The following is a 60,948-nucleotide window of genomic DNA, read 5'->3' as shown; positions in this document are numbered from 1 at the left end:
TCCTGTTTGGATGGGAAACTCCAAATAACTTATCACCCTTACCCTAACCATTTTTTCCTGAGATGGTGGAGGACCAGAAGATATTGAATAATAGGTAGATGACGGTGGGGTGGCTGTTACTGGAGATTTCTAAGAAAAGAAATCAAAGGTGGGTTTGAGTAGAGCATGTATGGGAATTAATTGGGACATAGATGATAATTGCATGGAGATAACTGGAAGACATAGAGACGAGGTTAGGGTGAACATAGGATCAATTAATAGATACAGAAAGGGATTAAGTTAAGGTCAAGTTGAGAACACTTATTTAGATTCCTTGGCAAGATGTGAAAACATCTGTTTAGCCCCTTCCCAAATCTGCTTGGTCCTTGCTCCATAAATAATGGGATTGAGCATAGGCGGGATGACCACATAGAGGTTGGCCAGGAGGATATGGACATAGCGTGGGATGCGTCTCCCACCGAACCTGTAGGCAAAGACAGAGAAAAGGGCAGGGATGTAGAAGAGTAGGATGACACAGACGTGGGAGCCACATGTGCTCAGGGCCTTGGACCGGGCATTTCGAGAAGGGAGGCGGAAGACAGCTCGTAGGATGTGAATGTAGGAAACAGCGATAAGGATGATGTCCAGGCCTGTGGAGAGTAGGGCAGCTGCCAACCCGTACCAGACATTGATGGAGATATCAGAACAAGACAGACGGGCGATGCCCATGTGCTCACAAAAAGTGTGTGCAATGATGTTGATCCGGCAATAGCGCAGGCGCTTGAGAAGAAAGATGGATGGAAACATGATGATGAGGCTGCGGGTCAGGGTGGCAGCGACGATCTTCCCAATGACGGTGCTCGTGAGGACTGTGGTATATCGCAGAGGGGAGCAGATGGCCACAAAGCGGTCAAAGGCCATGGCCAGCAGGACTGCAGAGTCGGCCACAAAGAGGAAGTGGATGAAGAACATTTGGGTGAGGCAGCCATCAAAGGAAATGTGGCTGGAACCTAGCCAGAAGTTGGCCAGTGTTTTGGGCATTGTGGAAGTGGAGAGCAAGATATCTGCACTGGCCAGCATGGACAGGAATATGTACATGGGCTCGTGCAGGCTTGGCTGTGAGAGGATGATACAAATTAAAATGCCGTTGCCTGCCAGGGCGGCTACATACATGGCGCAGAAGGGGATGGAGAGCCAGATGTGCAGGTGCTCCAGCCCAGGGATGCCAGTAAGGAGGCAGCCTGTCGTGCGAGTGTCAGAGTCGTTCACGGCAGTCGTGCTCCTGGCAGATGAAAGGGCCATGATTTTCTTCAGAGCCCTCGCCTGTGTCAGAGGGGAAACATAACTTCAGACTTTGTACACACTAGCAGAGTGAACAGTTGCAAACTCTTGCAAACAACTACAAGGTCTGTACACACAGGTCCTACAACCACTATGGGGTCGGCACCGGCATATTCTCTCTCTGTAGACAATTACACACGGCTCTGCACGATGTGCATGGTTATAGACCTTGCCCACAGAAAGGCTCTGTGTTCTTATTCAGAGGTTTTTGACATAGTTCTAAGAGCTTTGTGGGGCTCGAAAACCTTGCCAGACTCAGTACAGTGTCACAGGTTCTGAAAAGAACAGGAATAGCTAGAACATCAAAACAATCTCTATAATCTCTCCAGGTAAATGAACTGTAATGAACTCTGCAAAAGCTCAGGCTCTGCACAGAAGGGCCACAGTCCGACACCGAGCAACAGTTACTTCTTCTTAGCAGACCATGTGGAAGAGTAGGATTGGGGGCTGTGGGCTGCAGACACTATATCTCTTTCCCCCATCAATGATGCTCTGACAAGTATGGAGGCGGTGAAGGCAGCTGTGGCATTTAGAAAGAACACTAGACATTATGTGCAAAAAAACAAAAAAAAATCTTGGGTCAGAGATCTGCTCTGTCAATTACACTGTGTAATTTCGGACACTTCACTGTCGTTTCTAAGAAACAATTTTCTGATCTTTTAAATGAGCATGATTGTTGTCCTATTGGCATATCACATGAGATTTTGTCTTTGGAAGCCTTATTAAACTGTGTGGTGCCTCCTTAATCACCCATCTGGCTCTGAAGTGTGATGCAGTCACCAGGAACAAGAAGGAAGGTGTGGTGTGATGCTTCAGAAGGTGAGGTCCTCTGATCAGCATCACCAGCATCATCAGGGAACTTGCAGATTCTTGAACCCTACCACAAATCTCATGAGTCAGAACCTGGGCTTCGAGGCAGCAATCTACTTTTTAGCGAGGCCACCAGGTGACTCTGACTCATGCTAAAGTTTCCGAGCCACTGATACAAGACTTTTTCCCTTTCCTCCGTGTCTGGTCCAGATGCCCATCCCATCTTCCGGGATCAATAGCTTCTCAGTTCCGACTGGTTTTGCAGCATTCTCCCTGGAAATGCTTAGACTTCTGCTACATCTAACCAGTGTGATCCTCAGCTCACATGGTCAGGATGTGGAGAAAATGACAGGACCATGCAGTCGGTACTACGAATTAAGCCACTTGACCCCTCAGCCCTCTCCAACGTTCTCACAACGAACGTACAACTTTTACCACTGCCCAAATTCCTATTCTTCTATCAACTGAACTTTCTCCTGTATAACTCAGACCTCAACTTTGTCGGGAGCCAACTCCTCATATCATTATTCCACTCTTACAGACTTATCTCTGCACCCATTCTCCTTTCATTTCCTCCAGTTTTAGAGAAAGCGGTGTGACTGTTTTTCCTGTGCTTTAACGATTCCTTTGTTAGAGCTGGAATATATTTTACTTCACTTAGGTATAAAAAAAAGCCCCTTCAAGTTATTTTACTGATTTATTTAGAGATAATATAAAGCAATTGTGACTTTCTATGCTGGCAGCAAACAACTGGAAAATTAAATTTTAAAAGTTCCATTACAATATAAACATAAAAGCATACAAAATGTATGTTAACAAACCACATACTTAAAAAAAAATGTAACTGAAGTTTGCAAAGCCCCTACACTGAGAGCTGCAAACTACTGCTGAGATTTTTTACAACATAAAAAGATGGAGATGTACACCATGTATACAAGTCAGAGGACCCAAGTGATTGTTAAGACATCAGCTTTCTCAAAATAAATCTATAGTTTGTTTTTTAAGTTTTAACTTATTTGAATAATAGGCAAGTAAAAATTGCATATATTCAAAGTGTACATTGTCAAATTATTGCCACAATCAAGTTAATTAACTTATTATCCATCACCTCCCATAGTTACTTTTTGTGTGTGTGGTCTTAAATTATTTTTAAAACCAGATGGATAAATACACACCCCTGTATACTTGTACATGTGCATATATACATATGTGCATATGCGTGTAAGTGTGTATGTATGTCTAAAAGAATAATTTCCCCATCTATCCTCTGAATGCCCTCTTTCCTACCTCCTCAGGGACTTTGTTCTGCCAATTTATCCCCTCTCTTCTATATCTTCAGTTTCTCCTAAATTCTTGGATCTTCCTTCTTAGATCTTTTGCATTTATAAACATTCAAATCTTTATAACCTTGAAAACAAACAAAAAATAACAACAGCTGTCATAAAAATATCTTATTCTACTAATCTGTCCCACTACTTACTGTTGCGTCTTTCTTCCTTTTTTCCAAAGTCAGTCCTTCCAGGGGTGCCTGGGTGGCTCAATTGGTTAAGCGTCTGACTTTGGCTCAGGTGTGTGAGTGGAAACCTTCCTATTCTCTCATTTTTGTTAGCATTCACTACATATCAACTCTATCCCAGACACCAGTGAATAAGACGCAGCAGTTCATGAGTTCGAGCCCCAAGTTGGGCTCTGTGCTGACAGCTCAGAACCTGGAGCCTGCTTCGGATTCTGTGTTTCCCTTTCTCTCTGTCCCTCCCATACTCATGCTGTGTCTCTCTCTGTCTCTCAAAAATAAATATTCAAAGTCAGTCCTTCCATACACATCTCTTTGGGCTTTGACGTCTCTACCCTCCCCTGGTGCTTTTCCAGTCTCCGGATCTTCCTTTCCAGTCCATATTAAGGGTGATTCTGTCCCAGCAGGATTTGCTATCAGGTATTTGCTATCAGGTGTCTCTAACCTCTCCTTACTGCCCATTTCCCCTGGCTAATCTGGTCCACTGCCTTAGCTTCATTTAGCCCACCTATGCTAGTACTTCCCAAATCTGTATCTGCCATCCATATTGTTTTCCAGGCTTCAGACCCACTTACCCACGTCCTCACCCCAACTAGTCTGCAGTCCTTCCAGTCTCTAAACCAGACTCCGTGCATAAGTTATGTTTCCTACAGATAATTTTGAGCATGGTACTTACTTGATTACAGATACTAATTTCCTTCTGCCTGAATGATTCTTACAAATAACTTGCCCACTTGCTCTTCTAATACTGGATCAAATGCATGCCTCTGAGTTTACATTTTGCTTCCTCTACCTCCTTCCTCACTTTGATTCACCCAGTTTATATTTCTCATTCAGGAAGACTTTCTTCATCCCTCAAGGCTGGGCTATGTGCTTCCTCTGTGCACCTATGTTCCCCTGCAATTACCTCTCTCTCCACTTATCACATTGAAGTATTTTCAGCCCTAATATATTGTGAAGCTCCTTCAGGGTCGGGGCTGCATCTTATCCACCGGTGTCTGGGATAGAGTTGACATGTGGTGAGTGCTAACAAAAATGAGAGAATAGGTAGGTTTCTACCCACACAGCCGTATAAGTTCACACTGTCAGGGACACACACTCATGCCATAAAAATCATGGGTTTGTAATCACAGATCCTCTGTTCTCACACCCTCTTCTTGTCCTGTGCCTTTTGCACTCATGCTTCCCACATTACTCACCACGTGCATCCTCCGCCACCTGCTCCCACCTCCGTGGGTCACATTGGCCCCCTATGCAAACTTTGCTTCTCCAGCTCCGGTTCTCCTCCTAGATAGTCAGCCTCCAAGGCAGCCTTTGTTGACAGCACCTCCCTATCGCTAATCCATGGGACTTGTGTTTTCACTCCAGTTGAGGCACCCTTGATGTTCCTGCACCCCCAAACTGGGTAGCATCCCCAAAAGCCCCACTTTAAGTTTTCTCTCCAGCAGCTCCTGTTTTCAGACCCTCCGCTGCTTGTATGCCCAGTTCTCTTGCCCTCTCATTCTTGCTTCTCTGTGCTTTGGGAAAATCACCAAAAAACGTGTTCCTTCTATTCCAATGAATTTGTACTCCCACTTGTTTTTGAATCCTTTACCTGACTGCTCCATTCAGGAATGTTATTCTTTTTTTTAAATTTTTTTAAATGTTTATTTATTTTTGAGAGAGAGGGAGAAACAGAGAATGAGCAGGGGAGGGGCAGAGAGAGGGGGAGACACAGAATCTGTGCTGTGTGAGCTGTCAGCACAGAGCCCAATGCGGGGCTTGAACTCATGAACCACGAGATCATGACCTGGGCTGAAATCTGATGCCCAAGCAACTGAGCCACCTAGGCGCCCCAGAATGTTATCCTTTATAAATGCTCCCCCTCCCCTTACAACTGCAATAAAATAACATTTTCCCCATTGTTTCTCAGTGTCTGAGGATAAAGCTGTGTGTCATTTATGATTCTTGTATCCTCCTTACAAGCCAAGGACGATTTGCTCATTAGTCTCGCATCCTCACCTGTAAAGTGACCCTTCAAACTGCTCTTCCCCCATCTCACTCCACAGGAGAACAAAGCGACCTAGGCCATTCTTCCTCTTCACCCATCACTTCTCCTTGAACTTTGCTACAAAGCTGTCTACTTATCTCGTACCCATTTCCCATCCATTCCTCCATATTAGTCACCTCCTCTCCATCCTGAAAATGTGTGACCCACACTTACCTCCCTGAGGCCTCCTTCTCAGAATCACAGTTTCTCAAGTCAACATTTCATACACAGCTCAACTTCCTCCATATATAGAGTTGAATCTGGGGCCTTGCTCCATATGGTGTTTATTTCCTCTTCTGCTTTGGGAATGGGGATTCTCCTCCCTTGGTGTTCCCTTTCCTCCCTTAGTTTCAAATCCCTTCCCTGCCATCTGGGCCAATATGCTTCTGTTCAACACAAGGATCTAAGGCAGGCAAGGATATGCTCTGGCATAGAGCCAGAGAGAAGAAATCTATTGATAGACACTGAGCATCTTAGGGAGTGGGCAGTGGTGGTCAGCACCAACTCAGAGGCTCTTAGCATGAGAGTTTCCTTTGAACTTGTTTTTGCATTTCCTGCTTCAATACTCATTCTCCTCCATGCCTTCAACCCCCCCTCTCTTCTCTCTTCCTCTCATCATTTTGTCTTCCCTAAGGCATTTTCCTCTTGGGCTTCTTTCATTCATTATCTGCCTAGTGTCTGTCTTCATATCTCTGTGTCTTTTTAACCTTCACTCTCTTTTCACTCCTTCACTGCCCCTAAAAATCTATTGCACTCATATGGCATCAGGAAGGAAAGGATATATAGGAATCATTGTCCCTAGTCTTGCTCATTCAACAATTTGACAAGATTGATCCCTTTTTTGGTAAGCATTTCAGGTAAATAGGTAAGGGAATCATGTCCTCTTACCATGAGCGGGTACTAGTAATTACCATAAAGTAGTGGTACAAAGTGCTACGGAATCCAGAGGCCAGAAGAATAATTCTGCCTGGTAAAGTTAGGGGAGGCTTCACAAAGTGTCAGATTGCAGCTGGGACCGAAATGGATGTGGTGTGCACACATGTGTGTGTCCACGTGTGTTTATGACTTTTTAAAGTGCCAACTGAGACAATGAATGTGAAAGAACTTTAGAAGTTTCCATTGATTGAATTGCCTATTCTTGTGCTAGCACCACATGTTCTTGATCACTGTGGCTTTATAACAAGTTTTAAAGTCAGGAAGTATGAGGGGCGCCTGGGTGGCTCAGTCGGTTAAGCATCAGACTTCGGCTCAGGTCATGATCTCACCGTTTGAGAGTTGGAGCCCAGCATGGGGCTCTGTGCTGACAGCTCAGAGCCTGGAGCCTGCTTCACATTCGGTGTCTCCCTCTCTCTCTGCTCCTCCCTTGCTCATGCTCTGTCTCTCTCTGTCTCAAAAATAAATAAAACATTAAAAAAATTTAAAGTCAGGAAGTACAAGTCCTATTTTACTCTTTTAGAGTTGATTTGACTCTTCTGCATCCCTTGTGACTCCATATGGATTTTATTTTTTTTTTATTTTTTTTTTAAGGTTTATTTACTTTTGAGACAGAGAGACAGAGCATGAACGGGGGAGGGTCAGAGAGAGAGAGGGAGACACAGAATCTGAAACAGGCTCCAGGCTCTGAGCTGTCAGCACATAGCCCGACGCGGGGCTCGAACTCACGAACGGTGAGATCATGACCTGAGCCGAAGTCGGACGCTTAACCGACTGAACCACCCAGGCGCCCCTCCATATGGATTTTAGAATCAGTTTGTTAATTTTCTTTGTTTGTTTGTTTGTTTGTTTGTTTACTTATTTATTTTGAGAGAGAGAGAATGTGCAAGCTGGGGAGGGGCAGAAAGAGAGGGAGAGAGAATCCCAAGCAGGCTATGCACCGCCAGCAAGGAGCCTGATGCGGGGCTTAAATGCACAATCCGTGAGATCATGACCTGAGCTGAAGTCTGACGCCCAATTGATGAACCACCCAGGTGCCCCTAGTTTGCTAATTTCTGTGAAGAATTCTGCTGTGATTCTGGTAGGGATTGAGTTGAATCTGCAGATCAGTTTAGGAAGTATTGTCATCTTCACAATGTTGAGTTTTCCATCCCTGAACATGGGAAATTTTCCCATTTATTTAGATCTCCTTTAATTTTTTTCAACAATATTTTCTATCTCTCAGAGTATAAAATTTATACTTCTTAAACTTCTTCCTAAGTATTTTATTCTTTATGATGTTCTTATAAATTGAATCATTCTTCTAATTTGTTATTAGATTGTTCATTACAAATGAATAGAAATATAAACAATTTTGTATATTGATCTTAAATATTGTATATTGACCTACAACCTTGATAAACTCATTTGCTAGTTCTAATAATTATTTTTAGTGGATTCCTTAGGAATTTCTATATCAAGGTCAGGTCCTCTATAAACTGAGATAGTTTTACTTATTCTCTTCCAATCTAGATGCCTTTTATTTTTTATTTTTGCCTAATTTCCTTGGCTAAGACCTCCAGTACGCTGTTGAATAAAAGTGGCAAAAGCCTGTATATACATATATGTATATGTACATACACGTATGTACATATGTGCACACATATGTGTATGTACATATATGTATATGTATCCTGTATATACATACATATATATTCTTTATTATATACAAGAACCAATAATAATAGTTAAACATCTTTTGAGCATTTACTACATGTTTTGTAACTTCAGGAAGTAACTCATGTTTATCAGAAAGAGTTGTAACTCAAGGGGCACCTGGGTGGCTCAGTCAGTTGAGCATCAGACTCTTGGTTTTGGCTTAGGTCATGATCTCAGTGTTCATGAGTTTGAGTCCCGCATCAGACTTGTGCCAACTGTGTGGAGCCTGCTTAGGATTCTCTCTCTCCCTCTCTCTCTGCCCCTCCCCTGCTCTTTCTCTCTCTCTCTCAAAATAAATAAATAAACATTTTTAAAAATTAAAAAAAAAAAGTAAGAGCTGTAACTTAACACTACTTATCGTGATATAGCATTCTAGAATGGTATATATCTGCTCCATTTTCAACAAGTCATTTTATAATTACATTTGTTTGTTCCAAAGAATTATAATATTGATGGCTTAATAAAGAGGACAGACAATAGTAAAGATAGTTTTGATGTCTGTGAGTCACTGTTTCTTAGGGATATTTTGTTTACCTGTTTTTCCACTCAGAGTATATTTATTTTATATTCCCAAATTTTCTGTGTCAAGAACTGTGAGGAGTATGAAATTTTCTTCTACTTGCAAACTAACAAGTTATTCACTTCATGGTGGCTGGTGGAAGACACAGGAATCCTAGGTCAGAGACGAAGGAGAGTTTAGTACAAACAGCCATAGTAGATTTCTCTAGATTTAATTGATGTCCTTTTTCTGACCCAGAGTCCTGTCCAGGAAACCTCATTATATTGAGTTGTCCTGTCTCCCTTAGGCTCTTCTTGGATACAGCAGGATAGTTTTAAAATGTTTCAAAGTGCTACTATTTTACTTTGATTTTTTAAATGGAGTTTTTATGTATACCATGTGTTTTTAATTTAAAATGTTAAATTTCTTTTTCTATATTGTTGGAATGAACCAGGTTGGTGTCCCTGTGTGCTCAATTTGATTTTTTGCTACAGAATTTCCACTCTGACTGGTTGAGATGAGAGAAAGTCAATTTCATGTAAGTTGCTGAGAGATCTGCAAGCACTTGGGGGACACAGCAGAGACAAAAGAGTATATCTTTAGGGAAGCAGGAAGTTACTTTACCCATTTTTCTGTGCCACAGTTGATACACCCAGCTTTACAACCTTTAATAGCTGGTCTATTTTCCCTGAAGGTATTCTGAACTTGTTATTTTTATCTGATTCAGTGAAATGGAGAGCTTAGTTAGCACCACAAAATTACAATGTAACTTCAGCTTTTTCTGTAGTATGCAAAGCTTGCTCTTCCCTATATGTTTATTATACTGTTACACAAGACAATTCAAATGTGAAAGATGTAAGACACTAAGACTAGAAGTAGTTCTTTTTAGCGATGCATTTAATAGAATCAATACAATGAAAGAAAACAAGGGAAGTGAGAGAAAGCTGTTTCAAGAAGAACTTTAAGGTTTCTGCAATAAGCCTCTGAACATTAATGATACATCTCCAGCCCTATGGTAAACATTGAATAGTCTGCAATGACCTGAGGAAGTGGTTTATGCAAAAGTTTAACTCTTCTTGCTCAGAAGTCAGAATTTCTTCAGTCTAAGAACTACCTCAATGCAGTTACAACTAGAAACCGGAAAGCCCTATCCAATGGGCTAAAAGGTGATGTTTATATCTACAACCATATGATCAGAACTTACCCACATCCCTAACCAGTCTACTGTCTTTTCTTCAAACATTCACATAAACATTTGGGATCCAGAATTTAAAGGGTTATTATCACACCATTCTCCCCAGTCAGAACCAGGAGCCTAGCTATTTTAATTTGTTTTTTCTTTCAAAAATTATTTTTTGAGTATCTGTGAATGACTAGTCTACACAGGAATTCTAGCACTTCCTGGTTTCTCCTCTCTATCTAAAACTCTGAATCAAAGCATGTTTATATATGATGTCATTTCTAGATCAGGAAAATATTAATGTAAACATTTATGCACTAATACTAATAGTATTCACTGTTGACTGGAGTCCCTGGAGTCCCCCTATATTTCAGAGCTCTCACTTTGAAGTCTTTCCATCCCCTGAGAAAAACAATGAGAAATAAAAAGTTATGCTGTGCAGGTGTGTCTGTCTTTCCTGGGTGGAATTAAATTTCTTTGTTCCCATGCCTCACCTCTCATCTAGGTATGCTTCTTTCTTTTTACATGTCCTCCCCAATGGTGTTACCTCCTGCACCTTTCTGTTCTCATCTTGAACTTATCCTCTTCAAGCCCTTTATTGGTTTTCTAACATCAGAATAAGGTGTCTGTGAGTATTATCTGAATGTGGTAATTGTGGTAGGGGTCTTGGGGAGACAGATGGGGAAGATCCAGAAAAAGGTTATGGTAGCTAATTAATGAATGGCTCTGCAAAGATATGCATACCCTAACCCCTAGAACCTGCTCGTAAGTTATTTATATGTCAAAGGAGATTTATGGTTGCTAATCACTTGACTTTAAAATAGGGATATTATACTGGATTATCTGAGTGAGTCTGATGTAATTGCAGTGGTCTTATAAGTAGAAAAGGGAGACAGAAAAGTTTGTAGAGAGAGACAGAGATGTGACTACAGAGGTTAGAATGAGATTTGAAAAAACAGTCAATCCACTTTTATTGTCTTTGAAGATGGTGGAAGCAAAAATAAGCCAAGGATATTTGTGTGTGTGTGTGTGTGTGTGTGTACACAGATATATATATTCAATACTTTCTGGCCCAAAGAGGACACAGTGAAAAAATAAGTAAACAATGGAATAACAGTTTTTATTCCTTAGATTGTAAGAATGGTTATTCTATGTGAAATCTTGCCTTCTTTTACTCTGGAAGAGAAACATGAGAACAGAAAATTTGTCCTCGAGAGGGATTCCCAATCATTAACAGAGGATGCTCATATATCTAGGAAAGAGAATCCAGGAAAATCATGTAAAATTCAATACAGCTATCTGATTTTTTTTTGGTAAAATGATTAAGAGCTGTGATTTTGTAAGCAGGGGAATGGACTGCATGGTTTAGGATTACTGGAGAAGGTTTCCTGGAGACATTAGTGCTTGTAAGGATCAGGAGCAAGGAATAGAATTTACACATGTTGACAGAAGACAATATTGCACTGATAGAAAAGGCAGCAATCCAAGCAATGAGATGTAGGAATGATGGAGAAATCTATGGAAGCCTATATGGATGCCTTGTAGGGAAGAATGAGAGACACATTCACATAGGTAGAACTAAAATATGAAAGGAAACTATTGCCTCCCAAGCAGGAGATAAAGTATATTCTGTAGGTGTAATGCCAGTTACAAATTTTTAAATAAGGTTGTGAGTGTCTTAAGAATTTCATATTTTAAGAGAGAAATCTGGAAGCATGAGATAAAGAAAAAGGCTTGCAAAATACTGAAAGAATGGGATGGATGTCTTATTGCATGGCTCCAATAAGTGATTAATGATTAATGATTTGAAGCGATTAGGTGAGGAAGTGGAGAAGAAGTGGAGTAGGCAGATCAAACAGGGATTTTAAAGAGGATCAGAAGAGCTGGCAGATGAGACACGGGGACTGAAAGAGGAAGAAGAGCCCCCGTCAACCCTCAGATCACCATGCTCCAGTGGTGGGAGAATGATGTAATGAAAGAATAAGGTAGCTGGTCAGGAAGTTGGCAGGTGAAAAAATAATGAGTTGTTGAGAATTGTTGAATTGACAGAAGAATATTTAGGTGAAAATTTTCCTCCAGATATTGAAGAAGTGGGGCAAATAGGCAGTAGTAGGCTGGTTTGCCAGAGTCCTAATGATGCACTGGCAATAAGGAATGCAGATTTGCTAATTCGCACCTGACCCCTGTTATTTCTTTGAATGGATACCTCAGTAAGATGTTACTGAGACTTATGCCAGGTAGGATATTTAATACTTACAGCTTTGAGAAATTTCAGACTGAACTTGGAACTTTAGTTGACAACAAGGGGCCAGTAATGATCCCAGGTCATGGATCTGGTGGGACATAGTCCCAATATAGTAACAATATCATTATGGTAATGTCTATAGGTAGGGATTATTGGTTTAGTTGATGTCTCTTGGCAGCCTTTGGTAAATGCTACAGAGATTGTGACAAGAAGTAGGTTGTGTTTGCCTTAGTGTTTGTTATGTGTTGGGAATGAAAGGATCTTAGTTCTGGAAAAGACTTAAAGGGAATTTATGGCCACTCAGTTCTAGGAAAAAAAATTACATTTTGTCTTCAAGGAATTACAGTTACTACAATGACCACATTGAATCTGACAAGTTTCAATCCAGGCTCTTTCATTTTGGTGGGGATCCCAGGGCTGGAGCAATTCCACATCTGGATTGGGATTCCTTTCTTCACTATCTATCTGGTGGCCCTTGCTGGTAATGGCATCCTTCTTTACCTCATCACTGTGGACCACAGCCTCCATGAACCCATGTTCTTCTTTCTCTCCATGTTGGCCTCTGCAGACCTCGTATTATGCACCACGTGTGTCCCCAAAACACTTGGTATATTCTGGTTGAAAGCTCAGAAAATCACTTTTCCTGGTTGCCTTACCCAGTTGTTCTTTCTTCACTTCAGCTTTTTTCTGGACTCCGCCATTTTGTTGGGCATGGCATTTGACCGTTACATGGCCATTTGCTGCCCTTTGAGATACACAAGTGTTTTGACACCAAGGACAATTGTCAAGATCATGGTGGGCATTGTGGGTCGGAGCTTTGGTGTCATTTTGCCTGTTGTTTTCCTGGTGAAGCGTTTGCCCTTCTGCAAGTCACGTATCATCCCTCACACATACTGTGAACATATAGGGGTTGCCCGACTCGCCTGTGCTGACATCTCCATCAACATCTGGTATGGTTTTGCTGTGCCTGTGATGACTATTATCTCAGACCTGGTCCTCATTGGTATTTCCTATGCTCTCATCCTTCATGCTGTTTTCCATCTTCCATCCAGAGATGTCCGCCAGAAAGCCCTCAGCACCTGCGGTTCCCATGTCTGTGTCATTCTCATATTCTACACACCAGCCATATTCTCTGTCCTCACTCATCGCTTCGGACACAATATCTCTCACACCTTTCACATCATATTTGCCAACCTCTATGTGGCAATCCCTCCTGCACTCAATCCCATCATTTATGGTGTAAAAACCAAGCAGATCAGGGACAAGGTCATCCTCCTACTCTTTCCTAAAGGGATGAAGTGACCCCTGGCTGAGAACACGGAGAGGAAAAATTATGAAAAGTCAAGTAATCGTATTGATTTAATAGAATTTCTTGTGTAAATCAGTAGCAGGAAGCCCTCCAATATGGATTCAATTCCCATGAATTTCAAGACCTTAATTCTGTTGGAGAAAATCATTGGTAGAATTACATTAAGAAAGGTAAGGATTTTTCAAGTCCCTAGAAAATGGCAGATATCAGATGGAAGTATCCTAATTTTCTACGATCAAAAACATACATGCAAGATAGGTTTACACTTCCTTTGGTCCTTTTATCCTGTTTCAGTGTCCTCTTTAAATACATTTTGAAAAGGAAAGAAAAGAAAAAATAGTACTTTATTCATAGGTTGTTTACCACTCAGTAAGCTCATAAATTCAATAACCATCTGCATGCTGAAAATTCCCACATCTAAAGCTCTACTCCCAATTCTTTCTCTATCCCACATAGCCAACTCTGTATTTGGTAGCTCCTCCTCGTTATCCAACTGAAACTTCACAATAAACATGAACCAAAATTCACTTATTGATTATGTCTTCTGAATATCCTTTAAATTCACTCACATGTTTCACATTAAAATATGATTACCTCTTTCCCTGTGTGTGTCCTGAATCTTTTCAACAGCCCCATTTGGAATTTGCTAACTACAAATTATTCTCTTTCCCATCCATTTTTTACTCAGAAACTAGAATATTCTTACTAAACCCCAATTAGATTATGTCAATCCTCTAGTTAAAAATGATTCACGGGACACCTGGGTAACTCATTGGGTTAAGCAACCAACTCTTGGTTTTGGCTCAGGTCATGATCTCACAGATCAAGGCCCATGTCAGCACAGAGCCTGCTTGGGATTCTCTCTCTCTCCTTCTCTCTCTCTTTCTCCCCTCACGCCCCCTTCCACCCATGCTCTAGTGTGCATGTGCACGCTTTCTCTCTCTCTCTCAAAAAAAAAAATCATTCAGGTTGCCCATTTTTCTTGGAAGAAAACTCAGATGCCCTAATATATCTTCAAAGCCTTTTACAGCATTGTTGGTGCTAACCAGTTTTTGCATGGTGTTCGCTGACCACCTCTCCCCTTTCCTCTCCCCTTTCCTCTCCCCTTTCCTCTCCCCTTTCCTCCTTACATCCGCCTCATGCTATAATCACCCTGTGTGTCTTATGCTTTTTCAAACTCTATTCTCCTTCCTTCTGGACTTTCACACATACTATTTCCTCTGGAATCTGAAGCTGAGCTTGAACTTGGGTAGGAAAGGGAGTGAAAGGAAATAGTTTTTCAATTCCTTCTTATTGTTCTATTTCACCCCCACCAGGATGACTGTAATTTCTTAAAAATGAGAAATAACATGTTGGTGAGGATGCGGAGAAATTGGAACCCTAATGCATTGCTAGTGAGAATGTAAAATGGTGCAGCCTCTGTAGAATAGAGATTGGCAGTTCCTCAAAAAGATAAATGTAGAATTATCAAATAAACCATTCCTACTCTTCGGTATAAACCAAAAAGAATTGAAAACAGATGTTCAACCCAAAACTTGTAAATAAATGTTATAGTGGCATTATTTACATTAGCCCCCAAAATGGAAACAACTCATATCAAATGCATATCAACTGATGAATGGATAAAGCAAATACATTCAATCTGAACAATGGGGCCTTTGTCAGTCATAAAAAGGAATGAAGTTGTGATACATAATATAACACAGATGAACCTTGAAAACACTATGCAAAGTGAAAGTAGCTAGACACAGAAGACTACTTCTGTATCATATGATTCCATTTATGTCAAAAGTCCAGAATAGCCAAATCCATAGAGACAGAAAGTCAGTTAGTAGCGGCGAGGTGACTGAGGGAAGGTGAGATAAAGAGTAACTTCTTCGTGAGAACGTGGTTTCTGTTCAGGGTGATAAAAATGTTCTGGAATTAGATGGTGGTGATGCTTGCACAACATTGTAAATGCACTAAAAGTCACTAAATGACACACTGTAAATGGTTGAGATGGAGAATTTTATGTGATGTGAATCTTACCTTAATAAAAAAGTTAAATAATATGCTCAGCATCATATAAATAATAAATGATGAGTATAAAGCTAATAAATCTGTCTGATTTCTTATTTTTTTAAAATATTTATTTATTTTTGAGAGACAGAGAGAGAGAAAGAGACAGAGCTCAAGAGGGGAAGGGTCAGAGAGTGAGGGAGACACAGAATCTGAAGCAGGCTCCAGGCTCCAAGATGTCAGCACAGAGCCCGATGCGGGGTTGAACTCAGGAACCGCAAGATCATGACCTGAGCCAAAGTCAGATGCTCAACCAACTGAGCCACCCAGGCTACAGGAATAGAATGGGGAGGAGAGACAGGGACAGGGACAGGCACAGGGACAGCAGCCAGCTAAGACTTACATGGTTGATTACATGGTTGAGTATTGTGGAAGTAGAAGACCATTTATACTGGAAGTTTGGACTGAGCATGTGTGGCTTTTTTTTTCATGTTTATTTATTTGAGAGAGAGAGAGAGAGAGAGAGAGAGAGAGAGAGAGAGACAGAGCATGAGCAGGGGAGGGGCAGAGAGAGAGGGAGACACAGAATCTGAAGCAGGCTCTCGGCTCTGAGCTGTCATCACAGAGCCTGACACAGGGCTTGAACCCATGAACTGTGAGATCATGACCTGAGCCAAAGTCTGACACTTAACTGAGTCACCAGGTGCCCCAATCATGTGTTGCCTTTTAAATACTCACGTTATCAACCTTGTTCTGAATGCACAGGCAAAGTGTTCTCGATCAGGGACAGATGATCATTATTTACGTAAAGAGCAAATAACTGTGGTTCCCCATATTTGATTCTTACCAGTAGGGCTTTACAATGAAGGCTAGGTCACATGTCCTACACATACAAATGTCCTATATGTGCAAAATCTAAGATTAAAGAAAAATGTATTTTCTCTGCTTGTAGAAGCCGGAGAGACTATTTTTCCTCTCCTTGTCTCCTCCCCTCTTTTGGGGGAAAGTTTCCTGAGAGACTGATGAGGAATAAATCTCTCCAGGGAAAAGATGAGACACTCATCTTCAGCTCTAAACCCAGCCATGTCTTTGTACTTCTGCAATTAGCTAAATCTCTCTGGAGTTTTCTATCTGTAGTTATCGCACTATTGTAAATTAACTTCCCAAGACTTGCTCTTAGCCCAGGATGCCAAGATTTTGGCAAAAGTTCTTCAGAAAACCCAGCTCAGGAAAAACAAAAATACTTTCTCTATACCCACAATACGCCAGGAATCTGAGCAGACAGCTGAGAAGGAAGTTCTGTGGTTCTGGAGCAAGGTAGAATTTCCTTGAAAATTCCTAGACGGGCTTCTGAAGGAAGTAGGAAGCCAGCTCACACTGCCTGGAATAGGGACAGTGCAGCCTGAGTAGCTGAATAGTGTCTGTCGTCGTCCCCCATCAGAAGTGGGTGGTGCACCTCTGATAGGGACAAGCCTTGAGAGGACACCTCCCTGTGGCTAGATTCACCCTGCTGGGAAAAGAAGGGAGGCAGGAGATAGAAGGACTTTGCTGCAGACAAAGGACGGGGTTTTTTGCTTTGTTTTGTTCTTAACCTTTGGCCATAAGCAGGGTGAAAGCTCAAACCAGGGAACTTAATGCCATTAACGGCAGTGACACAACACATTTGTATAGCATTTTATAATTTCTAAAGTGCTCTAGTGTTCAGTTTCTCTTTGGCTCTTCATACCACAACCCTGTGAGATAGATGTTAAGGAGTCTGAAAAGAGGGTTACTCCAGTGCAGATTAGAAGGGTTGCACAGGACACCCAGCATCCAAGGCAGTTCGTGTTTCCAAACACTTAATTGCCTTGTCCTTTTTTCCCCTTCCTAAATCACATACTCACAGCAGTAAAGATTTCCTTTGTGTGGATTGCATCATCAAATATTCCCATTTGTGTAATGAGATTGTGAAGGTGTTCTTTTGTTAATAAAATGAGATAGAAGAGGGAACCTCAACATTTCCCTTATTTAAGGTGTGCACTCTAGTTTGTTTTCTTTAATGTTTATTCATTTTGAGACAGTGGAAGATTGAGAGTGAGGGAGGGGCAGAGAGAGAGGGAGACAGAGGATCCAAAGCAGGCTCTGCATCGACAGCAGAGAGTCCAATGTAGGGCTTGAACTTAGGAATCATGGTGAGATCATGACCTGAGCCAAAGTCAGAGGCTTAACCAACTGAGGGACCCAGGCGCCCCTGTTCACTCTCATTTGTATTTAATATAGCAGTTGGGAAGGACACATAGAGATGTATTCTATGAATCTTATTTTTGTTTGATAGAAATAGAAATGTTACTAGTAAATAGTGAAGAACCCTATAGACATTTAAAATAGTAGTTTTATGCCTATGAATACACAGGTTTTCAAGAACCTGTTTACCTTTGAAATAAGGGACTCATACTATTTGGGTCATTTCTATTGAATGAAAAAAAAAAAACTAATTCCATAGCAGGTAGAATCTATCCTAAATGACAACTTATCTGTCCACTTTTTTAAATAGGATCCTTCCTCCTCACCTTTAAAAAATCACAATGAGAGCCAATCATCCTTAGCAATGCTTCCTTTTTGAAGAAAACACAAGGGCCACTCTTTCACAAATCTGTTTGGTCTTTACTCCATAGATAATTGGGTTCATCACGGGGGGAACGAGAACATAGAGATCAGCCAACAGGATGTGGACATGCTTAGGGATTTTTCGGCCAAAGTGCTGAGTAATGACAGTGAAAATCCCAGGAAGGTAGAACATGAGGATGACACAGACATGGGAACCACAGGTGCTGAGTGTTTTCATCTGCACATCATGAGATGGCAGCCTGAAGACCGCCTGGAGAATGAGCCTATAGGAGACGACTATTGTCACCATATCTAGCGTTACACTGAGTAATGGCACAGAGATTCCATACCAAATGTTGACGGAGATATCAGCATAAGCCAACTTAAGCAGCCCCATGTGTTCACAGAACGTGTGGGCAATGATGTTTGTCTGGCAGAAGGGCAGGTGCCTCACTAGAAAGATAACGGGGCAAACAGTTGCAAAACTCCTGAGCACTACAACATGCCCTATTTTGCCGATGACACCATGGCTAAGAATGATGGTGTACCTCCGTGGGTAGCAGATGGCCACATAGTGATCAAAAGCCATGGCCAAGAGAATGCCTGATTCCACCACAAAGGCAAAATGCATAAAGAAGAGCTGGGTTATACAGCCACCAAAAGAGATGTCCACATCATCAAATCAGAAGATGCTCAGGGCTTTGGGTGCTGTGGATGTGGATAGAATCAGATCCCAAAAACCCAACACAGAGAGGAAGAGGTACATAGGTTCATGAAGACTGTGCTCCTCTGCCACTACACAGATCAGGATAACATTTCCTGACATAGCCACCAGGTACATCAGGCACAAGGCGATGGAGATCCACATGTGAAGCTCCTTCAGGCCAGGGATGCCATTGAGGACAAACATATAATTGACAGTGGAGTCATTGGGATCAACCATGCCTGAATTATGGTATGGAACCTTCATCACTTGTCTGTAAGGAGAAAGAAAGTTTGAGAGCTAGCCCTTCACAATCAACTAGCATATATTTATTAGTTAATGGACTCAGACATCTGCTATGTAAAATTTCCGTTAGTAAGTTTTCTCTGACGCAGACCTAATTGTGTGTAGTATTCTACATTGTGGAGAAAAGTTCTAAAAATTCAAAGTAAGATCAAAGAATTTCATAAAGATGCTTCCGAGGAAAATCCTGAGCCTGGTACTGTTTTCTCACACAATGATCATAAATGAAAAATGATGGTCATACAAAATTTTAAAACTTGTAATAATAATTTGTAGTCTCTGACTAAACATTTTAAGAAATGGAAGAAAATTATAAAGTTTTTTAAAGAATATTAAAAACCAAATAAAAACAAGAGTTTTTTTTCTGATTGAACTAGTTAAACAACAATCCTGTTACCTGGCACACATATTTACCTAATCACCCATTGATCTATTGATCAACTAAACATCTGTTAATAACCTACAATATGTATAGAGATAGCTCCATGTTCATAAAAGGGAAAAGGAGTTCAAAGCCTGTAAAATAGAAATTCTGTGTGTCAGGGTATAGTTTATACAAGCACGGTGCCAGTAAAGGGGTTTTGTGTTTGTTAAATAAATTACTAACCATTGATTACAGATATCCTTTGTTGTGAAGTTTCAATAGTGAAAGATTTTATTAAATTACGAACCACCATCATTACAGGTGGGGATGCTGCTACTTGAGAATAGATGGAGTTGTTTACAGCATAGTACTTTTCTGAAACTCAGGATGAGGCTTTCACCCAGATTATTCAAAACATTGTTTCTATCTCAGTTTTCTTTGTTAATACATCCTACCTTCATTACTTTAAAGAAATGTGATCAGAAATAAGTAGCTTGAGGAAATTAAAAACAGAAATCATAGAAGTAACTGGATGCCACTACCAACCACTTCTTATTTAAACTCCTTTAAAAATAGATTTGATAAAAGAAAAGGGGGGGGGCATCTGGGTGGCTCAGTCAGTTAAGCATCCAGCTCGGCTCAGGTTCGTGAGTTCAAGCCCTGCATCAGGCTCTGTGCTGACAGCTCAGAGCCTGGAGCCTGCTTTGGATTCTGTGTCTCCCTCTCTCTCTTCCCCTGCCCTGCTCACACTCTGTCTCTGTCTCTCAAGAAGTGAAGAAACATTAAAAAAAAAATTAGAAAAAAATAGATTGGATCATTCCTTTCTTAGTTGGTTTTTAATTCCTTCACGTTTTATTTCATATGGTGCAAGCACTGAATTTGAATAAAACTAGTAAACAAGAAAGTTCTATCCTTTAGGGATTGTAATGCAGTTGACTTTCCTCAAAGCTCTCTTCCCAGAGATTTTTCAGTAACCCTCCACCTTGTACTAAATGGGTTTGATCACTGAAATGGTAAGAGATAATGGAATATACTATACTCCTTAAAGAAAGTCAAAATAAAATGTCCAATCCTGCCCTCATTTTGAATAGCCTAAAATCTTCACTAAAAAGCAAGTTAATTTTCATTAAAAAACAAAATTAATTTTCTTGTTAACAAAGAAAAACCTTCTCATTCTGCGTCAGGAAATATCAGCTTATACACAAAGATAGCTGAATTAGTTTTATTTAAAAAATGAATCACACTTAATATTTGCCACTTGATATTAAATTTTAAAAAGTTCACAAAATGCTTATGCTTAATGTCATTGTTGAACAATATCAATGGTACATAAAAATACATATTTTCATAGATAGGATTTCTGAGGGATAAAACATGGAAATAATTATTGTTATATCCATGTAGTAAACTAATAGGTGATTTTATTTTATTTTTGTTTTGTCTTGATAGTTTCTATTTTCTATTATATGGAAAAGTATATTGTTTTACTATTGTAAAATATATGACAATAATTTGATGAAGTCGTTTTGTTGTTATTAAAGAGAGCACTAAAAGTGCAAGCTTTCATTAAAAGTTATTTGATTTGGGGGCGCCTGGGTGGCTCAGTCGGTTAAGTGTCTGACTTCGGCTCCGGTCATGATCTCGTGATCCATGGGTTTGAGCCCCGTGTCAGGCTCTGTGCTGACAGCTTGGGGCCTGCTTTGGATTCTGTGTGTGTGTGTGTGTGTGTGTGTGTGTGTGTGTATGTGTGTGTACTCCTCCCCCACTCACACTGTCTTTCAAAAATAAATAAACATAAAAAATTTTTTTAAGTTATTTATGTCTTCCACCTTTAAAATTTTTAAACGTTTATTTATTTTTGAGAGAGAGAGAGAGAGAAAGAGGTAGGGGCAGAGAGAGAGGGAGACAGCATCCAAAGCAGGCTCCAGGCTCAGAGCTGTCAGTGCAGGGCGTGATGAGGGTGTGAACTCACCTACCGTGAGATCACCTGAGCCAAAGTAGGAAGCTTAACTGACTGAGTCACCCGGGCACCCCTATATCTTCCATCTTTAGAGGATTTTCCCAAAATCCCTTCTTTTTTTTTTTTTTTTATTTATTTTTGGGACAGAGAGAGACAGAGCATGAACGGGGGAGGGGCAGAGAAGGAGGGAGACACAGAATCGGAAACAGGCTCCAGGCTCTGAGCCATCAGCCCAGAGCCCGACGCGGGGCTTGAACTCACGGACCGCGAGATCGTGACCTGGCTGAAGTCGGACGCTTAACCGACTGCGCCACCCAGGCGCCCCCCCAAAATCCCTTCTAATCCACAGTAATCTAACATTCTGTTGGGATAGCTTCAGGCCAATGACCCATCTATAGTTGCCCTTGGACTGTTTAAAATAAGCTGGTAAGTCTGGTTTTGATTACCATCACTTGAAATATTCATTGGCACCATAAATTGGCATGGAAAAGAATAGCGAATTACATTTACCGAAGAAAAGAGGTGTGTATAGAGCAATACATAATACATTTGTTCTTTACTTCATATAAAGATATCTTCCTAATATTATTCAATGTTAAAAATCAGACCATTTTCCTTACTTACAAAGATTGACTTGCTGAACAAAACAACATGTCTCATGTGGTGTTTCATGCTTTTAAAATGGAAGAAGCTGTGGGCGTGAGCCCAGACTTCATAGACAGGCAACCAATAAGTCAAAGTCAGGGTTTAGCCACCCACAGAGGATAAGATTTGAGGAGCAACCATAGAATCCATTACTTCCTTGATCTATCAAGAGCTCCCTTTCCCCAGACCACCTACTCAGGCACAGCTCAGATCTGGAGTCCCACCTAGGGCTTAAAAGATCAGAACAGTCTCTTCAAATAGACCCTGTTAAGAGACCGTCTCCTTCCGGGGTGGACAGCTGGTATCCTCATCGTGCTCTCTCCTGTGAGTAACAAACTAGAATGAGACCATCTAAAATATCACTGTGGGAGGCTCAGAGAGCAAGGTACAGGTGTTATTATTACTCTTGGAAAGAGCAAGAGGAGGCTGAGCCTAGAGGTAGGGAGAAATTGCTACAAGGAGAGCAGAGGGGAAATGCAGATCCAGAGAATGAAGATCCTGAGGAAGGGTAGTCAAAAACGTACACTGAATACTTGCTTCCTTTAACCTCTGGTTCATGTGGCCAGTCCACAGACACAGGAATGGCTTCTGGCAATGCAAGTGATTACAGTAACTGCTACTTGTCTGTGTCCAAGTTCACCAGCAACGGTCCACCTGTTAGCTGCGCCACCTAGCTCGGTCAACTTCCATCCATTTCCTCAACAGAAGGGAGACTCCCACTGCATAAAAGGCAGAATGAGCCTAGGATCATGTATTGCTCATGGAAAAGGCCGAGGGAGTGACCGCTGGGACTTGGTTCCTGCTCCTGCCTCCCCTTAAACTGCAGACAGGGACAAATGAGTCAAGAAAATACTTCACTCCTTTCCTGCTGAACTGGCAAGAAGACCTTGAGCCGCATCGAAGTGCCTGGGGCGGAAAATTTAAGAGAACACCTAAGACCTTGAGAGTGAATTCAGCCTTAACATTTGCATCCTCCACACCTCCCTAGCCTCATTTGAGCCCCGGCTCTGGAGGCGGCATTATTTAATTCATTCTTGTGTCCTCTCAGCCCACCTAGCTCCTCCTCATCTCTGCCTGGACTCCAGTGAAAATCCTCAGACTAAGTTTGCTCCTTTAAAGCTTCATTCCAAGTGCATCTTGCTCTAGTCCACCAGTAAGTCCATGGACTTTCCTGTATCAATTTTATTCTGTCATCTCCCAAGCAAAACCCTCCATGAACCCCTTCATCCCGTAGCCTTGAGAATAAGATCTAAGCTCTGGAACACAAGGGGCAGTTTCTTGCTGCCCTCTCCAAGCTCTTGTGATCTCCCAGATCCCTCTAAGCCTCACCCACTTCCAGCTGTTTCTCCACTCTCACCATGTTCTCACCTGCTGCTGCACATTTGAAACAATGTTCACTCTGACTAGCACGGTTTTCATCCCATCCCATGATTTGCCTGGTTTTCCTTGAAAACACAGCTCGAAGGTAAAATTCTTCACCATCTTGTTCTCTCCTTTAATTATATCAGCACCCTCCTCTGTGTCCTCACAGCTCCCAGTGCCTTTTCAGGTCATATTATCTCATCACTCTGTCCTGGAATTGCCTGCTTCCCCAGGAATCTGTGCTCTCCCTGAGTACAGTAAAAAAAAAAATGCTTTGGCCATATCTGCATCCACAGCCTCTGTTACACAGTTACTAGAATAAAATAAAACAATTGAAAAGCAATTGTCCTGTAATGTCCCAAACAATGTGCAAAGTACCTTGCATACAGCATCACAAATCGCTTTTCAAACCTTGTGAGCTAGGGAGATCTCCACACACACACACACACACACACACACACACACACACACAAGGAGACTGGAGCCTGGATATTTAATTCATCCAATGGACCTGCTGGAATTGTACATTGCAGCCAGCAGTCAGTGCTTGGCCTCAAGCCTTTCTCCTCACTGCCCCCTCCATGCTGTCCCATAGACTTCACCAACAGATGGTGGTTGGGTGAATGCATACATGAGAATGGGAAGCTGGGGCAGGGAATGCACCCACTAAGCTGAATGTCATCTTTCAAGATGGTTCCGTGAACAGGCTATTGACTTACTAAAAATGGCGTCTGTTGCCCATAACTTGTTATACTCCTATTCAATTTTGTTTAAGTATATGAGCCCAACTGAAAACAAAATACTTGCTTCAAGGAGATTGTATTCACACCTTCCTCCTTCTTGCCTAAGGGTCTTTGCATATACTTTTCTCTGTGTTTGGAATGTTGTCCCCTTTTCCTTGGGCCTACTGAAGACAATGTAGTGTCATGTGAAGTTGAAGTAGGGTTCAGGAGCCAGACTATCTAAGATAGGAAATTCTCTGTTAAGCAGCTGAGCAACTGGAAGAACTTTCTGTGTATCATTGTTCATGTCTGTAATATGGAAACAATCAGGAGATCTACCTCACTGGGAGGGAGGAAGGAGTAAATCTGATAATGTTTCTAAAGGATTTGGCCCTGTATTTGACATAAAGCAAGAACCCAGTACATATTACCTATTTTATTAGCTCTTAGTTAAAATTGACATCCTTTTAAAAATGCTTTTCTTACAGAATCTTTTCTCATCTTCCCCAGGTCTGACCAGATACCTCTGTCAATTACCTTGCATAACATCCTACAGATTTTCATAACAGTTATCAAAGGTAGTGATTATTTTTGCACATATACTCTGTTGATTATATGAAGAATATATTCTTCCTCCATGAACTGAAAGCTCCATGAGGAGAGGTATTATATCTTCTGGTGGCTAGCAGAGTGCCTTGCTCCTAGCAGGGGTTCAGTATATCTGTATTGATACACTGCCTGCTTGATTGGTTGCCTGCCCCTCAGGCTAGTTTCATTTCTCAGCACTTTAGTAAATGTACCTGAGTCTGATAAGTAACACACATGACCCAGAATGTCCCCGGGTCTGCTAAGTGACACCCATGTCCCAGAGCACATCGTATCCCCTTACACCTCTAATCTTTTGCACATGCTGGTCTCTGGGCCTGAAGTGTCTTTTTTTTCTGTCTTCCTTCAACTTTTTTTCCATCCTCAAGACTCATATTAAGTTCACTTGTCCCTCAAGATCTTTTCTTATCCCTGGACTGTGGTATTATTCCTCCACGCAGTTTCCATGAACCTCTTTGGGTTTCCTATGAGTCTCATTCTGTATTGAAATTTCATTTTTACAAGCCTGTTGAGCTTAGTAGATCATGTCCTCAAGTGAAATACTGATATTTATTTCTGAATATCCAGGGTGTAGCATAATGCCTGGTTTCCTGAGCTTGACATATTATTCTTACCCTCATAAATGTTTGTTGTGTGAAGAAAGTGATCTTGGAATCCTTTTACAGATATCACACCTGGTGCTTACTGTATCTCACACATACTGGTGACTTCCCTTGTTGAGGTAAGTTTCAAAGGGAGTGATTTAAATAGAATTACAGTGGATTATCGTTAAGTAGCCCAGTGGCTAATAACAGCAGTTACAATGTCCTGACCTTTAATTCCTTGTCCACAGGTAGGACTATACAGGATAACCTATGTTCCTTTTCATATCAGTTATCTATACTGTGTAAGAAGTTACTTCACAAGTTAACAATAAACATTATCACAGTCTCTGTATGTCAAGAACTCAGGAGCGGCCCGCCTAGAAGGTTCTGTCTTGGGTCTCTTACTGGTTGCAGTCCGGATGTTGCTGGGGTTGCAGACCTAGGAAGGCTTGGCCGAAGCTGAGGAGCTATTTCCAAGATGATCACTAGGTAGCGCTGTTTGTTAGCAAAAACAAAAACAAAAAAAAAACACAAAAAAATGGTTCAGCTCCTCCTCAGGCAGGTGGTTTGAATGTCTTGTCTCAAAGGCTGGCTTCTCCCAGAGTGGGCAATTCAGGAGAGATAGCAAAAAAGGAACCTTCAATGTCTTCCACAGCCTGCTCTCAGAAGGCACACATCCACCATATGCTATTTGTTAGAGATGAATCACTAAGTCCAACCCACACACAACTGGAGGGGAATTAAGCTCTATCCCTTGAAGAGAGGAGTATCATAAAATTTGTGAACATACTTTTTTTTTAAGTTTAGTTATTTATTTTGAAAGAGAGAGAGAGGGGGAGGGAGATAGAGAATCCCAAGCAGGCTCCATGCTGTCAGTGCAGAGCCCGATGTGGGGCTACAACTTATAAACCATGAGATCATGACCTGAGCGGAGATCAAGATTCAGACACTTAATCACTTAACCAACTGAGCCGCCCAGGCACCTCTATGAACATATTATGAAACCACCATTCTTGTTTATATTTATAACCTGAATTCTTTGTCTTTGTGATGCTTTGTCATCTGACCTTGGGGGCCTCTATGTACACCAGGCTATCAACATTCAAATGCCCTAGGCTCCACATATAAATCATGATACCCATACTGTGAATGGCCCCATTGATTCTACTCAGAATAACAACTGTTTCCCAAAATATGCTATATGAATAAATGAAGCATTCATAGAAAAGATGGCAAGCGCTTCCCCAAGAACAAAAGTAAATCGAGGACAGCAATTAGATGCCACAATTCTTTTTTTCCTCCCTACTAATCATACTTGTCATAGGATGTAAAGTTTTCTGAAAAAGAAACTGGCATAAAGTAAGGGTTTGAACTGAAAGAAGACTGTAGAACTGTTACAATAAAAGAGAGGTTTTCCTGTAATGTACAGTTCTGAAAATATTCTACTTTAATCTGAGTTATTTATATCACTGTAAATTAATTGTTTCTTAAGACTCAGCAATTAGTCCTATCTCTTTTCTTCTCTATATTATGCTATGACTTTAGGAAGACAGCGACCATGAAGAGTTTGTGAAGAGGTGGGTAATTAGGAAGTGGGGATATTTGTAAAAATACAGGTATACATTTCAGGCCTTTTCCAGATGCATTGAGCAATGTAAAATTAGTTTCTAATTGGTTTAGAATAGTGACCTCAATGTATAAAATGCTATAAAATAAGTGTCATAAAAACAGATGCTGTAATATTGCTTTAACTACTAATAATTGAGAACATAGTTGAATGCCTACTTTGTGAACAACCATAGATATCTGATGGCAAATATCAGGAGTAAGATCCTTGTCATCTAGAAACTTGCCTTCTAGAAGCAGAAACAAAACGTTAAACATATCATTGTAACATAGTGTGATTAGTGCCAAGGCAGGCATAAAGTCAGGGGGGCATGTTGGGGTGAGGGGTGATTTTCCAAATGGGTGATGCTAAATTTTAGGCTGAGTCAGCCAGAAAAGAATAGGAAGGATATTCTATTTTTTTATTTTTTGATGTTTTTTTAATTTCTGAGAGAGAAAGAGACAGAACACAAGCAGGAAAGGGGCAGAGAGAGAGGGAGACACAGAATCTGAGGCAGACTCCAGGCTCTGAGCTGTTAGCACAGAACCCGAGGCAGGGCTTAAACCCACGAACCACGAGATCATGACTTGAGCTGAAGTCAGATGCTTAACTGACTGAGCCTCCCAGACACCCCAAAATAGGAAGGGTATTTTAGAAAGAAGGAATACCGTATGTAAAGGGATGATGCTTGCAAAAATTTAATGTGTGTTTGGGACTCGAAATACATTAGTATGGAATTTAGAGTGTTTGAGGGGTGAGTGGCAAGAGGTGTCACTGCAGAGGAAGTCAAGGGCCTGAAATCACTAGATCTTGCGTGTGATGCCAATGGGGATTTCTTTTATACTAAAGTCTTTATCAACTTGGCAGGAATGATGATCATATTTCTATTTTAGAAAGATTATTATGGCTTGCAAGGAGAGGATGAATAGGTGGGGTGGAACTGAGATCTTTAGATCAATGAGGAGGGTCCAGTCACAGAGGTGACAAGGGACTGAAGAGTGGTGACAAAGGAGGAATGTGGTTCTAGAAATATTTTAAAGTGTCAGTTGCTAGGGCTCGCCAGCATATGTGTAAGGAGTTTTACATGTCAGTTCAAGTGTTTGATCCATAGGACTGATCTGTGATAACGAAGGCAGTCTCTTTTTAGGCTTGAATCAGAAACCAGAACCTGTACCCCTCCTCCCACAGGTCTATTTGCATTTTCATACTAAAATAACTGGTACATATACTTACACAGCTGACTGAATGCTTATAACGTAAACACAGTAACTCACAGAGACATACAAATCCTCTCTCCCTCTTGCTCTCTGTCTCTCTGTTTCTCTGTCTCTCTGTCTCTCTTGCACACACACACACACACACACACACACACAGAGTGGTGGAGAGTGGCTTGCCATCTTGCAAGCCCCAGGGGACTCTGCTAGCTCAGGATGCTGCCTGTCCTAGAAGACAGGAGTCTGCAGGGACTCAGACCACCCCAGCCTTCAGGACGTCAGAGTCTCAGGAGCTAGACCCCTGGGAAGTGCTTCCTGTGCAGTCCACGGCTCACTGATTGGGTGTGTGGGTGTGGCCTCTCAGGGGCCCACAAGTATTGAGTGCTCCCTCTGAAGTCCAGGAAGAGGAATAAGAGGATTGGTTGCTCGGAGGTGCCATTTCTCTGCATACTTGGTCCTCCCCAAGGGTCTGGGTTTGGTGAGTGTTGGAGAAAACAAAGGCAGAGCTCAGGTTTGGATCCTGGGACAGCTAACTGAGGGACATACACGGGACCCAAGAAGAGAGGCAAGGAGATGCTAGGAAAAGACAGGGGTGGGCTCAGTCCGGTTTTCCCCATGAATACAGTCTGCAGGCCTGGGTGCCAGATTTAAACAGTCTCAGGGGTTGGCATGAGGATGGACAAATGGAGCAGAAGGGAACAAGTAGGACTGGAGCTGTCTTCAGAACACAATCCAACAGCCACAACCACATGGTCTGGGAGCTTGGGTCTGGAAGAGCGGACTCCAACTCTGTGTTTTCGGTGTGATTTGAAATTTTCTGTTACTGTGCGGGTTTCTGGCATCCGTGTATATTTGTAAGTGTTTGTAATAATAATGACCTCATATGATGGTCACTATTTATTGGTAGGTTAACACTGAGCTGAGGACTTCTCTCATTTAATGCCCACGAAAATTCTGTGCAGAAACAGACACTTTAGAGATATCAAATAACTTGTTTGGTGTAATGAAAAAACAGTCACTGATCAATGCAAATCTGATACTTGACTCTAAAATCTGGGTTCTTAAGAAGTAGGAATGATGTGATTTTGTGTAAACTTTGCCTACCATTTCATGTGTGTGTGTGTGTGTGTGTGTGTGTGTGTGTGTGCGTGTGTGTGTGTTATACTTTACTCGTTCGTTTATTATATTTTAGACACTTACTAATTAAACTGTATTTTAATGGAATATAAATAGAAGGGAAAGCAGAGGTGGGGTAGGGAGAGTCGTGGCTGAAAAAGTACAAAGGTCCCATATCAAACAGGAGCTTGTGTGCAATGATTTAAACATTATTTATTTATTTAATAAATCTTAAGAGTTTATAGAGATTAAACTAGTGTCAGAAATAAAATTATTTGGGGTGCCTTGATGGCTCAGTTGGTTGAGCGTCTGACTTCAGCTCAGGTCATGATCTTGCGGTTCATGAGTTCAAGCTCCACATCGGGCTCGCTGCTGACAGCTGAGAGCCTGGACCTTCTTCCAGATTCTGTGTCTACCTCTCTCTCTCTGCCCTTCCCTGCTTGTCTTCTGTCTTTCTCTCTCTCTCAAAAGTAAATAAACATTAAAATTTTTTAAAACAGAAATAAAATTGTGATTATGAAAATGCCTTTACATACCAGCTGTGTGTGTAAATATGAGGACTCAGTCTTGTGGTTAAGAAAAAGTTTTCTGGAAGAATTTTCACCTCAGCTGAGACAAAGGGGGGTGAGCAAAAGTAAGCAGCCTTATATCTCTGGATAAAACTTCTTGAGCCATGTTAATACAACTGTTATGATAACCGTGATCTTTAGCTCTTTAGTGGAAATGCCTTTAACATTCTCCTGGTTTGGCATATTATTGGCTGCCAGTTTGCATAGGTTTATTTTCCTTTATTTATTCATGAACAGGTATTTAATGATTCCAAATGTATTTCCAGAGAATATTCTTTTTGTCTTGACTCAACAGCAACATTCAGTTCCAGAAATATTCACTGAGCACTTTTTAAGTGCCACCAACCTGCAGATATTGAAAGCATTTTTGAAACCATGATAACAACAAAAGCAGGAAGAACAAGATTTGCATGATCTTTGCCTTTTTACAGAGACTGCAGTCTAAGAGAGAAAATAAATAGTAAACAAGTGGTTGCAAGTGTGATGAACTGCAGAAAAGAAGGGATACAATTTGGAAACAGAATTTTCTGACGCGGAGAGATCAGGAAGACTGTACCCAGGAAAGTAATATTTAAGTTGAATGAAAGGGGACTTAGAGACCTGAATGATAAGTAGAACCTAGCCTTGCTTGGAGATAGGAAGAGGGATGAGGGTATTCATTCTAAAGTCAAGGAGGAAATATTTGCATACTCTTACAGTCAGGAGACTTTGGCACTGAGGGAACATGTGTTAGCTCACCTGTATTCACATAGCACGTTATCTGTTTAGACTTTTATTTATCTGGAATGGCAATTGTTCAGAGAAGTGCAGGATCGATGCATGACAGCTCACTGCATGGGTACCTCTTTGAACACCTTGCAGTGTGATTGCTCGCCTGTAGGGATAGCAGTGGTCTCGTTTGTCTTCATCACGTGGCTTTCCAACATCTCTGGCCTCATTTATGTTCATCTGCAGAGAAGTTTGGGTATCAGCAGACACTCAAGTCAAAATTCAAGGAAATACGTAAATACTATAGTTGGAACCCTGGAAATAAAAAGGGGGAGGAACTTACTGTTATTTCTTACATGGAAATTGATTTTAACATATACATTTTTAGAAAAAGCAGGACTTCTTTTCCTGGCAAACATTCCTGGAGTGTAACAGGAAAACTGAAGAGGTAACAGGACCAGATTGCGGAGACCTTGTTAGCTATGTTAAAGACCTTTAATTTCTATTCCAAAAAGATTGGATTACAATAATTGATTGCGCATGGGGGGTTAAAAAGGGAAAGGTATAAATGGTGAAATTCGGATTTTTGCTTCGGGTCATTTAGTGGATGATATTGGTATTCTGTGAAATATTAGACACAGTAGAGGGCATCAGGTTTGTGAAGGAATATGATGAGTTTTCATTTTGATTTTTGAGAATTAAATTTGAGTGCTATGAGATATCCAAAAGAGGATATCCAGAATGGAGTTGAATGTATGTGTCTTGTTAGATGTAAATGATAGGTAAAGAATTGGTAGATGTCATGTATAGCTATTAATTGGGATCTTGGGAGTGGATGATACAGATTAGGAAAAGTGTGAAGAGAAAAAAAGGGGGCTTCAAGCAGAGCCTTGAAGCATCCCAGGACTTAAGACACACAAAATAGGAAGAACAGGCAAAGGATGAGATGAGATGTCAGGATGGTTGAAGAAAAATTCCAAGTGTTGTAATAAAACATTAAGACAATATTTCAAGATTGAGGAGATAGGGAATAGGGTCAAATGCTGCTGCTAAGTCCAGCAAGGACTCAGTGTGGGACGCGGATTTCATTGGTGATCTTAGGAAAAGCTGCTTTGGTGGAAAGATAAGGACAGAGGTAAGATTAACATAGGTTAAAGGGTAAGCAGGAGATGAGAAGAACGTAAGTGGTGTAGACAAGTACATATCTAGCTATGAATGAGAGAATATAATTGTTTCTGTGTAATTTAGACCAGAAAATACTTGAGCACATTTTAATTGTTTAAATGTTGAAGGAGTAAACTTCTTGAAAGGCTAGGTAGAAGACAAATGCGTACACACTCACACACACACACACACACACACACACGGCCAGATGTGAGGCTGTCTTACATGATTTCACATACAATGGCTTTGAATTTCTCTGTGAAGTAAAATGAAAGGTTATCTGTTGAGAAAGAGGGAGTTGGAGTTGGTGGACGTGCTTGGAGAACAGTAGGGAAAGAAGTCATCCAGGGAGACTGAGCTGAATAAGATCATGTTGCTGGGTCATCGGGCAGTGTTGGGGGTGAAGTTGAAGGTTGATGATCATGAACTTATGGGAACACAAACATGTCTAGTTAAGTGCCTTTCCATAATGATCTGAAGGACTTATTATATTGGTGAATCTAGGAGTTGAGTTTTGCCTACATACGTGATGGAAAGTCAGTGGATCAAGGGCAAGCAAAATATGTGTAAGAGAGTGCTTGATGTGATGAATTAGAATTTAACCTAGAAAGGAGGAATGCAGAGACACTAGGATAACGAGCAAAAAGTACAGAAAGCATCAATACCTTGGAGGGCTCAAGGTTGTTGAAGAACAAATGATAATCACTGAACCACATACCTGAGCAGATACAAGTAGCATGTCTACAAGTGTGATTTGTGAGGCAGGTCAATTCTAAGTTCTAGTGTTTCAAGATACACCTGTGGAACTGGACACCTGACTTCACAGTAACAAAATGAAATTGTCTAAGATGATGTTACGCTACATTGAGGGAAAAGTTTGGGGTAGATGAGTGGGAAGGATGTTAAACTTGGTGCATAATGATCACCACAATACACCCAGTTACACGTATTACCGCACATAGTTGAAAAATTTTTTTGTTGTGATGACAATTTTGAAGATCTACTCTCTTAGCAAGTTTCAAGTATGCAATACATTTATTTGTTTGTTTGTTTGTTTGTTTCTATAAATTTACTGGCAAGTTAGTTAGCGTATAGTGCAATAATTATTTCAGAAGTAGAATCCTGTGATTCATCCCCAAATATAACACCCAGTGCTCATCCCAACAAGTGTCTTCCTTAATGCCCCTTGCCCATTTAGCCCATCCCCCACCCACAACCCCTCAAGCAACCATCAGTATGTTCTCTGTATTTAAGAGTCTCTTATATTTTGCTCCCCTCTCTCTGTTTTTATATTGTTTTTGCTTCCCTTCCCTTGTGTTCATCTGTTTTTACATTACATTATTATTATTAACCCGAGCCACCATACTGCACGTTCCATCCCCTCATTTATTTTATAACTAGAAGTTTGTACATTTGACGGTCTTTACCCCTTTGACTCACGTCCTACACCAGCCTCTGTCAATCACCAATCTGTTCTCTGTGTCTACGAGTTCCATGCTTTCATGTTGTTGTTATGTTTGTTGCTTTAGTTTGCAAACACAGCATTTGTCTTTGAGATCATACAATATTTGTCTGTGTTTTCTTCATGTGGCTTAAGTTTATATCCTCTGCTATGCAGATATCATGCATGTGCCATTTGCCATATACTCTACAGAGAATTTTATTACGTGTCAGTTTATGTAAAGACTTCTCAGGTTTAATGTGGAGCTCTAACATTTGCCTGTCATGTGGCCTTTGGCGGGTTATTTAACTTCTGTGCCTAAGTTTCTGCACCTTCAAACTGTAGGTAACATTATTTCCTTTCTCATAGGGTTTTAAGATGATTATGGAAGTTATTTCACGTAAAGAACTTTAGACTTGCATAGTATTGTGGAGGTTTCCAAAAATATTAGTTTTGTTATAGAAGTTGTTTGCTTGCTTTTTATCTTGACCTGGTTTTCAGAATGTAGCAATTCTATATTTGTTTCACTAGAGGGCCCTCAATCACTCTCTTTGAGTACATGTCTTCAAGAGTTTGTTTCCCCTTTCCTTTTTTCAAACCACATGTGTATAGTTTGAGGAAGAAGTATGATAGAATAGTGTAAAACACACACTTTGAAGTCAGAGGTATCTGGATTTTGGTCTCACTCAAATAGACCATTTATCATCTATATTAGTAGAGACTAAAAGGGGTATAATGCTACTTAGGGGTGCCTGGGTGGCTCAGTCGGTGTCAGACTCTTGGTTTCAGCTCAGGTCATGATCCCATGGTCATGGGATCGAACCCTGCATTGGGTTCCACACTGATCTTGGACCCTGCTTAAGATTCTCTCTTCCACCCTCCCCCCGTCCCCTGCTTGAGCTCTCCCAAATAAATAAATAAATAAATAAATAAATAATGTTGCTTATATCATACTGCTATTGTGGATAGTTTATTTTCCTTCAAAACATGATAAAGATTATTTTTTTATTCTAGGAAACAGTGGTGATAAATGGGCTAAAATGACAAATGTCAACTACAACATTCCTACATATGTTAACCTCTTAAAATATTATTTATTTATTCATTAATATTATCTTAAAATGCAATAATATAAATACATATTTAAGGACAAAAAAAAGCACACTTGAACCAATTTCCTCAGTAAATCCTAAGAGGGGACTGGAGGTTGAGCTGTATATCTATTTCCATATTGTTCTCCATGGTGAGGTACCAAACATCAGTCTCAGAGAACATTCTGGTCTGAAAATGCCAGATGCTATAGTATAAGGGATATCAGGAGAGTAAGTGCAGTCAGAATAGGGTTGGTGTGCTGGGCACACTGCAGTTTGGTGTTAGGTTTTTCCGTACTGTCTTCTTTCTCTACAACCCATGCCTCTTCTCAGTCCTTGGCAACCTGTAGTGTGTCACCTGAGACAATCACCTGGACTGGCACCACAGCATAAATGATTATTAACTGAGGACTGGGATGTGCTAGCTCTGCCAGTTACTAGAGATGAGATCTTAGATAAGATCATCTCTCAGGTTTCAGATTCTGTAAAAAAAAATAGGTGGATAAAAACACATATCTGAGACCACATCCATAGTCATGCTGAAGCCCAAGTCCTCCATGGACATGACCTATGAAGGCTGCTCTAAGCAGTCAGTAGGACACTCAATATGGTGGGAGGAGTTGAATTTGACATTGACCTGCCCAACAAGAAGGTTTGTATCAACTCTGAGCACAGTGTGAACACTCTGCTGGAGACCCTGGGAAAAAACACTAAAGGTTCTTTCCTACCTGGGCTTCAAGTAGGGAGGGCCTGGACCCCTGGTCACAAAATGGACCAAATGGGGCAGGATGCTTCCTCTCCTGCCTTGCAGACAGACCTTGGCCTGGCAGTCCTACACAGCAATGGGAGTTCCTGCAGAGACCCTCACTTGCCCTGCTCCTTCTTAGCTTTCTTGCAAAAAAGTTGAACTGCTTTTGTTGGGAAAAAGATACATATCTCAGAAGACTGTTTTAAATGAGATAATACTTCGTAAAGCCTGGACTCCTATTATGTAATAGGAGTCATAATTGTCAATTGTCTCCTTATTTTCCCAATTGTTCCCCACTTTCTTCACTTCTTTCTTTCTCTGCATGTGGTTAGATTGTTTTTATCTATACTCAAGTCTATACAGAAACAATTTACTTTGACCCAAGGAACACTTGGTCATTAACATAGGAATACAATTTTGTTCAGTTGGAAGATTCCAGAGTGACTGAGTGATTACTACCAGAAGTATCATGCCTAGGGAATCTTTTCTTTTCTTTTCTTCCCTTCCCTTCCCTTCCCTTCCCTTTCCTTTCCTTTCCTTTCCTTTCCTTTCCTTTTTCTCTTTTCCTTTCCCTTTTCCTTTCCTTTCCTCTTCTTTTCTTATTTTAATGGGGAATCTTTTTCAAGACATGAGTATTGCTCTTACTAGAACTGGGAGGTTCTTTCTTGGCAGATAGGGAAGAAGAGAACTAGCCTGAAGGAGAGAGTGGAGGAAGAATTATACAATTTTCTCAGGTTTATTATACACAATTTGTTTTTCAGATACAGAATCTATGTAACAGACCACACCGGCCATGTACAACCTGAGTAACGACCACACAGGTGACTTCACCCTTTTGGGCATCGCTGGCCTCGGGCAGTACCACGTCTGGATCAGCATCCCCTTCTGCTTTATGTATCTCGCGGCCATTGTGGGCAATAGTATCCTTCTCTACCTCATTGCTGTGGAACATAGTCTTCATGCACCCATGTTCTTTTTCCTTTCCATGCTGGCCATGACAGATCTGATACTGTCTACCACTTGTGTCCCCAAAACCCTTACCATCTTCTGGCTTGGTCCCCAGAAAATCAGTTTTCCTGGTTGTCTGACCCAGTTATTCTTTCTGCACTACAGCTTTGTGCTGGACTCGGCTATACTCTTGGCCATGGCATTTGACCGCTACGTGGCCATCTGCTCTCCCCTGAGGTACACCACTATTCTGACTCCCAGGACCATCATCAAGATTGCAGTGGGCATCTCCTTTCGAAGCTTCTGCATTATCCTGCCAGTTGTATTCTTGCTCACACGCCTGCCTTTCTGCAGGACACGCATCATACCGCACACATACTGTGAGCACATAGGTGTTGCCCGGCTCGCCTGTGCTGACATCTCCGTCAACATCTGGTATGGCTTTGGTGTCCCCATCATGACGGTCATCTCAGATGTGATTCTCATTGCCGTTTCTTACAGCCTCATCCTCCGTGCCATCTTCCGCCTCCCCTCCCTGGATACCCGCCACAAAGCCCTTGGCACGTGTGGTTCCCATGTCTGTGTCATCCTCATGTTTTATACACCCGCCTTTTTCTCCATCCTTGCCCATCGCTTTGGGCACAATGTCTCCCTCACTTTCCACATCCTGTTTGCCAACCTCTACATTGTTATTCCGCCTGCACTCAACCCCATTGTCTATGGAGTGAAGACCAAGCAGATCCGAGATAAGGTCATACTTTTGTTTTCCACCAAGGCTACGGAATGATGTTTCAATGTGCTATGGAAAAGCTGACGCCATTCTATTGGGGATATTAATGTAGTAAGATAGAAAACAAACGTTCTATTTAAAACGAGAACTGCCTGCAGGTGCTTTTGCATATGAGGAAAATGGTGTGGCCTCTATGAAGGAGACGGTTCTAAGTGTAAAAATTCCTTGATGACCTGTTTGCTTGTGGAGCATGAAGTTGCACAGAATTTGATCAGGAAGAAGAGGTGAAAACAGAGAGCTGACTCACTGTGAATGGACCAAGCAATACAAATTTGGAAATTGAGATTTGCAACTGGGCGGGAGGGAGAAAAAATGTGTTAAGTGAGGCAGAGAAACAGAAGAGAGACTAAAAGTGAAAACATCAATGAGGAATTCTTATTGAGGGCATTTGTAGATGAATTAGGAGCATTGGTGGTTATATTCAATAATATTATTGTCCATGATATGCTTCTGCAGGTCTCTATCAATGCACCCCGTTTCCACCATGACACATAAAATCATTCAGTACAAGGGCTAGGAGCAGTGCCATCTACCAGCAGTGCTGTGAAGGGGAGGAGAGAGCATGTATTTCTCAACACCTGCATTCTAGCTCCAGTGCTGGCAGAAGAGAGGAGCTTCTAGGCTCCAAGACACTGAGAAAGTGAGCCACAGAGATGTGCCAGGAGACCTCAAGCCAGTTCATTGGAACAGTAAACTAGACGTCTAACCCCATTGGCCAAAGACTTTGAGGCCCTTATCTACAGTGTGTTTCCTGGACTGGAAGAGAGAATCAATTACAAGACACATCAGTGCAGTGAAGAGGGGTGGTGAGGAGAGGAAATCGACACGAAACTAATGCATCTTTGATAAGATGGCTAGTTGGTTAAGTGTGAAACTCTTGTTTTCAGCTCGGTTAATGATCTCAGCGTCTGTGAGTTCGAGCCCCGCATCTGGCTCTGTGCTGACTGTGCGGAACCTGTTTGAGATTCTCGTTTTCTCTCTGCTCATTCCCCACTCAAGTGCTCTCACTCTTTCTCTCTCACTCTCTCTCTCTCTCAAAAATAATTACATAAATATTTAAGAAAAAAATTAAAAAAAGATGTATCTAATTCCACCAGGATTAGATTGGAGACAACACTGTATGTTGTGTTCAGAAAAAGATCTAGAGTTCTTACAATAAATCTTTTTTCTTCTTTTGACCATTATCCACCGATGTGGAATTATTTGTTGGGTACCCACTGTATTGCAACACGGTTCTAAGCATTCGGGAAATGAAGGTTAACGATACAAAGACTCCGCCCTGCGTTTGTGGAGCTTATATTCTCAGGAGAGTGACACACAAGAAATGAGAGAACAAGTTCTACACCTTCAAAGAGGGATGTAACCGATGGAAAACTGCAGCGAATACAGTGATACATTACAAGTGGACGAGGAGGACAGGGCAGCGAGGACAGCAAAGGCAAAGGCCCTGGGGCAGGACACAGTGTGACGTGACTGTGCACAGAGCAGAGGCCAGCGTGTCTGGAGCAGAGCGAGGCGGGGATGCAGGAGCAGGGAGGAGGGGGGAGCGTGGCCGGGTCCTGTGGGGCTGGAATCATCGGAACCTCATTGTAGGAGGAGGAAACTGATGCCAGCTGAGTGAAAGTGACTTTTCCAAGGCACACAGCGGGGTGGTCATCAATGTGGAGCTACACTAGACTCTGCCAACCCCCAGTTCAGAGTTTTCCCCACTTGACATAACCTCAGTCTCGTAAAAAAGAAAACATGAGTAGGAATATCAGAGCCCATTTTTCTTCTTTCTGTGAAGCCTCTTGTCATAAATTAAGCCACATCCTTCTAAGGGAGGAGCCTGCTTTCTGTGCCAGCTGTTAGAAATGCCCTGAAGAGATGATTTCTTACTCTCTTCTGACTATTTCCATTCTGCTGAGAACATGGATTAGCCAAGAGCTGATATTTTTAAAAGTTTACTAAGGAAGGGATAGTAAATAAATAGATTCTGAGCTATATATTTTGTATTTTTATTATTTTTATTTATTATTATTTCATAAGTTTATTTATTTTTGAGAGAGAGAGAGAGAGAGAGAGAGAACACTAGCAGGAAAGGGGCAGAGACAGAGACACAAAATCCAGAGCAGGCTCCAGTCTCTGAGCTGTCTGTACAGAACCTGAATCAGGGCTCAAACTTGTGAACCAGGAGATCATGAACTGAGCTGAAGTTGGACTCCTAACCGACTGAGCCACCCAGGCGCCCCTAGACTGAGTTAACTTAAGAGTACATATTCATTTCATTGTGGTAGGGACTCAAACTTGTGGTTATTCACCAACAGGCATGAATGGCTCACATGAAAGCCTAATGACCTAGAAAAACCAACATAGGAAGCAATTGTCTCCTGCACTGTCTCCCTTACCTTCTCCCACTATCTTTGGGCCAGTTATATGTTATTATGTTTCTACTTCTTTCCCAGGACAGTTCATTTATTTCTGTGACTTATGGCCTCTTTTCTGGTAACTCTCTATCTCAGTTTTCAAAAGAGCATCCTGATAAATCTCAGTGTCTGTTTTCCTACTTCATAGGCTTGGTATTAGGAGTACATGAAAAATGTAGATCAACGTGGATTGCAGACTGTAAAATACTAATCTAATGTCAGGTTAGTAGTTGAGTAATTACCACTGCCATTCTCATCTGGAAGCAGAATCTCAGCAGCATGTGCAACTCTGAGCTCATCATTGTCACTTAAAATCCTCCCTCCACTGTACTGTTCATTGGAGGAAAAAACAGGTTAAGCCTGGTGTTTCTCTTCCCTCAAGGTCCGATCTCCTCCCCTGCTGCCCCAGTGGCTCTTTGTGGTGACACTGGCTGCAAACATTCTGTTCCAGTGTCAGACTAGGAATGAAATTATGTGTTGTGGTTGGATTTAAAAGACAATAATTATGCAAATATCAGCAGGTAACTTTCTCATATGTAAGTTATCGTATCCTATACGTTGTTTTTATAAATTCCCCATCCCTTATATTAAATATAAAATACGTTGACCCTATCAATGGGGGATGAAACTGTTTTATTATCCCATCATCAGAATTTAGAGCTGTATTCTACAGATATAGGGATCCATGAATGTGTCTCTCTAAACCCTCTCCTCCAAACTTTCCACATGTGACCATTCTTAAGGTGTCTGTGATTCCATTGTGTTGCCTCTTATAGTTTAGCTCTCGATGCCTAGTCACCCCACCGTCCTGTTTACCCACACCTTAGCCAGACACTTGCACACTGTACCTAGACCGGATAGTGTACTTATGTCTTATATTGTAAGAAAATGACAACTAAATGTAGGTTTGTGCTCAGAAGAATAATGTAGGGCTTACTAAAAATGAGGAATGGAATAGATTTCCATGTCTGTCTTAGAGTTAAGGAGGCAGTTGGAGATTTTTATGTTATATACCTGCCACTTTGAACCTATACTTTAAAATAAATAAATAAGTAAATAAGTAAGTAAATAAATAAATAAGTAAAATTCAACAGGTAAAAAACTCAATGTAAAAAATAAAATCAAATATTTCTAAATACTATGTTGAGCTCAGGTTGATCTTACTACCTATTTGATGATTACAAAAAATACATAGAAATTCAAATGTCCATTGAATTTTATAATTCTTTAAGTAGGTATATATGCATATCTCTAAGAGCCAATGTGTTGATTAAAATAATTGCATAGAGATATTAATTATGGTTACTTAGAGATTCATCAGTAATGGTGTATTATTGACATTTATGTCTCTCAGCTAAATCTGTATGGAATGTTAAAGTAAATTTTTTTTAATTTAAAACATTTTAAAAATTAATATGTCCTAAAAATCTAAAAATAGAATTACCTTACGACCCAGCAATTGCACTACTAGGTATTTACCCAAGGGATACAGGTGTGCTGTTTCGAAGGGACACACGCACCCCCATGGTTATAGCAATGCTTTCAACAACAGCTAAAGTATGGAAAGAGCCCGAATGTCCATCGATGATGAATGGATAACGAAGATGTGGTATACATATATAATGGAGTATTATTCGGCAATCAAAAATAATGAAATCTTGCCACTTGCAACTACGTGGATGGAAGTAGAGGGTATTATGCTAAGTGAAATTAGTCAGAGAAAGACAGAAATCATATGACTTCACTCATAGGAGGACTTTAAGAGGCAAAATAGATGAACATAAGGGAAGGGAAAAAATAATATAAAAACAGGGAGGGGGACAAAACAGAAGAGACTCATAAATATGGAGACCAAACAGAGGGTTACTGGAGGGGTGTAGGAGGGGGGAATGGGCTAAATGTGCAGGGGGCATTAAGGAATTCACTCCTGAAATCATTGTTGCACTATATGCTAACTAATTTGGATGTAAATTTGAAAAAAATAAACTAAAAAAAAGTTTAAAACTATTTTATAAGGCATTAAAAAAAATAACAGTCACTCTGCTGTGTTTTTTTTTTTTAATGTTTATTTATTTTTGAGACAGAGAGAGACAGAGCATGAAAAGGGGAGGGCAGAGAGAGACGGAGACACAGGATCCGAAACAGGCTCCAGGCTCCGAGCTGTCAGCACAGAGCCCGACGCGGGGCTCGAACTCACGGACCGTGAGATCATGACCTGAGCCGAAGTCGGACGCTTAACCGACCAAGCCACCCAGGCTCCCCATCCGCTGTGGTTTTAATCAGCTTCGGGGCTATCACACAATGAAGACAGTAATCTGGAGTTAACACATTTTTACAATTCCCCATTCTTATTCCTTATTCTGTTTAGCTGATCCATTTTTCCTAACAAGACTTCTGATGTAAGCTTGTTACAATCTTGTTAGCACTGCAGTTCTTGTCCATTGCTGTCACTGTTCCATCAGAACAACTTCGACACCAAACGTAAAGCCTTTGTTGGTATTTGTATCCCTCATAGTTTTATATCAGTTCAGAGTTAGTTGGGTTTGTTGGCAACTTTAGAAAGAATAACTCCTCCTTCAAGTCACTGCTGTGTGCAAATCACACATATAATACAATTATGATGTTGGGCAACGAAAAATACTTTAAAGCTTTATTTGCTCTGTGAGTTGGCTTCTGTAACATGACCTAGTTCCCAAACATGTGGTGCCATGCTGTCATTGTAAAATGGGCAGCCGGCCTACGGCAACCACAAGTGCAGGGTGGATTCCTCATTTAGGACTCTTAGGAAGAAATCACCATGTTTGCACAGTGGGCTCGCTGTTGACAGTCCCTCGCCTTATATCAACAGCTGCTTTTACAGTTCCCGTTACAACGCATCCACAATGACTCCACAAGGGAAAGGCTGGACATGAGAGGCGGTTACTGGACTGTTCTAGAATATTAAAAGACACTTTTACAATAGTACAGAATTGTTTTGATAACCTGTAAGTTTGTTCTGTGACAGTGTGAACAGAAAACAATTCATTCAAACTAGGTCTCCAAAAAAATCCACGTTGTGGAGGAAATACCGTGAAAGACCTGTCGTTACCGCATCCTCTCAGGCCCTGCTACGTGGAAGGGAGGGCACTTTTGAGGGAGGGGCGATGTTGTGAAAGGAATTATGTCTACCCCAGGGCCGGGCAGGACCCCATGTGGGCCCAGCAGGCCAGTTTTCCTCAGCTGACCCTGCAAGCCCCGGCCTTGACTGATGTGGTGTCCGCTGTCCTAACACAGGCACCTGCTGGGGCTCCACGCTCGCTGCTCATCTTCACATCACCTGTTTGGGAAGATCCGGGAATCCTCATTGTACAAAGGAAAACACTGGGGTCGGAAATCTTAAGTAACTTGCTGCAGGCTGTCTGGTAGTGGAGCCTTAATCATTCCCCGTCTGCAGGACTCAACAGCCCAGGCTCTTCCCATCACACTTCTTTGTCTGTTTATAGGTCTGGGGGGCAGAAAGGATGCCAAGTGATAATGACGGCCCGTGTCTGGGTGGCACTCGGGTGTGTTATTTGTGTGTGGCGAGGCACGTCTCCATCTGAGTTCTCTGTGCCCCTTCCAGTGGTCCTGCCTGGTCTCTTCCTCTCCTGGGTCCTGAGCCCATCAGGTATAGAGACCTGGGACCAGGAAAGTCGGCAGACAGGACTGCAAACCGCTGCTAATTCCTCATTAACAGTGCACAGCTGTGACCAGCAGCTTCTCAATCCCCCACCAGGGATGCAGGGTCCAAGCTCTCCCGAGGGCCCCGAGAAGCGACCCATAAATCCATCCCACCCATCCCTGCTCTCCCCCAGGCTTGTCCCGGGAGTCCCTGTGGAGTCTCCCTGGTCACCAGTGCACTGAGTCCTGAATGGACCAGCTGGAGCAGTAGGGACTGAAGCAGCACTGGGTACGTGGAGGCTGGATGCCCTTCCTCGTCTCTAGTCGCACCTCCGCAGCAGAGAGGTGAGAGCTCCCGACCCCTCAGCAGCAGGAATTCATCAGCCGAGATCAGGCACCCCCTAGACAGGGTGTGGGGCTCCTGAAAAGGTCTCCTCCCTGTGCCCTACCTGGATTTATCCCACAGTGAGCCAAGCACTGAAGGTGCTGCTAAAATGCCCATCCCCATGGGATGGTCTGAGAAGCCTCTTCGTCCTGACAGAAATAGGTGGTTCAGACTCTTTTTCAGAGAACACCTTCGGGGTGCAAAGGAGAGCACGAAGCAGAGGCCACCGTGGCCGTTAAGTTTCAGAACTGAGGGTGAGGTATCAGCACCCCCTTCTCACCCTTTCTGGGTCAGAAAAATGTGGAAGGTGTGGGCTGGGGACCAGGAGTAGGGATTAGAGGACAGCACCACCACATTCTTTTTTATGTGGAAGCAGCCTTGTGTTCAGCCCCCTTTTATTGGCTCTGTCCTGCAAGAAGGTTCTTTCTTTGGTTGATGCCATCTAATCTGATACTCTACGCGGTCTTTTAGCCATTATTTTTTCCTTACATGGGATCACATTGCTTTCAAATACACTTCCTTCAGTCTCCAACTCACAGTTTGGGGTTTGTTTTAACTTTTTTTGAAGATAATTTAAAGGGTGGATGTTCAGATGATAAAGTTGAGAGCTATGATCACACTGGAAAGGAGCTCAATAGGAACGGGCTCAAGAAACAATACAAGTGCTTCAAATAATTATGTCCATATTATTTAACATGTATGGGGATTCACTGTCATCCAGGAAGAACTGCTTTACATGTTATTTATTTATCCTTCAAGGATTCCTGTACTGTTGGTGCCTTTATTCTTATCCCTAGTTTAGGTAAGAGAAATAAAGGCATAGAGCAGTTGAGCATCTTGTACAAAGTCACACAGCTCCTTTGTGGAATAATTAGGGTTTGAATCAAGATAACATGGCCTCGGAGCCCTCTCTAGATCTAAACGGCTGTGCTGACGTGGGAATACTGGGGGACAAGAAAAATGGACCTTTGTGCTGGCTTTCCCTCTCACTCCTCTCCCCTCCACAATCAGGGTGGCATGTCAAATTCTGATTAAATGGAGGTTCAAAGTGCTCAGTCAATTCAGGTTCATAGTGGCGAACTCATGTTGCCAGAGTTCAGTTCTGGAACTCTTCTCTTCTGCCTTCTTTTTGTCTTACTGCTGCCAGCCACATTTAATATGTTCTTGTTCTGCTCTTCCCTGGAGGGGAAACTTGTCCCTCAAGCCCCTTGGGCAGGACACAGTACATGAGCCACTCTGAGGACAGGGAGGCTGTCTGAGAAGGATCCACAGAGAAGGACGAGGGAGGACACAGGCTCTGGCCTGGAACCCACAGGGCGGAGGCATCGATGGAGGGAAACGGGTCTCAGTCTGCAGCAGGTGCAGGCAGGTGTGTGCGCCCCCAGTGACCTTGCCAGTACAAAGGTGTGCATGTATGAATGGAATCAGAGCGAGGACACCCTCAGCATGGAAGTGAGACCCAGGACCAGATGATGTGCAGAGTCTGTGTGAGTGGCAGAGGCGGCCTCTCCTGCCCAGAAGGAAATTGCTGTCAAGTGAGGAACATGGTAAGGCTTCCGGGAGAGGAAGCAGTCTTGGACTGGGGTCCAGGGATCCTTGTTCCATATCCCAGCTGTGTGTGACCCTAGCTTTTCTGTGCATTGGTGTCCTGATCACGGAAAGGGACCCACGACAGGGTGATGCTATGCATGCGGTAGCACATAGGAGAGGCCCCAGGACTCCAACCCTTAGCTCGGAGACGTTGCTCTGCCTGGAGCTCAGGAGGAGGGGCATCCAACTTCCACCCCCTCGGCATGTCCCTTGGCAACTCCTGACTCAGAGAGGATGCTGAGCTGTGTGAGGCCTGGAGACCATGTGAGACTGGACAGAAAGCAGAGCGGGAAGTGAGAAGCACAGCTATGCACCTTCACTGAGTTGATGATACAATGTTCTCTGAAATTGAGGGCATAGTGAATAGTGTCAAATGCTCCTGAGACGTCAGGAAGGACTGAGTTTGGGACATGGACTTCACTGGTGATCTTAGTAAATGCCCCTCTGGTGGAAAGATGAGGACAGAAATGAGATTGATATGGGAGAAAGGGTAAGCCGGACATGAGAAGAATATAAGTGGTGGAGAAGAGTACATATCTAGCTATGAATGAGAGATTAGAATTGTTTCTATTAATGTAGACTAGAAAATATCTGAGCACACTTTAGTTGTTTGCTGAAGTTTTAGTTGTTTAGTTGTTTTAGATGTTGAAGAAGTAGAATTTTTAAAGGCTGGGGTGAGCTTAGAAGCAAGAAGAGAATGAAGGTTAATGAAGATTGGGAAGATATGATAGAGAGATGGGTTTGTTTTGGGTGAGATACAAGAGGGATAGTTTTCCATTTATAATAAGAAGAATGGTAGTGTGTGTGTGTGTGTGTGTGTGTGTGTGTGTGTATTACATATATATGTAGGTGTGTGGACTGTCTTGCAGAATATCATATCTAATAGCTTCAAATTTCTCTGTGAATTAAAATAAAAGATTTTCCCTTGAGAAAGAGAGGTTTGGAGTTAGTGGATGTGCTTGGAGTAAAGTAGGGACAAAATCATCTAGGGAGATTGAGCTGAACAAGATCATGTTGTTGGGTCATCGGGCATTGGGGGTGAAGTGAATATTGGTTAGGATGAAATTATGGGAATACAAATATTCCTGGTTAGGAAGCATCTTTCCTTCATGTCCTAGAGTGCTTATTATGTCGGTGAATCTAGAAATTGAGTTTTGCATTTTTAGGTGATGGAAGGTCAGTGGAGCAAGGGCACGCCAAATATGTGTAAGAGAGTGCTTGACGTGATGAATCAGAATTTAGCCTAGAAAAGAGGAATGCAGTGACAAGGGGATACTGAATGAAATGAGTGAAAAAGAAAGTGCCCTGGAGGGCTCAAGGTTGTTGAGAAACTAACTACATGTGTGATGTAGGAGGCAGGTGAGTTCTAACTTACAGTACTTCAGATCCCACCCCAGAATCAAGTATTCAATTTATAGCAACAAGATAAAGAATCCAAGAGGTGTTATATTAAGTTTAGGGCAAAGGTTGGGGTAAGTGAGTGACAACCGGTAAACTTGCTGCAAAATGATCACCACAATATGTCAAGTTAAAATCCATCACCACACGATTGTGAATTTTTTCCTTGTGATGTGAACGATGAAGACGTAGCCTCTTAGCAAGTTTCAAATACACAATACAGTATTATTAACCAGAGTCACCATGCTGTACATTCCACTCCCACGACTCATCTAGTGAATAACTGGAAAATTCATGCATTAGACTGCCTTTACTCATTTCACTTACCTCCACCGCCTCTTCCCACAAATATGTTCTGTGTGTCTACTAGTTCCAAGCTTTTGTATTGTTGTGTTGGTTGTTTTAGATCGCACACAGAGCATTTGTCTGGAAGATCATACGGTATTGGTCTGTGTTTTCTCTATGTGACCTAATTTTCGATCTTCTGCTCTACAGATATCACGTATGTGCCATTTGCCATATGCTCTATAGAAGATTTCCTTTATCCCAGAAAGTCTATGAAAAGACCTGCGTTTAATGTGGAGCTCTACCATTTGCTTGTCATGCATGTGGCCTTTGGCGGGTTACTTAACTTCTCTGTGCCTCAGTGTCTGCAGCTTCAAACTGTAGGTAACATTATTACCTGTGTCATCGGGTTTTAAGAGGATTATGGAAGTCATTTCACGTAAAGAACTTCAGACTTGCGTAAATTGTAGAGGTTTCCAAAAATATTAGTTTCGTTATGGAAGTTGTTTGCTGGCTTTGATCTTGACCTGGTATTCAGAAGGTAGCAATTTTATATTTCTTCCACTAGAGGGCCCTCAATCACTTTCTATGAATACATGTCTTCAGGAGTTTTGTTTTGTTTTGTTTTTTCCCCCCTTTCCTTTTTTTAAACCACATATGCATAGTTTGAGAAAGAAGTATGATAGAATAGTTTAAAACACACAATTTGAAATAAGAAGTATCTGGATTTGGGTCTTACTCAAATAGACCATTTATTTTCTACGTTAGTCTCTGTAGAAGGGGTAAAATAATGCCACTTAGGGGTGCCTGGGTGGCTCAGTCAGTTAAGTTGTTGGACTCCTGGTTTCAGCTCAGATCATGATCCCAGGGTCGTGGGGTCCAGCCCTGCATTGGGTTCCACACTGAGCTTGGAGCCTGCTTAAGATTCTCCCTCTCTCCCCCTGCCCCTCTTCCCTGCTTGAGGTCTCTCTCTCATAAGTAAGTAAGTAAATAAATAAATAACGCTGCTTATATCATACTGCTATTGTTGATAGTTTATTTCATTCAAAACATTAAAAAGATTCTTTTTTCTTATTCTAGGAAACAATGATGATAAATGGGCTAAAATGACAAATGTCAACTACAACATTCTTACATGTAAGTTAACCTCTTAAAATATTATTTTAAAATGTAATAATATAAATACATATTTAAGGACAAAAAAAAGCACACTTGAACCAATTTCTTCAGTAAATCCTAAGAGGGATCTGAGCCGTGTATCTGTTTCCATATTGTTCTGGTGAGACACCAAACATCAGTCTCAGGAACATTCTCGTCTGCAAATGCCAAGTGCTATAGTATAAGGGATATCAGGAGAGTAAGTGCAATCAGTGTAGGGTTAGTGTTCCGGACACACTGCAGTTTGGGTGTTAGGCTTTTCCTTACTGTCTTCTCTACAACCCATGCCTTTTCTCGGTCCTTGGCATCTTACAGTGTGTCACCTGAGGCAATCGCCTGGCATGGTACCACAGCATAAAGGAGTATTAACTGAGGACTGTCATAATGCTAGCTTGGCCAGTTACTAGAGATGAGATCTTAGATAATATCATCACTCAGAGTTTTAGATTGTATAACAAAAAATAATAGAATAATTATTAACACGGCAATAATTATTAACACATTATTAACACGGCAATAATATTTTACATTGTATGAAGAAGATTCCAGAGTGATTGAGTGACTACTACCAGGAGTATCATGTCTGGGAAATCCGTCTTAAAGACCTAAGCATTGGTCTTGCTAGCAGTAGGAGGTTCTTTCTTAACAGATAGAAAGAAGGAGGAAGAATTACCCTACAGTTTTTTCAGGTTCATTATACACAATTTGTTTTTCAGATACAGAATCTATTCATCAAATCACACCAGCCATGTACAACCTGAGTAACGACCACACAGGTGACTTCACCCTTTTGGGCATCGCTGGCCTTGGGCAGTACCATGTCTGGATCAGCATCCCCTTCTGCTTTATGTATCTCGTGGCCATTGTGGGCAATAGTATCCTTCTCTACCTCATTGCTGTGGAACATAGTCTTCATGCACCCATGTTCTTTTTCCTTTCCATGCTGGCCATGACAGATCTGATACTGTCTACCACTTGTGTCCCCAAAACCCTTACCATCTTCTGGCTTGGTCCCCAGAAAATCAGTTTTCCTGGTTGTCTGACCCAGTTATTCTTTCTGCACTACAGCTTTGTGCTGGACTCGGCTATACTCTTGGCCATGGCATTCGACCGCTACGTGGCCATCTGCTCTCCCCTGAGGTACACCACTATTTTGACCCCCAGGACCATTGCCAAAATTATTGTGGGAATCTCCTTCAGAAGCTTCTGTGTTATAGTTCCATGTGTTTTCCTTGCAAATCGTCTACCCTTCTGCAGGACACGCATCATACCGCACACATACTGTGAGCACATAGGTGTTGCCCGGCTCGCCTGTGCTGACATCTCCATCAACATCTGGTATGGCTTTGGTGTTCCCATCATGACGGTGATTTTGGATGTGATCCTAATTGCTGTCTCCTACATCCTGATCCTCTGTGCCGTCTTCCGCCTCCCCTCCCAGGGCGCCCGCCACAAGGCCCTTGGCACGTGTGCTTCCCATGTCTGTGTCATCCTCATGTTCTATATACCAGCATTCTTCTCCATCCTTGCACATCGCTTTGGGCGTAATGTCTCTCGTACCTTTCACATCATCTTTGCCAACCTCTATGTAGTCGTCCCACCTGCACTCAATCCTATCGTCTATGGCGTAAAGACCAAACAGATCTGGGACAAAGTCATCCATCTGCTCTGTCCCCAGAGGTCCCAGTGATGCATGCATGAAGTGTGTGGGCAGGGGCAAGTTCTTAGTGTATATCAGCTTAAAAGCTGAACCTGTAGCCAGTGGTTCAGAGAAGGGACAGATCAAAAAATTCTTTATTAAGAAGATTTGAAGTTTTGCCTACTCTGTTATTTTAGTCAGAATTTTACTCCTTAATTCCAGTTGCAAAAAACTAAATTCTGTGTCTGGGAAACGGTGTATATATATTTTCAATTTCTTGTTATTGTTATGAAATGATTATCAAACTGTTTTTTTTTTCAATGTTTATTTATTTTTGGGACAGAGAGAGACAGAGCATGAATGGGGGAGGGGCAGAGAGAGAGGGAGACACAGAATCCGAAACAGGCTCTAGGCTCTGAGCCATCAGCCCAGAGCCCGACGCGGGGCTCGAACTCACGGACCATGAGATCGTGACCTGGCCGAAGTCGGACGCTTAACCGACTGCGCCACCCAGGCGCCCCTCAAACTCTTAATTGAAATAATAAAATAATCCTATCTCTTGAGGCACCTGGGTAACTCGTCGGTTGAGCGTGGGACTCTTGATTTTGGCTCAGGTCATGATCTCAGGGTTGTGGGATTGAGCCCCACATCATACTCTGTGCTGAATGTGGAGTCTGCTTAAGAGTCTCTCACTCACCCTCTCACATGCTCATTCTCTCTCTCCATCTCTAAAAATAAAAAACAAAAATAAAAAATGGTCATCTGTTTTTCATGATAAATATGTTTCTAAGGAAACAGATTTTTTTTTTTCAGTTTTATGTATCTTAGTAGTTTACACATCACTGGAGATCACAGAATTTCTCTTGTGATAGCTCTGAAGTTCTGGACTTTGACTTTAAGTATGAGCCTTGGCATATAATAGGTGCATAAGGAATGTTTATCAAATACACGAGTGGCAAATAATCATGCAATTTAAATTAGAGTGCAGGCATTTATTGTGGACAAAAAGAAGGCAATGAGGAAAGCAAAGCTCATTTTTCATTCAATCTTGAGGAAGGAAAATGAAGTGTGATGGTTAGAGTCCTCTAAGAACAAATATAAAGATGACACTAACTTCCTTTGGCCAATGAGAAGGAAAAGTATGAGACGGAAAAGATTGAGATGAGGGATCGAAACCTGGACAATTGGAAGAATGGGTGGCCCAAGTCTCTTCTTCCTTCTCAAATCTCAAAAGAGATGTAATCCAATGGTAAATATGTATCTTTATCTGTATGATGCATTCTTTTTCTAATTAAAAATTTTTTTTTAATGTTTATTTGCTTTTGAGAGAGAGACAGAGCATGAGCGGGGGAGGGGTAGAGAGAGAGGGAGACACAGAATCTGAAGCAGGCTCCAGGCTCTGAGCTGTCAGCACAGGGCCTGACGCAGGGCTCCAACCCATGAACCATTAGATCGTGAGCTGAGCTGAAGTCAGACGTTTATCTGACTAAGCTACCCAGACACCCCTGTGTGATTCATTCTCTTTTCAAATCCAGTATGTCTAATTTGGTCAGAGGCAGTCACTCAGTCACTAAATTAGTCAAGGAATCACTACTTTTGGTGTTTGTCAAGTGTCAAGGATAGTTGATGTCTGCTTTTCTCCCAGATCTAAGACGTCCTCAATGCTCATTGCTTCTTTCTCAACAACCTCTAGGAGTTACCAGTGAGTGTGAGTACCGTCTCCCTCCCCTCAGTGGTCCCAACACAAGTCACCTTTCCTCTGAATGAAACACCAGAGTTCTATGTGGTCTCTCTCCTACTGTTTTCCTGCCTCCATTCATGTGGGATTAGATTCACCATTCTACAGTAACTCTCTACATATAATTTTAGTAAGAAAGATACGTTTTTGTGGACACAGAGACTATAGTTTGACTATATGTTCTTTTACATGTGACAGCAGTCATATATAGTTTCTTCCAAAATTATTTGATGTATTTTGAACACCATAAATAAAAATGTTATGAAGTGTAAGTAGAAAAGATAGTAGAGACAAAACAAAAAAGCATAGATGAAGATTGTTTTAAAAAATAAGGTAAGAAATAGGCCAGTGTACTTTTATCTTCATGGGTTCCTATTCTCTTATTACATATGTGGGAAGATTTAAGCTCTAGAGTATGTGAGAGATAAGCATGATTTAGTTCCATAATTCGCACTGCATATAAATAAGAAGACAGTGAGATGGTCAGAGAAATAGAACTATTCCTGTTATGAAGAACAGAAAGAGATATCATCAGAAAGCTCTTAGAGAGAAGCTCCCAGTAAGGTAATTAGTCACATTCTTACCAATTATAGTTTCATTGGGCCTCCTATGTCCCTCATCTCAGTATAGAGCAGTAGAACACCCTAAGTTTTCATTTAATAAAGGCTACAGACTTTTCTGGGAGCTAATATAATACAAATCTCCTTAGGTCTGGTGTGGTCCAAATATTCTAGATTATTCTGAGTACAGAGTAGATTCCAGTCAATCTTCATTCATTCATTCATTCATTCAACAATATTTACTGAATATTTGACAAATGTTTTCTAAATCTGCAGCACTGTGTTAGGTAAACTGTTTCCTATGTTGACCAAAACAGGGATGGGTGTTATGCTCCTAGTGTTTGTAATTTAGTGAGGGAACTGAGCCTCAATCATGTAACCAGACCAATGGACATGTAACTTCAAGTTGTGTTAGGTTTTAGGACACACAGAAACCAACAAAAATTTAAAAACGGTGCTCTTGAAGACAGACTATCAGAGGAAACCAGCTTCCACTTAGGTGAGCAGAAAGCTCTTCCTGAAAGAAGCGTTATTTTCTCTAACAAAGATGGGAATCATGAGAAAAAGCCAGTCAGGTGGGAGAGGGAAGGAGGCAGAGGATTCAGGCAGAGGAGGTGAAAAACCTGTACACTGAAAATTGAAAGACTTTAATCAGAGAAATTGAGTAAGACTCAAGTAAGTGTAAAGGTATCCCATGTTCGGACTGGGAGAATTCATATTAATAAATTGTACATATTCCCCCCAAAATCCACAGATTCAATATAATCCATATAAAAATACCAATGGCATGTTTATAGAAGTAGAAAAACTAAGCCTAAAATTTGTATGGAATTGCAAAAGCCAAGCCAAGCCATGTTGAGAAAGAAGCACAAACCTGGGGCATCACAGTTTCTGATTTCAAACAGTATTACAAAGCTATAACAATCAAAACACTATGAAACCAGTATAAAAACAGACATGTAGATAAATGGAACAGAATACAGAGGCCAGAAATAAACCCATGAATATACTGTTAACAAGGACCCAAAAATGGAAAGGATAGTCTATTCAAGAAATGGTGTTGGGGACAGTGCATATCTACATGCAAAAGAATAAAACTAGACCCTGGTCTTAGACCACTCACAAAGCTTTATTTGAAATGGACTCAAGACTTAAATTTAAGACCTGGAACTATAAAACTCCTACAGGAAAACATGGGAGGATAGCTCTTTGATGTTGTTGGCAATGATTTTTTGGATGTGATACCAACAGCACAGGTAAAGCAAGTAGAAATAAAATAAGTCGGACTACAACAAACTAAAAAGCTGCTCAGCAAAAGAAACATAAACACAAAGAAAAGGCAGGTATTTACAAACCATACATCTGATAAGGTGTTAATTTCTGAAATATGTAAGGAATTCATACAACTCCAGGGTAAAATAGTAATAATCTGATTAAAACAATGGGCAAAAGACCCTAATAGACCTTTTTTTCCTCAAAGAAGAAGACATTTTTTTTTGAAGTTTGTAATTTATCGGTATCCTGATTTTATTAGTTTTTAAAATTTCAAGCATATGGAAATATAGAGAATAACACAATAAATACCCATGTGCTACCATTGAGCTTAAGGGGAACAAAACCATATATAATTGAAGGGTGTTAACCTTCCCTAATCTTATTCCCTTCCTTCCTTCCCAATGATAATTACTATCCTAAATTGGTATGTAATACTCATATTTTTATATATCCATAAACAACATATATTGCTTTGCATGTTATTAAACTTATCATTAATGATATGTTTATTTAAAATTGTATTTGTCCTGCAACTTGCTTTTTCATTTAATAGTGGCTTATAAACTTTATCTGTACATCTTGGTCTAGCTTATTCATAATTGTTGAAGAGTAGTACATTCTGCGATTTACCACTTTTTACTTATTTGTTTGTTTATTTCTTTATTTATTTAAATTATTTTAAGAAAATTTATCCAAGTTAGTTAGCATATAGTACAATAATGATTTAAGGAGCAGAATGCAGTGATTTATCCCCTACATATAACACCCAGTGCTCATCCCAACAAGGGTCCTCCTTAATGCCCCTTGCCCATTTAGTCCATTCCCCCGCCCACAACCCCTCTAGCAACCTTCAGTTTGTACTCTATGTTTAAGTCTCTTATATTTTGTCCCTCTCCCTGTTTTTATATTATTTTTGCTTCTATTCTCTTATGTTCATCTGTTTTGTGTCTTAAATTTCTCATATGAGTGAAGACATATATTTGTCTTTTCTAATTTTGCTTAGCATAATACCCTCTAGTTCCATCCATGCTGTTGCAAATGGCAAGATTTCATTCTTTTGGATTGCTGAGTAATACTACATTGTATATACCACATCTTTATCCATTCATCAGTGGGTGGACATTTGGGTACTTTCCATACTTTGGCTATTGTTGTTAGCACTGCTATAAACATTGAGGTGCATGTGCCCCTTCGCAACAGCACACCTGTATCCCTTGGGTAAATACCTAGTAGTGCAATTGCTGGGTTGTAAGGGTATTTCTATTTTTAATTTTTTGAGGAACCTCCATGCTGTTTTCCAGAGTGGCTGCACCAGTTTGCATTCCCACCAGCAGTGCAAAAGTGTTCTTCCTTCTCTGCATCCTTGCCTGAGTTGCCTGAGTTGTTCATGTTAGCCATTCTGACAGGTGTGAAGTGATATCTCATTGTGATTTTGATGTGTATTTCCCTGATGAGGAGTGATGTTGAGCATTTTTTGATGTGTGTGTTAGCAATCTGGATGTCTTCTTTGGAAAGTGTCTTCTCATATCTTTGCCCATTTCTTCACTGGATTATTTGTTTTTTGGGTGTTGAGTTTGGTAAGTTCTTTACAGATTTTGGGTACTAACCCTTAATCTGATATGTCATTTGCAAATATCTTCTCTCATTCTGTCAGTTACCTTTTAGTTTTGCTGATTGTTTCCTTTGCCATGCAGAAGCTTTTTATCTTGATGAGGTCCAAATAGTTCATTTAGCTTTTGTTTCCCTTGCCTCTGGAGACATGTTCAGTAATAAGTTGCTGAGGCTGAGGTCAAAGCGGTTTTTGCCTGCTTTCTTCTCGAGGTTATTTATGGCTTCCTGTCTTACATTTGGGTCTTTCATCCATTTTGAGTTTACTTTTATGTATGGAGTAAGAAGGAAGAAGACATTTGAGTGGGCAACAGGTACATGAAAATGTGCTCAACATCACGAATCATCATGGAAATGCACATTAGAAGCATAGTCTGAAATCATCTCACAGTTGTTAGGATGGCTAATGTCAAAAAGACGATAACAAATGTTGGCATGGAAGTGGAGAAAAAGGAGTGTGCTGCTGGCAGGAATGTAAATTGTTACAGCCATTATGGCAAACGGTATGAATGATCCTCAAAAAATTAAAAGTAAAACTCTCATATGATTCAGCCATCTTACATCTGAGTACATATTGGAAGAAAGCAAAATTTGTCTCTTGAAGAGATTATCTGCACTCCCATGTTCATTGCAGCATTGTTCACAATAAACAAAATATGGAAAGAACTCGTGTCCATGTTTGGATGAGTAGATATATGTACATCACATTTTATACGAGGGAATATTATTTAGACATGAGAAAGAATGAAATCTTGCCTTTTGCAACAACATGGATGAAGTGCATTATGCTAGGTGAAATGAGCCAGATAGAGAAAGACAAATGCTGTGTGGTATCATTTGTATGTGGAATCTAAAAATAAAAAATCAAACTCATAAAAACAAAAAGTAAAATGATTGTTCCTGGGGGCTGGGTTGGGGGGACACGAGAAGATGTTGGAGAAAAGGTCCAAAATTTCACTTATAAGATGAATAAGTTCTAGAGATCTAAAGTTAGGCACAATGACTATACTTTATAATACTGTATTGTTTCCTTGAACTTTACTAAGAAAGTAGATGATAAGTGTTCTCACTAAACACACACACACACACACACACACACACACGCAACGATATGACATGTTAACCAACCTGATTGTGGTAAAATTTCACAATGTATATATATATATGAAATCATCACTTAGTACCCTTTATATATAATTTTATTTGCCATTTATACCTGACTAAATCTGAAAAAAATAAGAAAGTAAACATTTATGGATGAACAGATGGCAAGATGCTTATTTAGAAAGGAAGAAAGAGAGAGGAAGGAAGGAAGGAAAGAAGGAAGGAATGAAGGAAGGAAGAAAGGCAAGGAAGTAGCACATGAGAAGACACAGAGCTGAAAAGTCTCTGTGCATTACAGGAACTGGAATCTAATGTGGGGGGGAAGGGGTTAGATAGACAGAATACAAAATGGTAATGTTGCAGAAGATTGGACAACCCAGATCATTTTAAGGAGTGTAATATTCTAAGAACAATGGGAAGTCATAGGAATTCTATAATTTTTTTTGAAGTTTTCTGATTTTGAGAGAGAGAGAGGAGAGAGAGGTCATGAGCAGGGAGGGGCAGGGAGAAGGAAAGACAGAATCCCAAGCGGGATCTGTGCCATTATTGCAGAGCCCAACATGGGACCTGAACTCACAAACCATGAGACCTGAACCAAGATCAAGAGTTAGACACTTAACCAACTGAGCCACCTGGGCACCCCGGAAGTCATAGGAATTTTAATCAAGGCAGCAACTAACTCCAAATTGTATTTTAAAACATTATTCCTAAATCTATTGTTTTTTACGGGGTTTGTGATAGTTTGGGGCGCTGGTGGCTCCCTGGATTCAGCAGTCACTCTACTACCCTTTCACATACACTTTAACCCTCAGGAGGTGGGCAGCCTCTTTGCTCAAGAAAAAACTTAACCCCTCAACCGCCTGAAGGAAAGGCAATTTCACCACAAATTAGAAACAAAACAATAGAAAAGCTTTGCTCAGCCTACATGAAAAAACTCCGATTTCATTCTGTGCAAAATAGTGAAATAGCAGTTCAAGTAATTGATAGGGGCCAAACTTAGCGTGTATAAAATATTCAAATAGGCATAGGAAATTCCTCCTTACTCATTTCACCACTAAATCACTTTTTTAAAAGTAACATGATTTTAAGTTAAACATACTGCTACAGACATGGTGGTGATTGAATTGTAGGAAATACCATTTTGAAATAGTGGGTCAGGACTCCTATGGGGCATCCTAGACAGAGGGCCAGTTGTCCATTAAGGTGCTACCCTTCGATCTTGCGAATAGAACCATAATATCTGTGTGTAAAATAATAGTTTTTGATGATATTTAAGGAAGTGGGAAGGCTGAGAGGTGCGACTCAATTTTTTAGGATGTAAATTATAAATAAAGTGGGAAGGGGCACCGGGGCACATTCCTATTTAGTCCAGTGGAAATCATTAACTGAGACAATGATTTTTATTAGCCCAAGACAATGATTTTTATTAGACAACACTAAGCTGCAAGTTCTACATAACCTTCTGATTGGACCAGGTGTTCACATGAGACTCATTCAAGTTTCCATAACCAGCTCTGCTCCACATAATCAACAAGGGAATGCAGACGTTTCCAGAAGGGGACAGATTACACCAAAGGTAAGGATTGTACACTTATATGACTTAAACATATCTCCTCTTCCTGTAAAATATTGGCCGAGGAACTTCCACTTCTAGTACATCAAACAAAACACCATTGTGCATTTGACCGTTATTTTCAACAGTCTTGCGATACAGGATTTAAAACGACAGCCATTGGAACAAATGAAAGTTTTGTACAGTGTGTCCAACCAGAAGGAAATATGCCTGTGGATGAGACAAAGACCAACAATTGGCAATTTGGGGTCCACTACTCAGGGTTATTGACCAATATCTATGCAAGCATAGAGACAGAGACTCTGGCTGTGCCGTCCCAGGGACAGTGACCTGGCTGCTGATCTGAGGGATAAGCGCCTGTCAGGTCTAAACAGACCTGGGCCTCCAAGCCACCAAGAGTGTAGGTGGGCATATCTGGTAGTCTTCCCACAAGATTGTACTTTATTGTTCATATTGGTTTTTACCAATAAAAATTATATTAGTGTTTCAATTGAGGTTGAGTCCCATTAAGGAAAACGTAAAGATAAGAGGAAAATAAACATGAAGACTGACAAAACTACTGGAAGTAGCAGGTGCCAGGACTCAGAGGTGAGAACAGAACAGGATTGAAGCGAAGGGAGGACATGATCAGATACACAAGGTAGGAGGAGCAGTGTGCAGAGGGGAGAGGCAGGAGGGAGACACAAGGAAATACGCTGATCCTTTAGGAAGCCATGAGAGTGATGTAGGTAAGAAGTGAAGGTAGCTGGACAATGAGACAGAGAAGGGAATGGCTCGAGGGCATTTTAAAAGGGCTCAGCAGCACATTTTTATAAGAAACCTCAATCCTTATGAGCAGTAAAGTGACATTTGCTGATCCTGGGAGCACTAGGAGCAGGGCTAGGGTGGGGAGTGGATGCAGTTCAGGACGTGATGGATTTCAAATAAAAATGGGATGTTCAGGCAAAGATATTGCAAAACAGCAGCCACTGGATTGCCAAGGGTAACATACTGACTTTGGCCATCAAAGGAAATAGCATCCAGGATCTGCTCTCCTCTGCCTCCGTAGAGGCAGTGCCAACCCACTTTCTTGTTTTCCGGTTGTAATGCTCACATCCACATATGCATTGGGCCCCCAGGGGAAAACAAGGCACAGAGATCCACTGTGGAGCCTATGAAGGCAGATGCTGGGGCCCCACTTTGAAGGCAGTAGAGCATCTTGACATGGGCCATGTGAGCAGTTTAACAAGGGCTCAGTGAGCCCGCACTGTGTTAGACATTTTCACAAGCACTGTTCTATCTAGTTGGTCACCCTTCTAGAATCTCGAGAGGTAGGTACTGTATTACCACCTTCTTGCACACATTAAGTGCGTCATCCAAGCCCTTTAGCACAGAGGCAAGGACATGAGCTGGAACCTGAGGAGATGTAGCAGGTGGGCATGTGCACAGCCATGTCCCGTATGCATACGGGCTCACGTGTGATGCAAAACATAAAAATAAACAACTGTAGGCAATAGGAACTGCCAGGCATGGGCAGGGTTAACGTGAACTTCTTTCCATTCTCCCCTTGAGAGTGATAGGATGTCCCTGAGGCCCTATTTACCTCTTCCTCCCCCCATCGAACATCAGCCAGAAATAATAAATGGGCAGGGAATCTACCTGTCCACCAGTCCCGGGCTTTCCCGTCCATTTTTTTCTTTGTTTGGTGTGTTTGCTCCTCCTGCAGTTTCTGGCTATCTCTCAGTATGACCTTTCTTCTTCTGGTCTGGCCCAATCTCTATGAATAGGTGAGTGTTGGCTGTTTGTGGTGTGGGGCCTGGACCAGGATTGGCCAGAAAGAGGGGTTGGGTGAATGCTCAGGGCTCCATTTCCAGAAGACACGCACTGAGACTGTCGCTTCCTTTCTGGAGTGATTTCCACTTAGAAGTCCAGGTCATGGTCACATGACTCGCACAGATACTCCATTTAAGGGACCACAAAAGATTTGAACGGATGCACAGTCATACACCTGGGTTAAGCATGGCCAAGTAACTGAGTTCAGCAAACTTCTGGGTCCGACATGTGACAAGGACTCACCGTCCTCACCTAAAACGTGGGATAAGTGTGCAGATGTGTGTGTGTGTGTGTGTGTGTGTGTGTGTGTGCCGGGGATACTCTGGTTAGTATATGCATCTGTCTGTCTCATCTGATGATACAGGTGATATCAAATATGATCTATTATTTGTCCTTATAATAAATGAGAATTATAGATATTAGGCTCTTTTGAAAAATGTGGGACCTAAGGATTATCGTTCAGGTATGTCCACACAGGTTGACAATAAATTTGGATCTGGGACGAAAGTGCTCATCCATCTGGCTCCATAGCATATCCTTATGGCCCATACTTTACTGAGATACTGTGGCATCTGTGTGTGTGTGTGTGTGTGTGTGTGTGTGTGTGTGTGTATGCGCTTATCTACCATAATGCTATGCACACAAAATTTAATAAAATGAGTACTTATATTTTATATCATCCATTACCTGAGTCTTATTTAAATTCCCACAATTATACATCATAGTCCATTACTGATTTGTTTCAACAGAATCCAATCAAGAATTTCTTCTTTCACTTTCTTAAATTCATTTAATCTAGAAAAGTATTTTTAACATCTATGTTCCCTGTACTCTATTGGTGGCACTGACTTGGTGAACTGACCGGACTCTTTCATAGATTGCCCCACATTCCAGATTCATCTGACCTTAGAATGACAAGCCTCAGAGTTCACTCGCCCCATGTGTGTCCGTATGTGTGTTTGTAGATGCTTGGATGACTGTATGAAGATGCGTTGTGTCTGAGTGCATGACACACAAAAACTAGAGAAGATCCCTCCTCGCATAGGTGTGAATAAAGGACGACCTCACAGGAGCTGGGAGAGAAGCGATTCCAAGCACTGGTTTCAAGGACCTGATGTGAGTTTTGTTCTAGGACGTGACCAGCACATGGATGGAACTTTTCACAAGAAGCCTGAACAACCTAATCAGCTCTCTCCTGTTGGTGACAGGTGGTGACTAGGTGCCCTCCGTGCTTAAGAACCAGATGAAGGTCACTCAGCTGGAGAGCAGGAATACTCAGCAAACGGGAGCTGGACTGTGGCCACCTTTGAACAGTGAATGTGTTCCCAGAGCCCAGAACCTAACACAAAGGAGATGCTATGGAGGAGGGTTCTGTTGCTCCAAGAAAAGTGTTTTTACACCTTTTTACTGATAGAAATGGGGGGTTCAGAAAGAAAAGAAGAGAGTATTTTGTTTCCCTTTCCCAAAAGCAGAAGAGTGATAAAAGTAAGTCTGACGAGCTGGGCCTTAGAATGAGCTAAAACGCGGGGGTTGGCACAAGGCTGAACATGAGCTTGGCCTTGTAAGTCCAGGAATCGTAGGTGTAGGAACATCACCATCTTCCTCTCCCAGTGCTGCTCCTGGGAGTGCTTGGCCTTGCTCTATGGTTGGTTATGTGTAGATTATAAGTAACTTCCTATGTACTGACATCACTGGAGGAAGAAGAAGGTAAGGAAACTAGTCTTTGAAAGAGCAGCTTTGCAAGTAAAAACGTACATGGCAACTAGCAGTTCCATAATTCATTTGTGAAATATGTTGTTTATATTTTTGTCACCATGTGTTTGTATGGTGTGTGCCTTGTGTATGCTATGTATGGTGTATGCATATGTGTAAGGTCTGTGTGAGTATGTGTGACACAGAGAGCAAGGTGCTAGGGGGAGTGTATCTTGTAGGAGCATAGGTAGGTGAATCTATTATGGTGAAATGTATGAGAGAATGTAAGTATAGATCAGGGAATATTTGAGATCATAAATATA

At 41.4% G+C, this 60,948-nt stretch overlaps 5 protein-coding genes across 5 annotated transcripts; 3 read left to right on the top strand and 2 right to left on the bottom strand.

Moving 5' to 3' along the window:
• Positions 1–300: 300 nt before the first annotated feature.
• Positions 301–5,679, bottom strand: LOC125146490 (olfactory receptor 52B6). Its single transcript, XM_047823224.1, has 2 exons — positions 5,645–5,679; positions 301–1,324 (listed from the first exon to the last, which is right to left on the bottom strand). The coding sequence occupies exons 1-2, from the start codon at positions 5,677–5,679 to the stop codon at positions 301–303; spliced, it is 1,059 nt and encodes a 352-aa protein (XP_047679180.1).
• A 6,360-nt stretch (positions 5,680–12,039) lies between these two features.
• LOC125146489 (olfactory receptor 52B2-like) lies at positions 12,040–19,063 on the bottom strand. The gene is given in 2 exon segments (XM_047823222.1): positions 12,040–12,123; positions 18,152–19,063. Coding segments are annotated over 2 exon segments (996 nt in total).
• Positions 12,579–13,529, top strand: LOC125176718 (olfactory receptor 52H1-like). Its single transcript, XM_047878521.1, has one exon. The coding sequence runs from the start codon at positions 12,582–12,584 to the stop codon at positions 13,527–13,529; it is 948 nt and encodes a 315-aa protein (XP_047734477.1). The 5' UTR covers positions 12,579–12,581.
• Positions 19,064–35,798: 16,735 nt separating the features above from the next.
• Positions 35,799–36,761, top strand: LOC125176731 (olfactory receptor 52H1-like). The gene is given in 1 exon segment (XM_047878532.1): positions 35,799–36,761. A coding segment is annotated over 1 exon segment (963 nt).
• Positions 36,762–48,357: 11,596 nt separating this feature from the next.
• On the top strand, positions 48,358–49,314 carry LOC125176732 (olfactory receptor 52H1-like). The gene has a single exon (XM_047878533.1). It carries the CDS (start codon positions 48,373–48,375, stop codon positions 49,312–49,314), a length of 942 nt encoding a protein of 313 aa, XP_047734489.1. The 5' UTR covers positions 48,358–48,372.
• The last annotated feature ends 11,634 nt before the right edge of the window (positions 49,315–60,948 follow it).

The sequence above is a fragment of the Prionailurus viverrinus genome, chromosome D1 (genome assembly GCF_022837055.1).
Source record: "Prionailurus viverrinus isolate Anna chromosome D1, UM_Priviv_1.0, whole genome shotgun sequence".
Classification (NCBI taxonomy): domain Eukaryota; kingdom Metazoa; phylum Chordata; class Mammalia; order Carnivora; family Felidae; genus Prionailurus; species Prionailurus viverrinus.
This window is presented reverse-complemented; position numbering and strand designations above follow the sequence as displayed.

Coding starts and splice junctions, on each gene's coding strand:
- LOC125176732 (XM_047878533.1), top strand. CDS start 48,373: ATGTACAACCTGAGTAACGACCACACAGGTGACTTCACCCTTTTGGGC.
- LOC125146490 (XM_047823224.1), bottom strand. CDS start 5,679: ATGGGGGAAGAGCAGTTTGAAGGGTCACTTTACAG. Junction 1,325..5,644: donor TTTGAAGGGTCACTTTACAG/GTGAGGATGCGA, acceptor CAAAGTCTGAAG/TTATGTTTCCCCTCTGACAC.
- LOC125176718 (XM_047878521.1), top strand. CDS start 12,582: ATGACCACATTGAATCTGACAAGTTTCAATCCAGGCTCTTTCATTTTG.